This window comes from Netta rufina (genome assembly GCF_964035555.1).
Source record: "Netta rufina genome assembly, chromosome: Z".
NCBI lineage: Eukaryota > Metazoa > Chordata > Aves > Anseriformes > Anatidae > Netta > Netta rufina.
The window spans coordinates 67,995,932-68,068,020 of record NC_140126.1 but is presented as its reverse complement, the minus strand read 5'-3'; the positions used below and the strand labels follow the sequence as shown (position 1 = coordinate 68,068,020).

At 39.6% G+C, this 72,089-nt stretch overlaps 1 protein-coding gene across 7 annotated transcripts; it reads right to left on the bottom strand.

The window, feature by feature from the left end:
- Positions 1–12,525: 12,525 nt before the first annotated feature.
- Positions 12,526–64,988, bottom strand: ELAVL2 (ELAV like RNA binding protein 2; the record flags this gene model as incomplete). Of its 7 annotated transcripts, none has more annotated exons than XM_084304606.1 (7): positions 12,526–12,856; positions 13,320–13,358; positions 16,874–17,099; positions 19,780–19,933; positions 42,593–42,696; positions 62,209–62,449; positions 64,902–64,988. In XM_084304606.1, 7 exons carry the CDS (start codon positions 64,971–64,973, stop codon positions 12,526–12,528), a joined length of 1,167 nt encoding a protein of 388 aa, XP_084160732.1. The 7 variants fall into 7 exon arrangements, with proteins under 7 accessions (XP_084160732.1, XP_084160733.1, XP_084160728.1 ...); XM_084304607.1 differs by having other exon boundaries at positions 12,526–12,853; positions 64,902–64,985; XM_084304602.1 differs by having other exon boundaries at positions 62,209–62,446; positions 64,902–64,973.
- Positions 64,989–72,089: the final 7,101 nt, after the last annotated feature.

The following is a 72,089-nucleotide window of genomic DNA, read 5'->3' as shown; positions in this document are numbered from 1 at the left end:
TCATGATATGTCAAAGGTACTAAAGATAATGGTTGTAATGAGATCCTCCAGTCATTAATACACATGAAGGTCAGGGGATCATTTCTGTTCTGCACATTGGCAAGGGCTTCATGATTGCCTCTTTATAAAAAAGCAGCAGCAGCAAGCCATTTTCACATGCAGGGAGACTTGGCATGTGTTCATGACCATGGGATGTCACTGGGGAGAGTTCCAAGCTGCGACAGTATGTGAATTATCACAGCTGACCAATGCTACACTTTGAAGCATGGAAGTTCTTTTGGACTTGATCAGGAACAGGAGACAGATGGCTTTTCAAAAACAAAGTTTTCCATAAAAATGGGGAACTAGTTTGTTTTCAAGCATTGTTTCCCCTCTTGGGTAAACCTTAACATCACTTTTACAAACCTGTCTCTGTTGTATGCAACAGCTCTATTTTCCAGTGAATCTTGGAAAGACCAGATCTGGAACAGCACATACGTGGACAAAAATTCCATTTTCTTCACATTTTTTCTCCTTCCTGTTGATTTTGCATAGAGTATTTGCAAGCAGTGTTCCCAGAATATCAAACTCAGCATCTGATTGTCTCAGCTGATTACTTGCAGATCATGTAGTGTCTCTTGCTATGCACAAAACCACTGTTTTGACAGCATAGAACAGGAAGGCTCATTTTGTCTTTGATCTTGCAATTCCAATAAAGCTGCATATAGATTTACCTGCCACTGGTACAGTGGAAATCAGTGTGAAGTGTGATTTTCCTCTCCACAGTGACAAAGCACAATAAGGAAATCATTAACAGTGGAATTTACATAACAGAGCTCAAACTAAATGGTGGTTTGGTTTTGGGTAGTCTATTTTCCTCCGACAGACAGGGTCAAAATGTTTTTTCCCCTTAACTATGCTGGAAAAAAATGCATGCATTTATCTCTAACCCAAGTAATGGAAGAATTGATAACTGTTCCTACCAAAGGACAGTGGATTATTAGAATTTCCAAATATCTCATACTAAACAACTCCCGTAGATGAAGGGTCTTTGGGAGAGAAAGCATTTTCATTGAAGCATTTCATCGTTAAGGTTGGAAAAGACCTCCAAGATCATCTGATCCAACCATTCCCCTACCACCCATATCAACCCTGTCCCCAGGCACCAGGTCCAACCTTTCCTTGAACGTCCCTAGGGACGGTGACTCCACCACCTCCCTGGGCAACCCATCCCAATGCCTGACTGCTCTTTCTGAGAAGAAATGTCTCCTCATTTCCAGATTGATCCTTCCCCCAGTGCAACTTGAGGCCATTTCTTCTAGTCTTATCACTAGTTATCTGCGAGAAAAGGCTGACCCCCAGCTCCCCACAGCTTCCCTTCAGGTAGCTGTAGGAGCAATGAGGTCTCCCCTGAGCCTCCTCTTCTCCAGACTAAACACCCCCAGCTCCCTCAGCCGCTCCTCACAGGACTTGTGCTCCAGGCCCTTCACCAGCTTCGTAGCCCTTCTCTGGACATGCTTCAGGGACTTGATGTCCTTGTAGTGAGGGGCCGAAAACTGAACATGGATGACTTTCAGGAAAAAAAGAATTCCCTAGCAGCTTACAAAAATTTTAATGTGTTTATGATCTCAATTTGAAATGCAGAGAGTAGTATAAATAGCTATAGATAAAAAAAGGTTAACAAGATCATAGTGAAAAATAATGATTATTAGGATTTTTTGTTCTAGAAGAAATAAAGCTCTTGATGAGTCTCTTTTGAATTCATCATTATAGCATAATTTTCTACTTTTTACAGTGAATTTCTGAAGTTTTAGGCCAAAGGTTAGTAAAAAAAAAAAAAAAAACAAAACACTATCCCAGTAAGTTGTATTAATATTTATCAAACCTTTAAAAGATTTCTGAAGGAGTAGCATAAACATTTAAGGCTAAGCCTGCCTCATTGTCAAGGTATGCACTGGATCGCAAACCATAACAGCACTGTGGACAGACATGAGCTATACCAGGAAACACGGTGTTCGCCAACACCATGTTAATCTACACGTACAGATTGACACTGTACATGCAGTTCTTCTGCAGAAGAGACCAAACAAACTCCAGACAATCAGAACTGCCTTGCTCCTATGCTACATCTGAAGTTCCGCTCCTCCTTCAGCTCCCAGGACAGGAACGTAAAAGGGATGACCATGTTGCATAATCAGGTGTGCCAGACCTGGCACAGGATACACCCAAACCAACGCTATACATTAACTCTTGCACACAAAAAAAGACAAGACCCATTTTATTCTTCCTATGTAGCTATTCTTGTATATCTTTCACACTGCGAGACAGTTTATCATTTCCTGATGTGTGCTTCCCGGGAGCTGTTACAGCTGTGAACAATTTAGCATGTCTGGAACCAACTCTTGTTAAAAAATCACTACGTTATTTCCAAGAGTGCATGTGCCAGAAATACTGTAGTAGAAAAACGGCATGAAAATGCCATGCTTATATGGGAATATAAATGCTGTCTCGCGCATGCAAAAATTGAATGGTGGATATGCCTACCTTGTAAGACAGCTCTGCCTCTGAAAGCTAAACGTGCAAAAGATTCAGTGCTATGTTTGATACTTAAAACCACTCGGTTTCCTGGTCCTACACTCTTCCCAAACCTCTTTCAGCTCTGGAGTAGTATGAAGATTGTGCTTGAATTCATAGGAAAGCAGGATTATGCTAAAGTCACAAATAACAGTCTTTTCTTACCTGTAAAGACCAGATGAGCTTCCAATTGTTTAAGTGTCTTTCCACCCTTATCAGTCAAAGTGGTAGGATTTTCTTCGAGTTTTCTCTCTGCCAGCACCTTGAATAGATGCCTCTTGTCAACTACACCCATGCATTTTGCAGAAATTGAAAAAGAACACGCAGCCTAAAATAAAGAAAAAGACGAGTTAGTATTTACACATCAAGGTAACTATTATTCCCTCCTACACCCTTGCAACCCATGTCTGGGGAGACATTTTTATTTTGCTTATCTAATGAAGTCATTGTAATTCTAGAGCACTTGATTTCTTCCATAGATTAATCAGTGGTAGCTGGAATTTACGATCATCTTAACACATATAGTAGGGGGCTGTTGTAATTTTAGGACAAAAAGCCATTAAGACTCATAATGAATGCTGCATTTCACTTGACACATTACAAAAGTACACAGATTCTGTGAAAATGGTTTAGCTTGGAAGCTCATGTTAGTAGCCAAAAGGACAAAAAACATACCAGCCTTCAAAATAAAATGACATTTATGACACTCGTATCTTTCCGCTCCCCTCTTTTCTCCAGAGCCTAAAAACTATCACAGTGGCAATACTGATGCATTAAAATTAATAGATTTGAATATGAAGCAATGTTCCTTCCATCAAGCATTATGTACAGGGTATCAGGCTGAAGCTGGAAGTGACAATACATAGCCTGCTAAGGCTGAAATATAAAACAAAAACACCTTCCCCAAAACAATGGTGAAGGTTACTGGTTTATAGGTCTTAAAAGGGTCGAAAGAGCTCAGCTGGTGAGCAGCTGACTAGAATTAGTCCGTAAGATTTGCCAATACTTGAAGACATTTAAAGGAGCATAATGAGAAATAAAATCTTTAAAGTGAAGTACCATTTCAAGTGAAGATGATACATCTGCTAATTGATAGACAAAGGAGCCTGAAGCAGAACTGACTGTGAGAATTAAACTAGGTAGATCCCAGATGATATTTCTGGGGCAGCCAGGAGTTACTTATGGTGGAGATGACAGTACCAAGATATTGAAGAGAAATATAGCTATTGTGCCTGAGCCCTAGCATACATGCAGGGTCATTTATAGAATAGAGCAAGTCTTATGGAAGATTCACATTGAATGCCTTCAACAGACTCCATCTCCTCTCCTCCACAGTCGTGCTGAACTGTTTAAGAACCTGAAATGCATCTCTTCCAGTTAAATAGGCTCCTATTCTCCTAAAATCAAGCTCAGAGATGCTCAGCTTCATCTGATTTGTTACTGGCACTCTGGTGATTTCCACTGCATTCCTAGAAAAACAAGTTCACAACATCTTTCTGAATCTAAAAAATCTTAATTTGACACCTGTCCTTGTGGCTACGTAAAACTAGATTACAGCAGGAATACTGCTTGCCACCAATGCATGGAGACTTGGAAGAGGCTGCTTTTCACTGAATCACGCAAAATCCCAAATGTGCTTCCAGTTCCAAAACCTGCTGGCAACTATTGCCATGATTATTGAGGAATTCTGCCAAATAGCTTTGAATTTGCAAGTTGACACATCTATTCAAAGCCAACCCCTACTACTGATGGGATACCTGACACAGTAGACTTTCCAGATTACAGGGTTGTTTTCTAAACAGGATATTTAGGAAAAGCTAAAAATCAAAATTTGAGAAGTATTTTGTGACATCTGTCATAGTGCTGCCATACCATGGAAAGATCAGTAACAACAGAAGACTAAGAACTTGACAATGCTTTAAGATGATCTCAGCCTTAGTACCCTGAAGTTGAAAGAAAATATTCCATCCCAGAATATTTTACAGAATGGATCTTCATCAATGGAAGAGAGTACCTGCCAGTCCTGAAAGAGAAGAGGAGAAAGGCTTTAAGGTAGCATCATCAGGAACTTACGTGGTCATAGAAATACCAACTTTTTTCAAGAAAACTAAACTTGCCTTTAAGTGATAGGTAAGGATGAATTCCATCACTGTCAGATAGAAATTCCCATCTACAGCTGCTGCTGCTAAGAAAAAATGTCTGTCTGGAAAAGAGAACATAAAATTATAACAATACATCTGATAATTACTTTACATTCATGAGGAAGGAAATTTGGTCAACACTTTCTCATAACTCATTTCCTTTTCTGAGTAATAGCTAAGGCATTTTATTCTGAACATTTGCTTAAAGTGGGGGAACTCTACAGAGATTTACCATGACCAGGTGAAGTCCCCAAGAAATATACTACTCTTCACCAGTGGCAATTCAGTAAACCAAAGAGTAAATTCACTTTTATACTATATTTTAATTTTTTTTAGAAATTAGTTTAAAAAGTTTTTAAAAAGTTTTATTTTTTTAGTTTTAGAAACTTTAATTAGAAATTCCTTTTTTTTTTTTTCTGAAATATTTGGAAAACATGAAGAGCAAAGAAGCACACTACTGAAATTCAGTATTACTGCATTTGAAAATGTTTCAGGCATCTACTGCCCTTGCTTCTATATTTTTTTGTATCTTCTCGCTCTGCTTCTGCTCTTCTGGAGAAGCTACCTTGGTAGCAGCAACTGAAATACTCATTTTCCTAGAGAGCAAGAAAGAGCCAAAGAACTAAAAAGAATCCTTTAAACAAGAGAAGCATTGATTAGCTTCAAACAACATGTTTAAATGACTTGGTTATCTTTATTTTTCAGTGACCATAACCTGTCATGGGTTCAACCCTCCACTTCTGTCAATTGTTCTGCGGAACTGCCAAATAAATTGCTAATGCATCAGCTTCCAGGTATATAACAATTGTTAAGGAATATTGTTAAAGCTATCTAGAAGATGGAAGATTTTTCAGTCAGGAGAGTTCAATCAGTAGAGTAACCAATAGCATCTGAGTTCTTATTTGGAAGTAGGTTATTACTCAGCTATGGATCAATTTATGTAAATTCTGTCTGGGGAATCTAATGAAACTAAAGATTAACTTGGCCTTTGCTGGTCTTCACTGAAGTCTGTAAAACACAGCCTAAGTTCTAGTGCTTAAGTTTTTCCTCTGTTACTTCAAGAAATCTAGTTGGATTGCTTGCATTTACAATGGATGAGTTAATAAATGAGAGCTCAAAGAGGTAGGATGTTTTCAGTTTGTTTTCAGGATGTTTTCTTCTGTTTTCAGTCTCTATTCGATCATAGAATCACAGAATATCCCAAGTTGGAAGGGACCCATAAGGATCATCGAGTCCAACTCCTGGCACCACACAGGTCTACCCAAAAATTCAGACCATGTGACTAAGTGCACAGTCCAAACACTTCTTAAACTCCATCAGGCTTGGTGCAGTGACTACTTCCCTGGGGAGCCTGTTCTGATCTTTCATTGTTAGTTTGCTATGAAGCATGTTTGGGAAGACAAAGTACAACAGAAAAATTAATATTTTTTTAGATCTTGTATGAAATAAGAGAAACATTAGTTTTAAAAAAGTGAGTAAGGAGAGACCTTTAAGTGAGAAAAAGTGAGCATATGTAATCACAAGACCCAGGAGAAACAACAGGGCAAAGAACGAGTCATGTCAGAAAGATGACAGGATAAAATTATATTTCAGTTTATTTGTAATCAAAGTAATGATTACAAATAAGACAGCTAACACAGTATCTGGCAACACAATTATTGCAAGTGCATCAGTTGGGACATGGTCTCAGAGCTTAAAGATAGTGTAATCTGGCTTAATCTATTGAATATTAGCACAACAAATGTTAATCATTTTAGGGAATATTTTGCCTATACAAGGAAAAAAAAAGCCCACCATCAGTATCTAAAAATAACTGTAATGCTTGCAATAAACTACCATTTCATGTGTGAGTATTCTTCTGTCTGTTGTTATTCTCAAAACAGTAAATCAATATTCAGATCTAGCACATCAATTTCTGGCAATAAAAGTGGATACAGCAGCTGTTTGCAATGAATATGCAACATGCCAGTTCATGAAAGAAACGGACTGAATGTGAAAGTCTCTGGAGTCAGCTTCTCAGAAGACACCAACTACTCTACTCTACATTGAAGACCTTGGAGGATATAGCTGTACTGTTCTGGATTGTTCATAGTAGTGCCAACAATAATCAAGAAGAGAAAAATAAACAGTCTACCACTACCCTTTTGCATGTTATAAAATTTATCATGGCACAAAGCACTTAGAGTAGTGGGAAAAGAGATTGCACCATGATGTATCCCCTTCATTACAAAACAGGCTGCTAGGGAATGTTGCATTTCAAAAAATTAGTACCAGTCTTTTCACACAGTCGGACATCGAGAAGCAGACTAATTTTCAGGGCTATTTAGTTTTATTTGTAAATTGTGTCTTTCATAAGTATTGAGAAATAGCCCTGTTGAATCAGCAGGTGAGTGACCTGCAGAAGCTCTTAGAGCATTCAAGCAAGTACTTGAGACTCAGATCATCTATGGGCTCCAAGCAACATGAACACGTGTACTGTAAGGGCCTAATATCTAAATGAGGATAATTTAATGAGAAAGGTTGCTTCAAATTGAAATGCGGCTTATCTGATGGTTTTGTAAAATATGCATTGTTTGTGATCTGTTCTGGGAACACTTCCCTCAACTTTCCTTACAGGGGCACAATAAACACGTTGACAAACTCATGTAGGCACACATACTACTTGAAAATAAAAATTCAGATATGGTGTACTGGTGTATTAACTTTCTGCAGCACTTCTTGGTTTTTAAAGAATGGCCTTACAAGAACAAACTTTATATTTTCTATGTTCCCATTGATGTCTCAGAACATCTGTCAAAAACAGCACCTACGAGATGATACAGCAATATTCCAGGCTTAATAACGTAAAGTTAGGCAGCCTCTTAAACCTTTGAAATTACTCATGCTGCTTTGAAGGTACCTAGTTTACACTGCTTGCTCTTTTTTTTTTTTTTTCCTCCGGTATGTGTGGGCAACAAAAGACAAGTTTTTCAGATTCAGTCTGCTCTTCCCCCGAGAGCAGACTCTTTTTAGTGTTATCACAGTGTACCCGGTTCCACCTCCTCCCACCGAAAGGCCCCAAACCACCCCCAGCTTTGTTTCAAGCTGCTTTGCCCAGATGACCTTTGATGTTCTGATACCTGCTGGCCCAAAGCATTAGTCATCGCAGTGGTTTCTTAGACAGGTGCAATCTACAGCAAATTTTAATTAGTAAAGTTTCAGTGTAAAAATAGGATCATTCTTCTTGCTTTTGAGATCCACACACTGAAATTTCAAATCCCAAATGCCACAGCTGGGCAGAACGAGCCCAACATAAAAGAAACACAGTTGGATCAAAAATGCTGACAGGAATTCCCAATATCCCAATTCCCAACTATTTTAACCATGACAGAGCATCTCAGGATGTTTTCAGTTTTCAAGCTGGTGTACTAAAAAACCTGAAATATTCTCTACTCATTAAAAAAAAAAAAAAAAAAAAAAAGCTACAGACATTTTGTGAGGAAGTTACCAAATGGTGTTGCTTTTTCTCTTTTTTTTTTTTTTTTTTAAAGACTTCTATAGCTTAAGTCACTATTTCTACACGTTTAATTAACTACCGGCAGCATGTTTCAAGTGACAATGCAGTGAAATACAAACTTTAACAACAGTCAGACCTGCCCAGTGCTGCCTGCAGTACTCCTAGAGTACCCTAGACTTACTTGATGATAACTGGGTGTTATAGACTTACTTGATGATAACAGGGTGTAATACAACAAATATACACCATGAACTATGCAAATGGACAGCAAATGGTCCATTTAAAAAAAGTACCTTTCCTCTTTACAGTGTGAAAATGGGCTCTGAGTATGGGAAGGATCTTCTAGATGTACGAGTTTACCAGACACAGCTGATTTCATTGCAAGCATCTTTTACAGAAGAGGCCACACAAGCCTTGAGCATGTGCAAGGGTATGTTACTGCAGAAACAAGTCTCCCTACTAACATTCATGTCTTGTGGTTACAGCTGACCCCCTGCTAGGGTCATGTTTCCAGCTTGGCTCACCTGCCACTGTTAGTCCCCAAAGTTTTGCAGATGTTCCTGGAACTCTTAGCAGATAGATATAACACTTGAAAAGTAACTGTTCCTCTACCACTAAATCCCCATGAAGGGATTTGATTTTCTTCCTTTGCTTTAAGATTTATACAGTGAGAAAAGTGTCCCCACTTTTTAAAGTGTCCCCATTTTTAAAAATTCCCATCAGGTTCCTTCACTCATGAGCTCTGATGACTACACCCCAAGGTGCCCAGCTAACATGCAATCAAAATTGTATTTTCCAGCACTTAGCATTCTTCCAGGCAACTGCATTTATAATTTTCAGTGTTGCTCATTGACTGCCTGTTCATGTACAGCTAACCCTCAAAAGTATAAGCAGTTTTGATTTTAAACTGAAGGTAATTATATAAACACATTTTGTCTGTATTTCTGTATTATGATTCAACCACGGATAGCGACTCAGACTGGTTTAAGCTGAGAACTAGAACTACTCTTCCATGAAGGAGTGCAAGCTGAATACACAGATATCCCTGCTGGAATATGAACTCCAAATATAGCTCCTCATTTGCTGCCAACCCCTGTAATTTGTATCTTTTTCAGTACTCCAGCCAAAGAACGTAACTGTATGAAAAGCCATCAGCACACACTATTTCTATATGTAAATATAAAATTCCAATTGTTAACACAGGTTATGACTAACAGACATTAGACTTAGGCCTTAGTCTTCCAAGAAAGTTTGACACCACTGTCCCATATTGTTGGGAGATGCTCCATGCCACATATTATATGGTTACGAATCAAAAAATCTCACATTAAAAACGTAAAAAGCAGGGTGAAAAGAAACAGTTAAAAATGTATGCCATATTGCGTATGATCCTTCTATGGCAAAAATTCATTCTCATTCAATTGAGAAAGCCTACAAATTTTGGAGCATACGTACTTTAAAAGGGCAAAAGAATTTATGGCAAGTTTAAGCATTCTTCAAATGTTGAGAAGGGGGAAGAACAAGGTTAATTGGATATCCACTAGTAATGGTGTCAAATAATGAAACAAAAATACAGTAATCAAACAGCAAGAGGATATTGCAATAAAGAATAAATTATTCTCCCTCCTCTGTATTTTTTCTTAACACAACAGGGCATTAACTTAGCTACGCTGAAGAGCAGGTGGCTGAACAGACAAATTCATTTTTACTGAATGTGTTTAATGATCCTCATTTATTGTACCAGCTTAAATATTGAGTGGTTCATATAAAACCAAACTGAAGAGATTTGACACCAACTCTACAGAACTAGTGCTTGGCTCCAGTGCCTACTTGTTGGTAACTAGTGTCCTAAGCCAAAATGAGCTTTGCAGAAATTTTTCCCTCCTCCCCTCGAGATTGCTTAGTCATTAAAGTGGACAACACAGTAAAGAAAACCTGCTCAAGACACTGTTATCCCTTCAACTTTGTTTATTGATGTACTGAACATGAAAAAGTACAAAGGATCCAAACACAAAATAAAACATGTACAACCTCTTAAATACTCAACAGAATATATTTTTCTATTCCAACAGATGTGAATTAAGTCATACTATACAACTTCAAATAAATACCAACCTTACATTTTACTAAGTGCTCTGATAAACACTGTAAAGTGAAGCCCAATTTACATGCCTTCTCATCAATGCCGTTGTTTGCTACAGTAGTATAAGGAAAGAAGCATGTAGCTGTTTTCCCCCACATTGGAAAGTTTGTGTTTTCTATAGTATATACAATTTTTAATGCAGAGGAGCTTTAACAATCTAAATGCACCTAAGAATGAGGAAGTGCTCAGGAAGCCAATTGATTTTTGAATAGCATTGAGTGGGTCAGCATGAAAACTCGCTTATTCACTTTAGCACGCGCTTCACAGTATATGTAACTGTACTATACTGAAAATTTTATAACTACAATTTAAAGGAATAAGAACCAAAAGCAACTGCAAAGATAGTGTACAACTATGTTTATGCATAGAACATTGCTTTTTCTAAGGGGAAGCATATGAGCATCTCAGTTTATACAAAAAGCAGGACGTAACTATATAGTTGTCAGTGCATCCTGGTGAAGGCATGAAAACCCTCAGCTTTTTTTCCAAAAATTCAATTGTAAGCTAGATGCTAATCAGAAAATATTCTGTATTTTTCTTAAATTTCTTCGATACATGGTAAAGACTTTTCTATGTCCCCAAATAGTGATTTAAGCATTATACGAAGTTAAATTTCAGTAGCATACAGGTATTCATGGGTTTTGTATGAAAAATGTAAGGAAATTTGTCCAAAACCTATGATTATACTTGTTTTTACCACAAACATATTTATAAACCAAAATGTAGCATCACCATAAACAGCTGAAGCTAGACTATCTACAGACAAAAATAGCAACAGATCTGATGCACTGTAAATTCAAGTCCTCAGGACAACAAAAATGAATAAGCAGACCTCAAGTAACAATGTTAATGCCATTTACAAAGAAAAAACTCATACAAAAACATTCAAAGTTGACCATCACTTGGCATGTAAGTTAAAAAATAAACTAAAACCAAAATTAGCTGAAAGGTTCATAATTCAAGGTCTTATTTACATTACACAAAGCTCAGGTGTTAGCCTTGAACATAACTTTCAAAATACCTCCAAACATACCCAACTCAGGCCACTTCTGCTGTGCAAACCATGCACAATGTCTTTTTCTTAAGACAAAACAATTCTTCAAACAATAGCAAGTACATCACTAAACACCATGAGCTCTATCTGAAGGGAATTCTTTAGGAAGAACAGATTTTTTTTCCCCCGTCTCAGTATTTTTAAGTTTCCTGCTTGCTCTTATATAGCTTTTTTAAATTTTCTTTTGTTTCAAAATCACAAATTAATGTGAGCCATCTATCACTTAATAACCAGGATGATCAAAGACTCCACTGATGATTACAAAAATGAAATCAACAGTGCATCCCATCAACTCTACTTCTTAATAGAAAGGTCTCAAAAGTATTTCTACATCATAAATCTTTCTAAATTTTTCCCCAACAACTGCAAATTTCCTGGTAAGTTTTAAAAGCTCACTAGGTGTCTTATGAAGAGATTTCTCAAAGTATTCAAGTCAAAATATTTGTTCCAGGACCAGTAAAAAGTTTCTCCAAATTTTTTTTTATTTTTTTTTATAAAAATAGATGCTTTTTTTTTTTTTTTTTAAACCCACATCAAAGAGGCTCTTATCTCTTTGGCAAGGTACTGCTTTACGAAAAGTTCTCCAGTATTCTTACAATAAGCTTTTATAACGTGTTCCCCTTCCCCAACCCAAATGATAATTATAAAATAAATACTGCTTATAACTTTATAAATAAAGTGTAAACTTCAAATACTTTTCTTGAACAACAGAACAGCAATGCATTAAAATGTAAACTAAACACAAGGCAAATCAAGAAATTATAAAAAGAAACTTAAGTAGTATAACACAAAGCCTCAATATTTACTCATAGGTTAAAGGCAGTCATGTAAAGAAAAAACTTCTTCCCTTAGCTGAAACATTTTAAAAGGTCCACCTTCTTCAAAGAAGGCAATAGAATGCATTGTGACAGGTAAAAACCCTGTACCTCTTGTCAATATTCAAACACAAAAGGTATTTAAGAAGTTCTAATTCAAATATTAGCAATAAAAAATCTCACATATTCTTAGGATGCTAAGTAGTCATTTTATCCCCATTTCCACACTGGCATACAACAAAGGCATTTACTAATGCATAAAGCTTCTTGTAAATTGCCTTTGTTGTATAGATTTCGTATATTAATGCACTGAGAATAACTTGTTAGGCTTTGTGCGTTTTGTTTGTTTTAAAGGAGACCTGCAATACTCTGTCCCCAAGGCGGTATCCATTCAGGCTGGCTATTGCCATAGCTGCCTCATCATAGTTTGTCATAGTCACAAATCCAAACCCTTTGCACTTGTTTGTGTTAAAGTCACGAATGACCTTCACATTGGTTACTGCTCCAAAGGGTCCAAACATTTGCCAGAGGATACTCTCATCAGCATCAGGGGCCAAATTGTACACAAAAATGCACCATCCAGTTCCTGCGTGTCCAGGGATATTAATTCCAGCCAAACTGGTCATTCCATCAATGGTCATGGGAGGAAACCTACTGAATAATGGTGGAAAACAAAAGAAACAAGCATAAAGCAGCTGTTCAGAGAATCCCAGCAAAGAAGTTTCAAACAGAGAAAAGCGATAGAGGGCTTTTGACAGTGGGCATGGACATTTCAGCCAGATGAATAAGGTAATACTGCAAAGTGTTTTTTTTTTCAGCTGCAGAAATTCTATATGCAGTACAAGGCACAATTGTGGGAACAGAGTTAAATCTGACTGAAATGAAATAATAAACAGAAGAACGTAAGAAAAGCATGCTAGAAAGCCAGTGAGGATTAAGTCGTTTGAAATGGGAATTCCATGAAACTGCTACTGAGTTTGTCTTTCATGCACAATGCACTGAAATGAGCAACTTCAGCTGAAGTCTCAACATGTGAAAATGTCTTACTGACAATGTAATGGTAGCCAAAATATTTTCTCTTAATAATCTGGTTACTGTGAACTGAATGGTTCTTTACCTCTTTACACCATAAGCCATGTTGAGCAGATTGTCCAGCCTGCAAAACATTTAGCAAAGTGTTCAGTCTTCAGACTTTTCTAGTCTTTTATCTTAAGAACACTTGGTTTCCACCAGCCCCTTAAACTGTATTCTAGAGAACCTTATGCAAAGCTTGAGTACCTGAACTACAAGAGCTGGAAGACCTTGTTACACATGAAACAGCCAATGTAACACTAAACAGATGTTCCTGTGTAGTACCCACAACCACAAGTAGTTATGTTCAGAAAGGCTAAACTTGTGGTAGTGGTGCACTAAGTCAAACAATACTGTCAGCATCAAGTTGTAGTCAGTGACCACTTGAGTGAAATCTTTGAAATTATAAACTTGTTAGACGAAGGCTTTACTGAGACTTTACTTCACAGTATGCTGACATGAACACCCAGACCAACACAGAGTTTTCAAGCAGTAAAAAAAAATATTAAAACAGGTATTGCCATTTTTTCCCCTACATTTTCTTACTCTTTTTTGAAAGAATTTTTTTTTAGAATATTGATACATTTCATGTTATAAGTTTTCTCCATGTATTTCTTCCTTCCCTTTCTCCCAGGCTGCTGATCTGTAGTACGCAGTCCCACCTCTAAATGCTCTTGGAGTTACTTAGCCAATACCTAAGAACATACAATGCCTACCAATCCTATTAAGCAACTTCAGTAATAAGTTGAAAGTGCTTCTCCAAGAAAATTTCTTCCCTAAAGCAGCTCTGGTGTCTTCCTAGTAAAGCTCGGACATATGAAGAGGAAGTCTCATGCTTAAAGGTTATCTTCATGATTTCACAAAATATGTGCTTAGGGAATAAAGATTTAAAGGATTCAGTTTTTAGCTTACAGCTACCTTACAGATTCGTACTTGGTTGTCATTTTTCTTCAGTAATGAGCTATAGGATTTAATAACCATTACTAGTATACAAAATCCAAATTTAACTGCTCTAATAGTGTAACAGCGCTTGGGCACAAAAAAAAAAAAAAAAGATTTGGTCTTGCCTGTAGCTAAGTAAAGGTCATAAACTATATAGAATTTTGACTTTGCAGTGAACAGGATTTTAACAGGACAGCAAGCCACTGAACACCTTAAAGAGCAGAAAGGAGGAAATGAAAAAAAATGTCTGCCTACTATCAATAGACTTAGTGTGATTAGATTACAGAGCTCTACTCTGACGATGTGGGGTGTGAGAGGGAGGTGAAGAATTCCAGAAAAAACACCAAATACAAATTCTTTACTGTAGAACAGGCTGAGGACTTCATATAATAATGGGGTCAACATATGAGTTTTCATCATTTACCTGGATGACTTAAAAGATTCAAGAAGGACAGAGGTGTTCACTAGGCAATTAATTTTTAAGGATGCTTTAAGTTACATGACCTACAGATACAGAACAGTTATAGACAGCTGCTTTTGAAAGTTCAAGATTTTTGTTAGTAAAAAAAAATCATTAGAGTGATCCAATTGTTCTTCATTATTAGGTTTATGCCACCTCTGTGTTTTCAGGCCTCCACCAACTGTTAACTGACACAGAGCAACCATGGAAAATAATCAATCCTGTTAACGTCTGAAATTTCAACAGTTGGGATTTTTTTTTTTTTGGCATGTGAAAGACATTAAAGACCTAAAGCATCCCAGCAATCTGAGCTGGATTGTCAGCAGCTGAGCTGAAATACTGCAACAACAACACCTAAGCAAAGCCCTAAAATACAGGCAGATTTCCACTTACAGTTATGAAACTGTAGAACTTGGCAAAGCTGTCTTCTAATGAACAGAAGCCTGATGGTCTTTCAAAAAAAATTCAAGTGTCTGCTACATCAGTTTACCCTTTTGACCAGTCAGCCAACTCAGCCTTTCTTACCTTCCCCATCAACTCAAGTGAGAGATTTTACTCACCCACCTATTCACTGCAGACTTGATACTTTCTGTTACCATTATACTTTTAAGTGGAACAAGATCACATCTCTTTATGGCTTTCAGGTACCGCTTTACACTTAATATCTCACCGAGAACTTTCTAGTGAAATTTAAACTGACATTTATAAAAATGCACTTTCTAATAAAGAAAAATCACAATTGAAACTTTTTTTTTTTTATGTCTCATGTTGCAGGACATGGGTATTCTACAGAAATTACAAAACTGCAAAGAACTTCAGGTCCTATCCACAGGAAAAAACATTTGTTTAAATTTTACAAGTCATAATGGGTATACCCAGAGTATCATTTAAATACAGGTGCTAGAGAAACTGGTATCAGTAATACTGAACACAGCTTTGTGCCTGGGAACAAATGCACTCAGAAGAACTCATGGAGTTAGCAGGCCAGGCTTGCCAGAACGTCGGATGTTGTAACAACATTGCTGTTGTACAACAGCTCCCTCACGATCTTATTTCAACGCACCACAGTCCATCCTGGAAGTCTAACTTCTGCTCATGTGCTCTGCTTATGGAGCAAGGACAAGCCTACTTTTGTTCAATATATAGCAGGCTGTTTCAACTAACCCTTTTATTCCTTAAGGAGCAGTACACAAATTCAATGAATACTGAATAAAATTGGGTATCCCTTCCTTGAGGGCAGAAAGCCTTCTCTAGTGCTGACCTTCACTTGTGTTAGACACTTGCAGTACATAAGGCTGAAAAGTTGAAGGAAAGAATTCACAAATTCTGCCAGAAATGCTATCTATGAACTCTGAACATTTTACCTAAAAGAAGGGTGGCCAAAGAAGAGCTTCTGAAGCTTGATGCATTCTCTTAAACTGCAAGCTGATTTGGTTCTTGAAAAATAAAAGAGCAAGTGTTTGAGTAATACTTAGCAAATTCTAATCACATAAACCAGGTGTAGAGGTTAGGAAGAAACGATGAAAATAGCAGGAAAAAAAAGGGTCACTCACAAATATAAATAATACAGTATTTGTTTCACTCTGTTCTCACCAACTGTTCTTTTTGATACTGGAACTGTAGGAACTGGGAACTGCATGTCTGTAGTTTCAGCATGAGGAGAACATACATTCATAAATATACACATGCAGAAGATCTCTGAGTAACAGTCATTACAGAAGCTGGGAATAAGGTCAGTAGTATGCATGATTTAAACTAGGACAAAACCTGAAAGCCAGAACGGGGAAGAAACACACCAGAGGGTGAAGAAGAGGATTGCAGTAGCATGACATATTGCTAAGGGATAAATTGAATTGCCTCGGTCAACACTAGCTGAGTCAACTTCCATGTTAATCAATAAAAAAAATAAAAATAACCTTTAAAAGTGATTTATTTTTTTTAGTGACTATATAGAATAAAAAGTTTCATCTTGATTTAAGCAAGTTTATTAGGTGCTTTTTAAGTGTTTTTCAGTTCTCAATAGGTTGGAATGCATTTTCACTTTTAGCTGTGTTTTTGGAACATAGCTACAGAAATTTAACATTTTCATGGGTTTCCTTCATAGAGCACAGAAGGAAAAGAGTGCAGGAAACCAACAGACAGACCCATGGAAATATGTGGCTGCCAGCACCTCTGTTACATACAAGAATTTGACTTACCGAAAACGTTGAGCCTGCTGAGCTAGAGGTGCCGGATACCTTCTGTTTGGAGAATGGTACAGCTGAGAAAGGATGGCCTGGTTATTTTTTTGGCTTGGATTGTTAGCAAACTTTACAGTGATGGGCTCGGTGGCACCTGGAGGTTTCTGGCCATTCAAGCCTTTGATAGCTTCTTCTGCTTCAATTCGCTTGTCAAACCGGATAAATCCCACACCCCTTGACACCCCTGCATAGGTTGAAGGAAGCATATAATAAATCCAGATGTTATGGCACATTTGACTTTAATATTCGATTCTTTCACCAGCTGCTACAAATGCTAAATTGAGCTTACTAGAACTGATCTTTTGCTGACAGAAGACTTCGCTAAGTTTTTGGGGATTTTAATTTATTTTTTGAAGTTACGTAAGATACGCTGGTTAGAAAGAGCTTGGAAGGTTGAGTGAAAAACAATGACATGGCAACTTAAACATCAGGAGCCAAAGAGATGTCCTAAAACTGATTTTGGATGTATGGAGGAGGTGAACCCAGAACAACCTGCACGGTAATCTCTGTTTAGTTAATGCTACTCCACAGTAGCTATATTTACAGAGGTTTTGTAAATGGCTTAGTCTTCTCCCTAGCAGCAAGGAATGTTTATGCTCTGCTGCAGCACCCCGTAAAAGTTCACTTTGGAACATATATACTATAACACTAAGACCTATGTGGGTTTTAGGTTGCAGTAATGTAGGTTACAGCCCGGTTTTAATAGGCCATGTTTATTTCTGTAAGTGAAGATTCAGTTTCAGTATATCACCACGTACTTTTGTAGGGGATGTTTCTGAAGGAAACCGTTTTTTTGGGTCATAGATTCTTCCTACATACAGGCAAGTCAAAGACAACATGCAAGGAGATCATCAAGTATTTATGGAAGGTCTTAGGAATGTTACAACTCAAAGCCATACACCGTGGCTTGAATATGAACATACTGGGGTGTTAATACTTACACCAATTACCAGTAAAGGTTCTAGGGCTAACACTAATTAGTTGTATGCTTTATTATAACATTCCTGAATCCATTCAGAGGCCTCTAACATTTCCCTTCATAATCAGCAAAGTGAGAAGCTTATCCTCACTTTAGAAAGACATTAATGACAAGAAATATACTCTGTTCATAAACAATGACAATTTAAATCAAAGTGACAATGAGCAAGTGTAAGAAAGCTTTAGAGACAAGTGTCACAGCCTCAACTTTGCATTTTTCATCTGTCAGTTTTTGTCACAACCTTATTATTCATACCCTTTTGAGTCTTTCTTCCACCTTCTTAGCAACTTGGAGAAAAGCTTAAACCTGAACAACAATCTATGCTAAAGAACTACTGTGCTGATATTAGGATTTGAATGCTTAGAACTACAGTACACACTTTTATAAGTTTAAATTTACTTATTTGGACCATGTAAAATCCCACCCTTTCTGTGCATTAATATCAAAAGCATACTGTAAATATTTGTCAAACGAAGAGTGAAAATTTATCCAGCAAATCTGCTTCTTCTGCAAATCACTATTTGGCATTTAACTTTTCTGTCCCTGCCTCTCCACACACACCATGTCAATATTGAGATTTCTGTTAAAACACAATTGCAAAGAAGTGCATGTGCAGTCAACTGCAGTTCAGCCAAGTGTCAGACGATATATGTGTATGTGTAACACATACAAAATAAGGTCATTTGAAAACTTTATGACTTCCTGTGGCTGAAAGCTGTTTGTCAACCACAACGACATACTTTGAAAAGGTGCAACTATAAAAAGACATCTAAACTAACTTATTCAGAGAATAATTATGAGTTAAGGAATTGTCCCCTTCCTCCCCCAGCAAGTTTGTTGGTGTGTTTGTGTTTTTTTCTGAGATGTGAATTCTGAGAGCCCTCCTCCGTGTTCTGCTTAGTGCACTAAATAACTCAATACTTATGTGATATCCTAGGCACTTAATTTGATTGCTTATTTTTGAAACAAACCCACTGGAAGCAGGTGAGGCAGAGCTAAAGATCCTCAACATCAGCCATTTGAGCCAGGATGAATGCACAGCAAAAACACGTTTGGTCTGAAGAGCAACCCCAGAGTGTCATTGACACCAATTTACTAGTTTATACTAGTTTAAACATACTGTAAAAATACAACTAACTTACTAGATCTTACTTCTGGTTAGGCACTGGTACAGGCTGCCCTGAGAAGTGGTAGAGTTGTCATCCCCAAAGGTATTTAGGAGATGTGTATGCAGAGCTTAAGGGACATGATTTAATGGTGGACTTGGTAGTGTTAGGCTGTTGGTTGGATTTGATGATCTTAAAGGTCTTTTCCAACCTGAATGATTCTATGATTCTTTAAGACACTGCTAAGGACAGAATTCATCTGCTTCTGAAGAACTCGAAGTTCATTTTCTTCAGTGTACCTAAAGTTAATGAGGCAACCTTGAAAACAATCTTAACAGCAATTACTAGTCCAGGTCTTTTGTAATCCTAGCAGAGAACCAGCTGCGCATTTCTGGTTTTTTTTGGGTTTTTTTTGTGTGTTTTTTTTTTTTTTTTTTTATAGAAGTGCTTAATAGCATTTCTGAAAGAGCATGGGGACTATTTTCACACAGCAGCTTGGAAAGGAAGATTATAGCAGCTGTAAATTTATTACAAGCCATGAAACAGGCTTCAAACCTGCACCTTCAGGGTGGAAATGACTCAAGGTGGCTCAGTTCACTCCAATCTATTTTTGTCCATGCATATTTATGAACAATTCTAGCAGAAAACTGCATTTTCTGGCCCACGTACACCTTTCATATATTCTAGAGACAAGACTATTGTACTAAAAGGCAGTATATTTTTCAAACTGCCAGTCCAAGAACAAGAGCACGAGCACAAACACAAAGCTGCATACTTACCAGTGACTTGGTCAACTAGAATACGTGAAGTAATAATGCGTCCGTATTGGGAAAAGAGCTGCTCCAGTTCCTTCTGGGTCATTGTTTTGGGAAGTCCACTGACATACAAATTTGCATCTCTGATAGAAGCTGAACTTGGTCGCGCATAGGAAACCTTGAAAGAACATAAAGCAGCTAGAAAGTGAAACAGTTCTAAAACACTTGAAATAGAACACTACAGTATATCAGGACAGTGTGATTTGTTAAGGTCAGCCAAAAGTTACCTTGCAGTAAGAGTTAAGTGGCTTTTGGTGATGACTGCTGCAACACTACCATAGGAATGCAATACCGATCACGTAGAATTTGACTACTTGAACTCAGATATAAATCTGAACTTCAAGCACTATTTATAAATAAGGTAGAAAAGCTAGGTATATACAAGTCTTGGTGGAGAAGTGTTCTTTTTCATTTATTTTAAGATTACAGAAAGATTTAAGATTTAACAAAAAGTTTTCCTTTTAATTACCATTAAAACAAAAAATACACAGTATATAGATTGTTTTGATACCTAGGTCATAAAGGCAGTCCAAAGCACTTTCAGAGGTTTGAAGGTATTTAAGTGCTAACTGTGCCCACTGTAAATGTATTGAGCTTGCTGTCAAACGACAGTCACTCACAAGAACAAGAGAAACTCCACTACTTTATTTATAGCCCTAAGAATGTGTGGCAGAAGGCTTGGGCGCAGAGCTACAACTCAGACATACGGTTTAATTTGGCTGTGTGGAGCAAGCAGTTGGACTCAACGATCCCTGTGTGTGTCCTTTCCAACTCAGGTTATTCTACATGCTTGGACTATTCAGCAGATCACCAACTTCAGCAACAGAGAAGTCATGCCAAGTGCCAGTGAAGCTCCCAGGTCCTTTTGGGCTGGAATTTTTGCCTGCTGCCTCAAAGCGCCAGTCAAGTACTTTATAAGATTATCTATTAGATTATTTAATCCTTAAATACATGCCACAGAGTTGAGGAGTTCGGTACCCCTCACTGAAGTCTGCACAAGACTTATCTTTGTTACAGAGAAGACTGGAATTGGACATCCATGCTTGTAGAACAGGATGGGCCCAAGTACTTTATTTGGTGTTTTCACAGTACAAAAGTACAGTCAAAGGAGACTCTAGGAGAAGTCAGATTTGAGACTTGAGTAGTAGTCAGATTTAACCTCTTTCCCCTCTACAGCATAGGATCAGCTGCTTCTAGTCAGCCAGAACTTAACTCTGTAAACCTATCTTCTGCCTAATCCCTTGGCATTTGTTTTCAAATCCTCCGTCTCAGTTCAGTACTTACCAGTGAACTGTAAGACTCCCATGAAAGCAAAACAAACAGCAACTGAGATAGAGCATCTCAGTGACTAAACAAGCAATACTCTGAACGTTGCTTTTATCATCCAGCCTTCTACACAGACGCTTTGGGCAAGGTAAGCTGGCTGCATGGGGCTCACCTTGGACACTCGTAGCCGTCCAACTTAAGACACTCAAGACAAGACCCTGTGAGCAGCAGCACCTTGCTCTTTAACATGAGACACGTAAGAATTAAACACTTGTGTCAACACAGGCAGCTGGAAATAAACACAGTCCTGCAAGTTTAATTATAACAAAAAATTCTCCACTGGCTCCGAGTCCACTCAAGTGAAGTCCTCTTTCCTCTATATGCTGTCCCCTCTTTTGTTTTTAATTTTTTTAAATAACTATTTTTAGAAACATGTACCAGGAAACTGTCCACAGAAGAGCTGATAAAAATTACCACCATCAAGATGTCAGATAGCAAGCCACAGTCCCTTCTTCAGCAAAAACAGATTCAGTGTCCCTGATGCAAAGTGTTAAACAATAAAAACACTACTAAATACTGTCAAAAGATTCCTGACATCTGGTCATAGCAAGAAGCTGCTGTGCCACTTTGGACTAATCTTTGACTCAGCTTTCCACATCACACAAAGCTCCTCTATCATCCTCTAATACGCACTGACAAGGGTTATTTTCTAGTCAGCTTTTCCTTCAAAAAGTATCTTTCTTTTTTTTTCAGATACACTATAAAGAAAAAGTAATAGTTCCTTTTGTAGGCTAGCTATAAACTGATAGATTAAAGTTTCTGATTTTGACTCAGGTTTTGCCATCTAAAAACTTAAGTGGTAAATATTCTGCTAAAAGTCAGTATAGGAATATTCCTGGAACATAATATGAACTACCACGTAGAGTCAGATAAACAGAAGTGTTCAAGACAAAAGTGCTGGTAACCTGCCATAGACCTCTAATTATCACAATTGTAGAAAAAGCTGATTATGCATCACACAAGCTCTTTATCCACATAGCATGCAGCACTTCCCTGTAAATTACAGCAATGATGCAATCTCATAACTTGGATGAGAGGTCAGACAAATATTAAGAAGAGAGTAACCACATTCCTGTGTGAATCACATTACTGTGTGGCAGAAGTGTTTTTCATAAGACCAGTGAGAGGTTTAACACGACCTTCCTTAACAGGCCCTTCCAGAGAGGCAAACAATTGATTTGCTAAACCTTGCTAGAGCAGATTCAATAATCTAGTTCAGGTCTCATCAGCAACATTAGTTCTTTCATGAAAAGAAGTGGGGACATCCTACTGTTATTTCCTTGTGCTGTTTTCGCATAATCAACCACACACCTTCTTCTGATGAGTATTTGAAAAGTCAAGTACAACGGGTGGAACTACAAAAATTAAGATGAGAGGAAAGCAAGGTATTGCAATGCAGAGAAACAGAATAGGAATAAGACTTCACTAACCAGCTGTATGGCAGATTTTCTGACAGCTGGGTGAGATGCCCAACTGCCAGTTCTGTGCAAAAGTATATAAACACAAATTTGGTAAAAAAATTTTCTTTTTGAAGTGGTAAATCTGCTACCTTCATATGGCTGTGCAGCCAAAGCCCAGTACTTGCCCAGTAATTGTGTTTAACACTGAATTCTTTTTTACTCTGTATATTCAGCCTTCACGCTTCACACAGCTGTATTTAAGAAACAGTTTTTAGATCTTGAGTTTTTCCTACTTTTCTGCAAGCAGAAGTGTATGCTTATGATATTTCCTGGTACACAGTCAGTAAGGTAAACTGGAGGCAGGAAAACTAACAGAATGAAGCTTTCCTGCATTCAGATGAAGGAGGGAACACAGCATGCTGGCTACTCAAGAGGCAGAAAAATACAGCAACTAAGGAATGAAGGATTGCTGATGCTGGCTATGAGCTTCTGTAAGAAAAAGCCCCATGCCACACTTGGTGGGAATATCTTAAGGAGACCCAAGGCCAGAGAATGGAGACAGACAGGGTACAGGCCTAGAAACAATAAAATCCCCACTTAACATAAACAAGTAGTTCTGACCAGCTGAGTTCATATCAGTTTACAAAATCAACCCTTCTACCCCCCAAAATTTAGCACTATCAGACATGATAGGAGTACCTTGCAACAAAGTCTGTTTGGTAACTGAACACAATGAATTGTTAACAATATAGAATTTGATGCCAATGGAAGTAGGGAAGGACTAGTTCTAGTTTTAAATAAACTACATGAGAAAAAAAAATACATAGCTGCATGAATCACTGGAACAGCTTTATCTGCCAGTTTTTCATTCTCTCTGCAGCCGAGATATGCCAAAAAAACTGTTCTATCTAGTCTGACTTAAGCTGCCAGACAAGTTTTCCTTTTTGTATGCATTTGTTCAAGCACTCTGGGGAGAAGTTGGAACTCCTAGGAGCGAGCATCAACTAGAGAAAGAAGTAAAAGTGACTTATCGTTACGTTTAAGAAGAAAACTGTGCAATCACCAGTCAGTTTTCTAAGTATGCATGCTTTTAAGCTTGCAGAACGGAGGTTGCAGAACATAAGCCTTGTAAGCTGCTTTCAGACAGGACAGAAGTATGAATAGAAGACACTGAAAGGCCTACCGAACCCCCCTAGGACATACTTTAGTGTGCTGCTGTTTTCCCAGACTCAAACCAGACTACCTAGACTCAGTTCTACAGCTGTTGATAGATTAAACAGCTCCACTTTCTAAGCAACCTGAAGCAGTACGTGGACTTTCCATCCAGCTGCCTACCACTAACAGCCAAAGACATTTTGATACAACACATTAAATAGAATAAAACAAGGTAAGCAGAAATGAGAATTGCTGACCAGAGACATAGAGGACAGAGCGCTCAATGCCGGCCTCACCTCAGTCTTTAATAGCAAAACAGGTCTTCAGGCAAAGCACGCCCAGTGGAGAGTCTGGAACAATGAAGACTTATCCTCAGCAAAACATAACACTGAAGAAGATTTACACCAGACAGGTAAGTCCAGGGAGCCTGAAAGTTTGCACCCACAAATGCTGAAGGAGCTGGTGGATGTCACTGCAGCACAACTTGGTTATCCTTGAAAGGTCACGGGGAACATGGAAGGTTTCCAATTCCAAGGACTAGGAGAACGGATTCATCACCCACCTTCAAGAGCAAGGAACTCTTGCTCTCTGGCAAACTACAGGCCAGTAAGCCTCACCTCAGTTCCTTGAAGGCAATGGAGTAACTAATCATGGAAATCTATTCCAGATACCTGAACAAAAAGAGGTGACTGGAAATAGTCAGTGTGGATTTATAGAGGGGCAATCATGACAAGGCTACTCAGTTGGTTAGACAAATGACATTATTGCCATGGTGGAAAAGGGGAGATGACCAACATTCATCCCAACTTTAGCAAGACCTTTGACACTCTCCCCTATCATACTTATAGGCAAAACACACACTAATAACACTTAAGCATGTACTAGAAAACAAAATAAGTAGACAGTGAGGGAGGCTAAAAACTGGCTAAATTGCCAGGTTCTGTAGGTTGTGATCACTGTCATGAAATTCAGCTGTAGGATAGTCAATGGACTCCATCAATGTGGGAAGGATCTTCATTAGTAACCCAGGTGACCAGGCAGAGTGTACCTTCAGTAGTTCAGCAGATGACACAAAATGGGATGAGTGGCTGATATGCCAGAGGGTTGTGCTGCCACCCAGAGTGACCTCAACCAGACTTGAGAACATCCTGAAGTTCAAAAATGGGAAAAGTCAAGTCCTCCCCCTGGGCAGGAATACCCCGTGCTCTAGTACACACCAGGAGCCAACTGGCTGAAAAGCAGCTCTGCAGAGGGCTCTACAGTCCTGGTGGATAGCATTCTGACCACAAGCCAACAAAATGCACCCTTGTGACAAAGATGGCCAACAGCATCCAGGGCTGTGTTAGGAGAACCATTATTATCAGCACTTCAAGGGATGCGACCCTTCTCCTCAACGTAGGGCTGACATAACTCTGGTGCAGGAGTCCAGAGCAGCAGACTGTACCACAAGAGATATTTACATACTGGTGAGCCCAACAAAGGGCCACAAAGGTGATTAAAGGACCAGCACATCTCTGATGCAAGGGGAGGCTGAGAGAGCTGGGATTGCTCAGTCTGGAGAGAAGGCAGCTCAGTAGGATCTTATCCCTAAATTCCTAATGAGGGTAGTAAAGATGGAGCCAGACTCTCCCCTGTGGTATCAAATGACAGGAAAAGAAGCAATGGACACAAATACGGATACAGCAAACTACTTGGAAAGACCATATAGTTTTCATTCTGTAAGAAAATGTTTTTATGGTCAAGGTGTTCAAGCATCAGAAGATGCTGGTTGTCCAGTTGGGTTATGAACATCCCCAGGGATGGAGACTCACAGTCCTGGGTAACCTGCTTGAGGTGACTCTGCTCTGAGCACGAGGCTGATTAGTGATCTTCAGAGGTACCTCCATCCTCAGCCATTCTGTGATTCTGCAACAATACATAAACTTTAAAATAAGTCTTAAATGGACTTCAACCCAGAGGCTGGAAGCAGTTTGAATCAAGTGAAAATTACAAATCTGTAACAGTGTGTTTTTTTTTGTATAAACTCAGTGTTGTAGACATTTTTCTCCTATTCCTACCTAGAGGAATTCAAAATAGAGACACTGTCTTCAAAAAGAAAATTCAGACTGCTGGGCACATGCTGTCACATCAAGGATAAACTTACTGACACCCCCCTGCACGCCCCCAGAAAGGAAAAATTCACAGGAAAACATTTCCCAGCTTATTGCAAGTTTACCTTACACTACAGAGCCAGTGTATGTCAAAATATAAAACAGTATCTGCAAAGCACCTATCACTTTTCCTTTCATCTCGTAAATATGCACTCCTTCATGGTGACTTGTGATCCATTGATGTCTATTGCCCATGTCCTTGCTGGTAAATGCTACCTCAACAGTCAGACGTAGCAGTCAAGGCCTGTACTGAACACCTGAAGAAAGCAAGCAAATGAAAGCAGTAAACTCTAACCAGTAAATAGTATTACAGGTATTCCACGTCTAAGAACATACAACAATCACAGATTTCTCTCTGTGGAAAGTATCTCAGAGAGTACTCCTGTCTTCTGACTGATGCTTGCTGGCATCTGTGCATATCAGTTACAGGAGTAACACACAAACAGAAATTAATACATCAGGGTTAAGATCCAAACACCACCTCTAGATGTCTTGCTAGGCACCTGAAGTTCTGACCAGGTAGGAAATTGAAAGAAACAACTTCAAAAACCCAGTGTAAACGAAATTTAACTCTGGCAAACCATTACCAGTGATCTGAGATTCCTGCAAGCCAGCACCATTAGAGAAAAACAAGGATGCCACAAAACATAAGAAAATTAACTCCCATGAAAAAGAAACTTACATGGAGTATGAGATATGTTTCTACTCATCATTGATATCAAAGTCCAACTATTTCACTCGTAAGATTTCAAGCAGAGAGTCTCCAGATTCATCTCACTACCTGGCAGTTTGCTAGCTAGCCCAGTAATTACTTGCTGATCATTCTATTTTCATTCTTGTCATGCAATATATATACGCACTAAATTAACAGCTGTGCTTAAATATTACTTCCACAGCTACTTCAACAGGTGAATACTTAATTAATAAACACCAAGGTTATGCAGTGTCAGAACTATTGAACACAATGTGAGTCAAGAAGCAGCCGGAAAGCCTGGCTTTAAATATTTAATGACGACACACACTGCGTAACAGTGAACATAGCTGCTCTGTACACAACCACTTAAAAAGAGTTTTACTGGAATTTTCCATTACTGCTAGTAGGAAAGACTTATTTATAGAAATGTAAACATTACATTAAAAATTTGAGGTATTTTCACTGTTTTAATATTTCATCTTTCAGTATCAAGACGAATTGATTTTCAACTTAAAGCCATGAAAGCTAGCAGGTTAAATTAGTTGCCAAAGAGAAGAAAGACTCAGTCCCTAAAAATGAAATCCGTTTCTTACCATCTGCTGCTACTGTTAGACACCTTACTCTACTTCTAATATATAGCCTCTTAAATAGTATAGAGAACAAGCAAGGGTTTGTTTTTATTGCCTGCAAGAACTTTAGGAAAAACTGATATTATATTCTAAAACACTCTGCTTAAGGTATTCTTTTTATAGTTTTTATATCTGATATCTTTAAATATCAAAATACTTCTGTAGGTGTTTACATTCAACAACTTCCAGTGTAAACTATCAACACTGTCTTATAGATGGTATCCATTTCTTTTAAAAACCTTGTGTTGTGGTTTAACCCAGCCAGCAGCTAAACACCACACAGCTGTTTGCTCACTCTCCCCCCCCTCCCTCTCTGGGATGGGGAAGAGAAATGGGAAAGTGAAGCCTGTGAGTTGAGATGAAGACAGTTTATTAAGACAGGAAAATAATAATGGCAATAATAATGGCAATAACAGTAATACCAATAATGACGATAGTAGTACTACTACTAATAATGTGTACAAAACAAGTGATGCACAATGCAATTGCTCACCACCAGCTGACTGATGCCCAGCCTAACCCCGAGCAGTCTGGCCCCCTCACCCCAGCTAGCCACCCCTAAATATTGTTTAGCATGACGTCAGATGGTATGGAATACCACTTTAGCCAGTTTGGGTCACCTGTCCTGGGTCTGTCCCCTCCCAGCTCTTACTGCACCCCCAGCCTGCCCGTTGGCAGGACAGAGCAAGAAGCTGAGACGTCCTTGGCTTGGTGTAAGCACTGCTCTGCAACAATTAAAACATCGGGGTGTTATCAGCACTCTTCTCATCCTAAGCTAAAACACAGCATTCCACCAGCTACTAGAAAGAAAATTAACTCTGTCCTAACTGAAACCAGGACAGCTTGTTTCAGTAGAAAAAAATCCAGAAAGACTACACAAAGTTTGTGCAGACAAACATAGGTTAATCACTCCTGCAAACCAGACAGATGTATATTGGGAAAAGGAATACATTACAAATATAAGCCCTCTTGGCAAGCGCAATAAAGACAAGGAACTATTTCTGTTACAACAGCATTCTCAGACCATTGTGTTCTTAACCTTCACTTAAATTAGTATGAGATATCATGACTCAAAAACTCTTCTTCTTGATTCCCAATAAAATGCTGAAGCACAAAGCAGAGGCTGAGCCTCGTCTCAGCTGTCACTAGCCAGTAAAAGGTTGTCTGAAACAGGAGAGCACATTGCTATATATTCAAGTTTACTTTGTCTCTGCTCAAATGAAAAATAGTTCCATTCCAAACAGAAGTTGAAGGCCAGTTTTCCCAATATACACAAGACTGCCTACTTAAACACTGAATTTAAGTCACTAGTGCAAGCTTGCACCAACATTTGTGTGAGCAAAGCAAAGTGGAGACAGTAGACTTAGGCCACTTAGACAACTCTCAGGAAGTATGAGAACATACTTCTAAATTCAAATTCACCTGTGTAAATTAATAAAAAGGATCATACCTAATACTAGCTGTGCTTTTACAGCCTGCCCTGTAATGGATGTCTTTGAAAAAAAACAGGCACAGAAGTAACAGCCTTTCAGTACTACAATCAGAAGAAGTTGAGATTTTAGTCCACACCTCATGAAGACTGTCCAGCTATAGACATTCATATCCATTCCCTGCCAGCTCAGCAGAGAGTACAAATGGACCAAGCAATGGTCTGCTCCTCCAGAAAACAAGACAAACTGGAACCACAACCAGCCACAAAGAGGTAACTGCTGAGGGATCATGGTTGGAGGGAGCTACGCTTCACAGTCATCTGGCACATCATAAACACTGAACTGCAAAGTTAGTGATTCTCTCAGGATATCACAGCACAGTGATCGTATCAGCTGCTATACATGCTTGATAAACAATCCCCAACCCTGACATGTAATGAGCTACACTGATCAAGGCAGCTCTTTGCACGTCTGAATTAACAGCCCAGCTAGAACAGTGCTGCAGCTCCATTTTCTTCTCAAGCAGGCCTAATAAGCTGTTCACAGTGGTTACTGACAGGCAGAGTAGTTTGCACAAGTATGACAAAGCCAACAAAGTCCCACCTTTATTTTTATAAATTTCTTCTTTCAAATTGGAATTATTTCATCAAGACAACACTTTCTGAAGTCTGAACCAAAACCACACTGAACTTAAGACTCACAAATGCAAACTCAACGTGGTTCTAGGTGGGGGGATGGAGTCTCTTGCAGCAATCTGTAAGTAACTTCTCACTGGAAATCCTCCACCTTTATGTATTTATGATCTTCACTCCTGGGTATGTTAACACAGTGTATGAACACTAGATATGAGGTCCCCAGCATCTGAGGCTACATCAGTTTTCAAATTTCTTACCAAAAAGAGGAATGCCACTGATGTTATAGTGATCACTGGTGCTCACGGGAAACACGGGTTTTGTACTCTAATTCCTCTTTGACCATATCATGAGATTCTGTGTTTGATTCCTGTCAGTCAGCAAAACCACCGCAGCTCCTTGCACTGCTCTCCTGCAGCACAGCCCACGCTCAGCAGAGCCTGCTTTACCCTGCTGCCCAAGCAGACCTGTCAGAGCACCACTGCAAAACAAGGCTAGCAACAGAGATTATTTGGATCAGCATGAAATTTTGGATCAGCATGAGATCTAAGGAAAAATCGGGTTTCAATTCTGGCTCTAAATCCCAGCTGGACATTTTAATGCACTTCTCCTCCTTTGTGATTTCTTCAAAATGAAGCATAATTTAATTATTAAAGCAGATGCAACAGCAAGTTCAGCACAGAGAATCAAGTTTTACAAGGAACTCAAGACCATGAGCAGGTGTCACTCAGATGAGAAGACTGTGAAGCCTTAAGACAGCAAGCAATGAGACAAAGACAACCAGACTGAGAAATCAGAATCAATCAGAAACCAGAATCAATCCCTTGTGAAGCATCTTGGATGGGATTCTCTAGTCTAGGAAGCACTTCTTCCCAGTACTATTCCCAAGAGTATCTTGAATTGAAGTACAGAAACACCTCCTTGTGAAAACAAGATCCTTTTTCATATGGTGAAGAGACCGTGTACAGCATCTGAGCCATCATGTTGACATGGTTAAGACCAGCCCTCGGTCTTATGTCAAGTGAGTCACCAACTCTTTTCTGTCACCAGAAAACCAGACATTAAGCACGGAGTCTTTGAATAGAACACAGCCTGCCTTCTTTTCACCCCTACTAATCAATAATTGTATCAAATTCAATACACAGAGCAACAACATGCCTGTAAGAGCTACTGTTTCAAGAGGAGCTCTAAGGGGCTCCATCCCACCTAACACTAATTCAGACCTCCCAGCTCTTTTTCATTCAAGATGCCTTCATTCTTGTTCATTGCTCAGTCTCACAGCCTTGGGGTAACACTTATCCAAGAGAACCAAATTTCATTTGAAAGAGCAGCACAGGGTCCTTATGAGATTTCATGGGTCCTTCTCTGTGTAAATAAACAAATAAGCCTGCTCCAAAATGATTTATACTTTGTTCTCTTACATCACCAGAAAAAAACTGGCAACTACAGTTCACTGCGACTATTACGGCCATTTACAAGCAACACAAGGTTTCTTTGAGTAGTAGAAATGCTTCAGTTAGATCAGGAGGCCTATTCTGACTTTCAGTAGCTACCAAAAAAAATAATTTTCTGTTCCACAATTCTCAGGAGGAACATGGCTTGTAGAAAAAGTCTTCCAATTTATAAAAGAATTTTCTGCAAACAGTGATTTCAAAGGTATCTGAAATTTGCTTCATGCAAGAGTGATAAATACGTGACTCAGCAAGCAAGGGCACATCAAGCTGATGTTGCATTTAAGCGTTGCACTGTTCTGGTATCTTATATTCTTCTATGGTTATACCAGTTCTCTGAAAAAAAAAATAATCCTTGGAAACATCAACAACAAATGAGGAATATGCATTGAAAGTCCCAACAAAAACTCTAGAGATTTTTCATGATCTATTTTTTTTCCTCCAGATCCTGGCTAGGATCACACACTCCTAGTAGTATACCACAGGACCAGATGGGGACTTTCAAACATTACAGAAAAAAGCAGTCAGAAGTAGTCTTTGACCTTGTTTAGAGAAGGAGCTTGGTACGTGAATGTAGCACACTATTCAGAATACGGTCAGCTTAAGCAAAAGCTGCATTTGTGCTCTTGGAGAGGCAGTGTGAGAGAAAGGATGAAAAAACAAGCCAAAGCAAACCTCTGAACAATGGTTACCATGTTCTGCGAGGATGGCTCAAAGCATTTTACTTTAACTGCCCACAAAGGCTGACCTTGCAAAGGGTAAAATGGTTTTGCTTTTTAGATTCCTTCTGTAATCACTGATGAAGACAAAAGGTGTTTGCTTTAAATGTTAAGATCAGAAAGGACAGGTATGATACCTTGGGTATGACAGCCCTTAAACTCATTCTACTACAATTTTAGTTTTGTAATCCACATGCAATTCCAAATACATTTATTTTAGAGTGGATGGGGAACAGTGTTAAAATTCAGAGTTCAATACATGAACAAAGTCAGCTTCAACCTGACACCGCACCTTGTCTCCAATTGGCAGCCTCAGCTCCTGTGCTGTGCTGTTTTTACTTAACACCAGTCTTTATAGAGAGGACGAGGACCAGGAGTACTCCTTAGGATTTAACTGGTTAAGTACAACATACTTTTAAAGACCTAGTAAACTGCTTCTATGCCTACCACAAAGGAGCACCAGGAACAGGCTTTCAGAAGACTTGGTCTGAAGTGGCTACAGGAGATCCAAATTGCTTCTGTTCACCAAATGACACATGCAATAGCATATGTAAATTAGCAATTAAAAACTGAAATCCTGTTAAGGACAAAAACAGAATCGGAGGTTTTCTCAGAAGTGCTTAAGGTAATGCAGGTAAAATGCTGTACTACGAGAAGTTTATCATACTACTATACGAGAAGGTAATTAAATTCACTGATGTCTTTCAACAATAAGATGAGAATTATGCACTATAATCACAGAACCACAATTCTGCTGACAGCTTTGCCTTTAGAGGGACTGTAGTGCGGAAGATTTAAAACCTGTAGTCATAATTATATCAGTATCTTTAAAGAGAGGAATCACTTAAAACTTTGAATATAAGTACAAAGAAAAGACAACAATTAAGAGGAGACTTAGACTCCAAACTCTGCTCTTCACATTTGGAGAAAAGACATTTTCACACTTTTCCAACTTTCTGTTAGTCCTCAAAGACCTCCCTACATACTTTGCTTTGTTCTTCCTATGTTCTTTCTTGACTCAGGGGGTGGTGAGGAACTGGCACAGGCTGCCCAGAGAAGCTGTAGATGCCCCATCCCTGGAGGTGTTCAAGGCCAGGTTAGATGAGGCCCTGAACAACCCGATCTATTGGGTGGCATCCCAGCCCATGGCATGGGGGGGGTTGGAACTGGGTGATCCTTGAGGTCCCTTCCAACCCATGCCATTCTATGACTATGTTCTTGTGGAGGGCTGGATATTATCCTGGGTAGTCTTGTCATATGAAGTATGGAACAGCATGGCTTTTACAGAACGTAACTCACATTTCTACTGCTGTTACACAATGGTTGTGGGAGAGTTGGGAGGGAGTATTCTTCACAGACAGAATTGTCTAGGTTGGAAGAGACCTCTAGACCATCAAGTCCAACCTCTGACCTAACACTAGCAAGTCCTCCACTAAACCATATCGCTAAGTTCAACATCTAAATGTTTTTTAAAGACTTCCAGGGATGGTGACTCAACCACTTCCCTGGGCAGCCTGTTCCAATGCCTAACAACCCTCTCAGTAAAGAAGTTCTTCCTAATATCCAACCTAAAACACCCTGGCACAACTTTAGCCTGTTCCCCCTCGTCCTGTCACCAGGCACGTGGGTGATCAGAATCACTAACAAAATCTAAAAAAAGAGGTGGGACCCAAATTCTTCTGTTCCTGAAACTGAAGTGAATCTGTTCACAACTTTTGCTCTCGGAAGGAAAAATGTGAACTTCAAGTTCTCTGTATTTGTGTTCAGTGAACTGCTGAGGACAAACACTGGCCAGAACATCTGCATTATTCATTTCACAAACACCTTGCAGAAATGCAAACAACCACATGTCCATTGACATTGTTACTGCTTTTATGGAAGATCTGAATCTACAAAACCTTTCAGTAAAAGAAACTAACTGCATGGGTAAGATATCTAGAGTTGGTATTTAATGTCAAAAGTCACTAGCTTATTACTAGAGGTCAATCAATTTTTCACAAGGCTTCCAATTTCTGAAGTACATCTGTATTTTACAATAACGGCAGCACTCTTATGGAGAAATCAAGTATTTTGATTTTTTAAAAAGCACAGACAGATCTCCATATTTGGAAATTTTAACACATTGGACACATGCAGAAAAGTTGTATTCTACTTAAAGGACTTTCCATAGCACTGGGAAGGTAGAAGACAGATGTGGTATTGGTGTCCCAGTATTAACAAACAGTTTAATTTTAGTTGATTTTTCTTACTGCTTGGAGCTCAGCTCTTGAGCAATTTTCAGTCTTCCTTCAGCCCCATGGAGTACTTCCTGCCCCTTCTAACACATCCATTTTCATGCCAGACATCACACCACCAACACAGGCTCAGAAAGGAACCACTGCACGACCAGCTGCAAACCTGCTCAGCAGTCTTTGTGTGAGCTGCACTGGTCTGAGGGACCCTCTCACTGGCACAACAGCAGCAGACTCCTGCAAGAACTGATCGGGTGTGACAGAGCCCATCTGGGGACCAAACAGGAAACAAGCTATGCAATTGCAGGAGAGATGACAACATTTTGAAGTTCAATCTGACATGCTGAGCTATTTTGCTTGGAGTAGTTAGGTATTAATGAAGAACCGTGTGTCCTGAGCATGGTTTACAGGAAGAGACAGCAACACGCATTCACAAGTGAATGCTCCTCTCAACGTTACTCAGCAACATGAAAAATAAGCACCACACATAAGCAGGTTAAGTAACATCCAAAGTCTGAAGGGATTTGAATTTCAGTGAAGAACAAATTTTACCTGGGGGTGAAAAGGCATGTGTGGGGTGGGGAGGGGGGTTTAAGAAGGAAATGCTGTCAAAGCTTTAACTGTAACATAGCTAAACGGTTGTATAATTATCATTTATATAACTCCTGCAGAAACTTAAGGTAAAAAACCTTAACACCTTTACCTTTGTTCCAAGAAACATTGTTCTGCTGCTACAGATCTGCTAGAGCACTTCAATTTTACCTTGAGAATACAGTCCTGAGGTATTTAATTACCCTGTCAAGACCACTAAATGGTCTGGCACCATGCCCCTTCTCTGAATCTCTGCTGATTGATAGCATCAATAAAATTCACTAGCTTTAATTAAACCTTCAAACAGGATCCCCTTTTGCCACTCACTAGATCAATGTCCTTTAGTGCTGTAAGAACAAAATCAAGGAGGCAAAGAGGGTTTCTCTCACCTTCACAGCTCTTGCCCCCCTGTATTTTAATGGACTTTTTACTCAATTCATATATATTTCATCGTTCTCCAGGGAGATCAATGAAAAAATTAATATTGAAAATGACGCTACCAAAGTTTTCTTCTAAAAATATCAGTGTTAGAGAAGACAATCTTTTTCTGCTGCACCAATATAGAAATCGAACCAGTATGCTTCTTTATTCTGCATTTTATTATATCCTGTGAAGTGTTTTCAAGAATACTATCAGAGGTACAAGTTCACAAGGGTGGAGACCTTAAGCTGCTATGATTGAGGACAATTTCCTTAAAATTACTGTAAATCTAAGTAATGGTTCACGGCACCAAGTGAAATTGCACATCATAAAGCCAAGTTTTAAGGACATGCTGACTCAGAGGACATTATCAAAATTGTGGCATGACATGCTTCAAGTATCCCCTTGCTGAACTGCACTTTTTCAGGCATGTGTAAAGCAAATAGCTCAGTATTCACTCTTCTGTTAAATTCATAACTAGCTGTTTTTAATTACACAGCTTTCTACAGCAGGGCAGTTAACTAGGTGATAATGATGACAAAGTAGGACTTGTGCATGTAGCCAAATAATTTGTCAAACTTTCTTACAGCTTCCTGTTGGAATTATATTACATGTGAAGGCTGTTTTTTTTTTTTTTTTTTTTTAAACATATGCAAAGCTATGAAGGAGTGGGAGGAAAACCTACAGATTTAATATTTTAGATAAAATATTTCTTAAATCTGTATTCCCCTGACAGGTGATAATTACCCATGTAAACACTCTAATAGTCAAGAAAATAAAAAAAAAGAACTTGAAAGAGGAAGAAGCCCTACATTTTTAAGAAGCACTAGCTAGGTAGAAGACAGATAATCAATGCTATCTTATAAAGAAGGATAACAGCTAGGCCTGTAGCTAGGCCAAACCATTTTTCCCCTCTACACTGCAGATTTCCACACATGCCTATACACGTGTCACCAGCATTGAGAACTAAGACAGCTATCTGCCAGCTGCTGTACAGAGAGGCTCTGCTGCTTCAGGCCCTCTCATGCTGGAGAGCTGCAGGGCGGACACAGGGAAGTTCCTCGGCCCTACTTCACCTTGTGAGGGGGAAACAAACACGATGTTACTCTATTGCTGTGTCCCTTGGGAGCTCTGATCCACCAAAGACCACATCCATCACTCATACACCCCAGCATCCACAGACAACAGCGAGGCTGAGGTTTCCCTGTGTCCTCCTGGTAGCCCCAATTGACATTAAAACCTGCCTCTTATTCAGGATCTTACACAGCTCTGTACCAGTTCAAGGACAGGGTATTTGTTTGCCCTTTCCATTCCTTTTTAGACTTACTAGCACTGAAGGCATTTACAACACACCAAAAGGTATGGCCACACAGATAACCTCTCAATAAATTCATCTGAGTCTTTTTGATGGAGCTTTCCCAGGAACGAGGGCAGGAAAAGTCACTGATGATCTCCCCTCCTTCCAAGCAGAAACCAAATAACAAAATGTGCACTGAATTTTCTTATTCCTTTGCAAAAGGAATGATGACACTTGCATGCTGTTTGCTCCTCAGAGTTTTTCAGACTTGGGAAGAAGAGATCTTTTTGTGACAAAACAAATGAAAAAAACAAAAACCAAATCAATGAACAAGCGAATGGGTAAGCAGAAAGATCGCTCAAGGCACAGAAATCCATGTTCTCTGTTCTATTTAAGAGCCAATGAAAAAGTACTTTCCAGCAGCAGTTTCTTCTGAAAAAAAAAAAAAAAAAGCCATAGCAAGTCTTTCACCTCTCTGATACAGCTTGCTTTCACACTGAAGTTGCATAATTCAGTGAAGCCCAAAATTCACAAGCTACCTGCAATATAAATACACCAACTTAAAAGTATTTCATAAAGCTTTCCAAAGGACAGCCCTCCCTCTAAAAAGGTAGCACGTAATTGGTTTCAATGTTGCTACCCACACAGAAAAAACGTAAGCCAGCAATCTGCAAATTTGTGGTTTCAGTACATTTTACTTCAAAAGAACAGTAGGTGGCAGCCCTTTTAGGGATGGAGGAATGTAACCAGTGACTGTGGAAAAAAAGCAGCGGGTCAGATGTAAATGTCATGCACCCAATACAGAACACCACAGACTGGGATCAGGACAGTTCCCTCTGAGCAGGAACGCTCCCACTTCAGCCTCTACATGGAGGTATCAGCTACAGACAAATAGGAACACTGTGGTTCCTGAACCATTATGAAGGCTGGTCCTGGTCTTGAGAGCTCAGAAATAACACCTCAAGTCTTGAAACACATTAGGAATCCTTCTAGCCTCTTCTTCTCCTGCAGTGTGGAAGGAGGTAAAGACAGCCTCTTTAAACAGTACATAGGGAGAATCCAGTCATGAAAAGTTGGCCTGAAATATGGCTCACCCCCAAGAAGGGATAAGGGAATAAATAAAGCAGCCTTTCCCCGGGTGATGTACACTAACATTGAAAGATGCTGCTGAAATTGACCAGAACTAAACATGGGTAGCTAGAGTCATTATTTGCCATGTAACATGAGAAAAAGCCACATTCAGAGATACTTTCTTCTAAATAAAGAGATTACAACTATTTTGTTTGCTTTACCTTAGCACTTGAAGAAGGCAAGAAAGGAAAAGCAGTGTCATCCCAAACCTCCATCTATTTTCACTTTTTTCCCCCCAGACTTTTTTTTTTTTTTAAACAATACATTTCTATTTGCAGAAATTCGGTGATGTTTACATTAATCACTCAGGGGCATTGGGTGCAAGCTGGAACATTGGAGGTTCTGCTTAAATGTAAGACAACTTTTTCATGGTGAAACTGGAACAGGCTGCCCAGGGGTGTTGTCTCCTTCTCTGGAGACATTCAAAACCCGTCTGGATGCATTCCTGTGTGACCTGATCTAGGTGTTCCTGCTCCAGCCAGGGGACTGGACTAGATCTTTCAAGGTCCCTTTCAATCCCTAACCTGTTATTCTGTAAACTGAAAGATGACCAAGAAGTCATATGCTGGAAACATAAATTCAAGTCACCAGAACCCCCTGTAAGGAATCTATTTGATTTGGGAAGCCTGGATTGATTCTCTGTATACACCATCCTTTTCCTTTGAATATTTACATAGTCCACAGAACTTGTCATCCTGAGCAGATGCATTTCTTATTTTTGCAGTCTAAGATATATCTAAGACACAACATACCTGTAACATTACTGGAGAACTAATCCATGTCCCTTTCTCTCAGAAGACTGCTTTATAAGCTGCACAAGCTTTGGGCATACTAAATGGCTTTCTTCCATATTCCCTCACCAAGTAGAACATGGGAGAGGCTGCCTTCAGGCAAGCCTACTAAAAGCAAGTAGGTAACTTTCTGCAAAGCATCTATCCAAGTCTTTCCACGACTCAATGTTTATTAACTACAGCATATATAAGTTACAAATAGCATCATGCATTTAATAAACCTCATGAATCCAGAACAGTTCGGGCAATCTACCTGAATTCATGCTATCTTATATTTGTCTGCTATTTTTTAAGTTGCTCAGCATTGCTTTTTAACTCCAAAGCCTTTACAAGGTGAGCTTTATCTTACAGCTCAAATATGACCCTAGTTAGAGGGCAGTCACTGTCCAAGTGATCAGCTAGCAAACCCTGCTGTTTAATGAGAAAGAATAGGCTGACTGGCCCCAGTGCTGCCTCCAGGCACGAACACCTGTGAAACACATTCAAAGGCCCCCATTCCCTGACAATTTTATTTCATCTCCTTTCCTAAGATTTCAGAGTCCAAACAATTACAGAATCACAGAATCACAGAATTTTCTAGGTTGGAAGAGACCTCAAGGTCATCGAGTCCAACCTCCAACCTAACGCTAACAGCCCTCCACTAAACCATATCCCTAAGCTCTACATCTAAACGTCTTTTGAAGACTTCCAGGGATGGTGACTCCACCACTTCCCTGGGCAGCCTGTTCCAGTGCCTCACAACCCTTTCAGTGAAGAAGTTCTTCCTAACATCTAACCTAAAACTCCCCTGGCTCAACTTAAGCCCATTCCCCCTTGTCCTGTCACCAGGCACGTGGGAGAACAGGCCAACCCCCACCTCGCTACAGCCTCCTTTAAGGTACCTATAGAGAGCAATAAGGTCGCCCCTGAGCCTCCTCTTCTCCAGGCTGAACGAGCCCAGCTCCCTCAGCCGCTCCTCGTAGGACTTGTTCTCCAGGCCCCTCACCAGCTTCGTTGCCCTTCTCTGCACCCGCTCAAGCACCTCGATGTTCTTCTTGTAGCGAGGGGCCCAAAACTGAACACAGTACTCGAGGTGCGGCCTCACCAGAGCTGAGTACAGGGGGACGATCACCCCCCTAGCCCTGCTGGTCACACTGTTCCTGATACAAGCCAGGATGCCATTGGCCTTCTTGGCCACCTGAGCACACTGCTGGCTCATATTCAGCCCACTATCCACCATCACTCCCAGGTCCTTCTCTGCCTGGCAGCTCTCCAACCATTCCTCTCCCAGCCTGTAGCTCTGCTTGGGGTTATTGCGCCCCAGGTGCAGGACCCGGCACTTGGCCTTGTTGAACTTCATGCAGTTGACCTCAGTCCATCGGTGCAGCCTATCCAGATCCTCCTGCAGAGCTTTCCTACCCTCAAGCAGATCGACACACGCACCTAACTTGGTGTCATCTGCAAACTTACTGAGGGTGCACTCGATGCCCTCGTCCAGATCATCGATGAAGATATTAAAGAGGACCGGCCCCAGCACCGAGCCCTGGGGGACGCCACTAGTGACTGGCCTCCAACTGGACTTGGCTCCATTCACCACGATTCTTTGGGCCCGGCTATCCAGCCAGTTTCTAACCCAATGAAGTGTGCGCCAGTCCAAGCCAAGAGCAGCCAGTTTCTTGAGGAGAATGCTGTGGGAGACGGTGTCAAAAGCCTTGCTGAAGTCAAGGTAGACCACATCCACAGCCTTTCCCTCATCCACCCAGCGCGTCACTCTGTCATAGAAGGAGATCAGGTTCGTCAGGCATGACCTGCCTTTCATAAAGCCATGCTGACTGGGCCTGATCGCCTGCTTCCCCTGCAAGTGCTGCATGATGACTCTCAGGAGGATCTGCTCCATGAGCTTTCCTGGCACTGAGGTCAAACTGACAGGCCTGTAGTTTCCCGGGTCTGCCCTCCGGCCCTTCTTGTAGATGGGCGTCATGTTTGCTAGCCGCCAGTCGATTGGGACCTCCCCTGATAGCCAGGACTGTTGATAAATGATGGATAGTGGCTTGGCCAGCTCCTCTGCCAGTACCCTCAGTACCCTTGGGTGGATCCCATCCGGCCCCATCGACTTGTGCACATCTAAGTGCCGTAGCAGGTCACCAACCAGTTCTTCATGGATAATGAGGGCCACATCCTGCTCCCCATCCCCTTCCACCAGCTCAGGGTACTGAGTATCCAGAGAACATCCGGTATTGCCGCTAAAGACTGAGGCAAAGAAGGCATTAAGCACCTCCGCCTTTTCCTCATCTCTTGTAACTAAGTTTCCCCCTGCATCCAGTAAAGGATGGAGATTCTCCTTAGTCCTCCTTTTTGTGTTGATGTATTTATAGAAACGTTTTTTGTTATCTTTAACAGCAGTAGCCAGATTGAGCTCCAGATGAGCTTTGGCCTTCCTAATTTTGTCCCTGCACAGCCTCGCTACTTCTTTAAAGTCCTCCTTAGTGGCCTGCCCACTTTTCCAAAGCTTATAAACCCTCTTTTTCCTCCTAAGATCAAGCCACAATTCTCTGTTGAGCCAGGCCGGTCTTCTTCCCTGCCAGCTCGTCTTTGGGCACGTGGGGACAGACCGTTCCTGCGCCATTAAGATTTCCTTCCTGAAGAGCGCCCAGCCTTCCTGGACCCCTCTGCCCTTCAGAACCACCTCCCAAGGGACTCCACCAACTAGTGTCCTGAGCAGCTCAAAGTCAGCCCTCCGAAAGTCCAATACAGCGGTTTTACTGGTCCCCTTCCTGGCCTCGCCAAGAATAGTGAACTCCACCATTGCGTGGTCACTCTGCCCAAGACAGCTCCCGACGATCACGTCCTCCACCAGTCCTTCTCTGTTTGTGAAGAGAAGGTCTAGCGGGGCACCACCCCTGGTAGGTTCACTAACCAGCTGCGTCAGGAAGCTATCTTCCACGCTCTCCAGAAACCTCCTAGACTGCTTTCTCAGGGCTGTGTTGTGCTTCCAGGATATGTCAGGGAAGTTGAAGTCCCCCACGAGTACAAGAGCTGATGATTTTGCAACCTCTGTCAGCTGCCTGTAGAATTCCTCATCCGTCTCCTCATCCTGGTTCGGCGGTCTATAGCAGACCCCGACCAGGACACTAGCCTTGTTGTCCCTGCCGATCCTAACCCAAAGGGACTCGACCTTGTCATTCCCAACCTCGAGTTCTACAACCTCGAAAGACTCTCTAATATAGAGAGCCACACCACCACCCCTTCTATGCTGCCTGTCCCTTCTATAGAGCTTATAGCCAGGCATTGCAGCACTCCAGTCATGAGACTGGTCCCACCACGTCTCCGTGATGGCAACCAAGTCATAGCCTGCCTGCCGCACGATGGCTTCCAGCTCCTCCTGTTTGTTACCCATGCTGCGTGCATTGGTGTTGATGCACTTCAGCTGGGCCATTGCCTTGTCCTCCGGCCTTGCCATTGTTCCCCCTGGCACAGCCCCAACAATCCTAGCCTCAGCCCCACCCCCCTTCCTACCTAGTTTAAAGCCCTCTCAATGAGCCCTGCCAGTTCCTGGCCCAGGATCCTTTTTCCCCTAAAAGATAGGGACCCGTCTGCGGCCATCAGGCCAGGTGCTGAGTAAAGTGCCCCATGATCAAAAAACGCAAGATTTCTGCGTTGGCACCAGTCCCGGAGCCACGTGTTTAACAGGTGAGCTTTCCGTGTCCTCTCTGAACCCCTCCCTGCCACCGTAGGGATGGACGAAAACACCACCTGCACTCCCGCTCCATCCACTAACCGACCCAGTCCCCTAAAGTCCCTTTTGATAGCCTTGAGGCTTCTCTCTTCAATGTTATCACTGCCCGCCTGGACTATCAAAAGGGGGTAATAGTCAGAGGGGCGTACCAGGTTAGGAAGCTAAAATTGCTCAAATCGATATCCTCACTCTTCTGATAATGGAGTAATTGCTTAATGCTACATTTCCAAGGTATTAATGTGAAACTGTAGGACACATGAATAACATGTGCTAATTACAGTCATTTCGCCATCACCACAACCCCACCTTTGGAGACATTTAAAGCCATTTTATAAGAAAGAATAAAACGTGATTAAATGTGGTTGGAGTGAAGAAAAAAAACAGTTGGTAAGAAGTCTCAAGATTCCTTTCTCTAGAAATTGAGGGAATTGAATTTAGTTAACAAGAGGTGCAGTTGTTACAACATAAACTGAAAAAGCAGGAAACCTTAACATTGGAGAAAAACAAGGCATATAAATACGGAACAACCTTGAAATCCAGTAATTCACAGACCTTTATAAACAAACCAGTTATCTCAGCATTTCATTTTAAGGATGTGAGAGAATACTCCTTTAGGCTGCAACTGTCTTGTTTAATAAGCAAATTATACTGTCTTCTTTACAAAAAAAAAAATAAAGTAGGAAGCACACAGTGCAATCTTCAGACTATATGCAATACTGCATTTATTACTTAAGCATGCAAAGCATATGATCTGATGTCACCTAATTGAGATATCACCTAATTTAAGCTCAAATATAAAATATTAACAATTATCATACATACCAATTTTGTATATTCAATTATAATCTCTAGGTGGACTAGAGAACTAATCATCTGCTCCATGGTGAAGTCCTAGGCAATTTTATTAACATTAGCAGAATGCTTACATTGTACTTGGAAAGGGAAAATGCATCATGCATCTTAACAAGAAGTCAAAACACTTCTGTTTCTTTAAACCATAAAGAACACTACATACTTTTATTGTTTTAGTTTGAAGTCTCAATCCATTCAGAGTGTTGATAGCTTTTTCGGCATCCTTGGGATCAACGTAGTTCACAAAACCATAACCCAAGCTCTGTCCTGATAAAACAGAGGAAGAAGAATGAATGTTAGTACTGCTATGCTACACAACAGATAACTAAAGGTGTTAAGAACTTCTATGGGCACATTGAGCAAAAAATTGCTTATATTGAAGAACAATTATCTGCCTCAATGAAGTTTCAAAGGCTTACATCTTATTTTTCCAATAAGCCTGGGGGCTTTAGCTTCCTCTGCTCCCATTGGCTGCCCTAAGTTCAACGCAGAAAAGGCTACAGTCATTTTAATGAAGGACTTAAATAGCTATGTGAAATACGTTCAGGATTTTGTTATGAACCATTAGAGATAAGAGGAAGCGCAGGACCTTCCAAGTTAAAATATCAGAAATCCACCATTAAAATATCAGAAATCCCCTATTCACTCCTCAAATTTTTAGTTGAATATGGAAAATATAGCAAAAGTCTGTAATGGTATATGAAAATAAGTGCATTTCAAACATACTTAGAATCAGAATTTGAGACAAGAGATCTTTGGAGCAGAACATTTCTACAGATGTTACACACTAAGTGGAGCCTCACAGTAACAAGGGGTTTAAAAGGTAATTTTGTTCTATATTCAAGCCAACTGCCACAAGTAACTGGATATCAGTCAAATACAATTAGAATAAAAATGCAACATTATCAGGTTCTTTACATATCTGAATTTTTACATATCTGAATTACATAATTCAAATCACATATGACTATAAAGCATTGTAAATAGCTCTTAATCATAACCACAGCCCATTTCTAACACTATTGTGTATGAGCACTTAAACCCTTGAGACTTTAGCTGGAGACATCTCAAACTTCAAAGCCTAGAACATACCTGCCTTCAGCAGCATACTACATTGAGAAGTTTTTTAATGCACAAGAACAGAAACAGGTACCAAAATTTAACGCAGTGAGAGGATACTACTGAATAGATGGATCCTTCATTAGCACAGACCTTTTAAAAGGTTTAAAATCCTATAATTCTTGACTATTATTTTTTAACAAAACGAAAAATTAGGTCCAAAAAACAGAGTCAAAAGACAAAGCAATGGGAAGCATCCAACATAGCCCAATCACAAGAAGTTAGTTTAAGAGATTATTTGGAGGCACAGTTTGTAGAGAGGATAAACACTATTACATAATGCACAAGTGGCAAATTAATTAATTGCCAGGAAAGATCAAGAAGCATCCATGCTGTATCTAATTCTCATGTACTTAAATAGCACATATTAAATATGCAAAGCAAAAAAGATGCAACGTTTGCAACTATTTAGGACAGACAAAGCCCCACCACTGCTGGCATTTTGTACGAGTTAGCCTACCACAGCACTGAAAGTTCAGAAGACAACCCCCTCTCCCAGGCTACACTCATTCTTCACTGTGCATTACTCTGGGGAGGCAATAAACAAAAAATAAACTGTCTAGAAGCAGCTTTAAACAAGTTAACATATACAACGTTATTAACAGCAAAACATCAATAAAAAAACATCAAAAACAAGGCAAAGCCTGGAGTAGCCTGCTCTAGACATCCCTACTCTGAGCAGGGGGTTGTACTTCATGATCTGCAGATTCCAGCCTTCAATCTCAGTTTTGTAACAATATAGAAACATGCAGAAGCATTTCTGTGTTCATTTATGGCTTACCTAGATATAGCTAAGTTCTCTATCCTAGAAGTGATTTTTCCCTTATTAGTTTGATTACAGCAGAGCAATTTCTATACCTGTCACCTCCATCACTCCCACTGTCTGCAGAAACTCTTCCCTGCAGTGTCTCAAAAAAGAGCAACTTAAACAAATGTCTTTTTTGTGCACAGCTTTTATTTTTGTCTTATTTCCTAAGGCAGAATTCTGATGTTTGGTGTTATTAGTTTTGCTCTAGGAAAAAAAACTTATTTAAACCACAACCTTAGAAAAACAAAATCTAAGACAAAGCTATTTCATGTAAGATGTTCCCAACAAGCTACTATTTCCAGAGTATAGAAAAAGATGTGCAGATACTTTTACTCTTCTTTTTGTGATTTTATTTTTCACACAAAAACAACCAGCCCACTGCAGGCAAACAGTATCCAACCATTACAAAGAATACTATTCATTCCCAGTTCTTCCAGACAACGACTTAGTTAAGCTTTGTTAACATTAGTAGATTCATCAAGTTATACAAAAATCTAGCAATTTCCTCAAGAGAAGCTTGAACTAATTTCTGTAGGCTTATTCTGTTACTTTACAATTAAAAAATGCTTTCACTGTAATGGCGATCAAACACTGGAGCATGGTCAAACACCAGATCTCCAGAGCTCCCTTCTACCCTTTATGATTCTGTGCCATCCTTTGTGATTCTTTATCCCAAAATAAAACTGAAATAAGTTATCATAAAAATTCAAAGGTATTTAAGTCCGACATTCCAAAGCCCTTCTTATAACTCTGAAGATGGTTAAGAGGTAAGATTTTCTAAATAGCGACAAGTGAAATTTTGTCTGACGATCAGTGGTTTAGTTGCATGATATCAACCATTAAAAGTAAAAAAAAAATAAAAATAAATCACTTTGTTCACAGATGCCCATGAGAAGATGAAACTTGGCTCTCAACAAGCAATACAAATAGTTGGAAATTGAATCTGATTTACTCCGATCGGATAGACGCTTGAAGGGCTTTGAAGGGCTGCTCTTAGCTCTTTAGTCCAGGGAAGATGATTAAGAGGTTTGCCAGTTCACATACAGATGGCTGAGTTCTAGAAAATCCAGACAAACATTCCTGACAAAGCACTAGAAGCATCTAACTCAAACAACCCATCAGGTATCCCAATTATTGCAAAGTGTCCCTGACAGCTAGTGGTATCCCCCACCTTTCCAACCCCCAAACACACACACACTTTTGGGGGAAACAAAGTGAGTTAAGAGGACTTAAAAACCAAGTTCTCCTCAAGTTTTTCAACGCCACACAAGACTTCAGTACTAACCTGTGCTAACACCAATGTGCACCTAAAACACCCAGGGGAAGTCCCACCTGACTAGGTTCAGATGGGGGAAGAGCGAAAAGCAGCCTATTTGTTGCACACACATTTCACTCATTGCTTGAAATTGAAGGTAGCTGGACAGGTTCTGGACAGGTTCTCATTCAGTGCAGAGGAGTCTTCTCCTCAGTATGTACACCCCTTGCTTTCTAAACTAACTGCACAGAAACTAGATGCACTTAAACCAAATCATCCACTATACAGAAGACAAACATCATTATTTAACAATCATAATCACTAATTTGTGTTGCCTGAAGCTAAAGATTAAGCCAAACACTGACAGAAAATTGCTCTGGACTTTTTCACCTGTGACTCTTTCGTAACAGCTAATTCCACACACACCAAGGTAGAAATCATCTGCAAATCACACTTGTTTTCAAGTCCAGTAACACACTTAAGCACACTTGCCTCCATGCTTCTTGTGGTTACTTCACAGCACTTTTTAAAGCTGTTTCTGTATACTTTCTACAGGATTTTATGCTTGGGACACAAGGACACTATGAATATTAAACAGTGTGGTGTAGGTTAAAGAAGCACCGAGTACTGGGTAAGAGAAGAAATCAATTGAAGTAAGACAAGACAAAGTAACAAGATTACATGGAGGGAAAAAATCTGGATTAGAGCAAATAGAACATTCCTAAAAACAGGGCCTCTTAACCAGGTATCATCACCAGTAAGGCAAAAAGCAAAAACACAGAGCTGGACAGGGAAGCTCAATAGAGCATTACTTCCCCTCCACCTCAAGGAAAACAGGACAGATGTGGAACTGACTCTCCTGAACCTTATAACTTTTCACTTAAGAGGTGGCCTCTCCCACAAGCTACTAAAACCCGTAACCATATGATCACACCTTCATCGCCTCATAGTAAGACTATCAATAGGAACAGAAACTAATCTTTTACTGTTATACCATGAGGAAAAACAGTTTGACTTTTCTTTCAAGAAACTTTGGTAAGAGACCACACACAGCAGCAAAACTGCCTCTCACAATCCTGTAAAACAAAAAGAACTTAAAGCAAAGGTTATTTAAAGCAAAGGTTAGTCTGAAAATTCATATTAATGACATTTCATGTGTTACTGGCACTTGTAACAATTGAGCTTGAGTGCCATAAAATGCTTTTTTTTTTTTTTTTTTTTTTTAAAGAGACAGGTCTTTTTGAACCTAGAGGTGTTATATTCATCACTAACCGGGAAGCGTCCACCATCATGAGTACTATGAGTATACATGAGGAATATTCACTTTACGGGAAGTTATTCCATTTATGTTTCAAGTTTTCTACGAGTTTTAAACTTCATAAATTTCATGCGACCACCACATATGACGATGTTGTAAAATGAAGAGGTAATATTTTATAGAATGCCAAGTCACTTTTTGGCACTGCAGTCAAAGCCAGAATGAATTCTAACACAACAGGGGATAGAAAGTAACATTTCAAATGTTTTAGTTCTAGGTCTCTGAAAAGAGGCTTAGTGGAGATCCATGTGCACTTTAGACAAATGTAGACTGAGTATTATATCATTAAGGAAGAAGCATCTGAAGAACATAGTGCTTCGTTACTTAGGAAAGATGGTAGACTTTAAAGACACTGTTAAGGCAAAGACCAACTAAGTTTCGAGTAGACAGAAGGAAAGAAATGGGTTGGAAGGTATAGCCATGGGTAGTGCCTTTGAATTTACCACTGTGCCTTGCAAAGTGTCACATCGTGTTTTTTTTTGCTTTAAAAACACACAAGCTCTAATTCACAGAAGTTGTAAGAGGAAAAATCATAAGTGAGCTAGTTCCATTCTGCTCAGGCTGTTTCACAACTGACTATTAAAAAGGAAGCCTATTAAAATATTGTGCACAGCTGCAAAAGCACAAAGAAAATCCTCTGCTGCACAACACTGAAAGTCTCAATAGGATGCTACCCACAGAGAAATTTGTCCTACAGAGTATATGTAAGAGAAGCAATGTCTGTTGTCCATTCTTAATGATTTGCTTTTTTATGTAGAAGCAATATTCCTTAAAGCAGAATAAAGCCCTTTTAATATAACTGGTAAAACATTTTCCTACTTCTGCGGACAAAAAACATTCACATTTCTGAATGGAAATAATCACACTCTATACCCTGTTAATTAAGATCTGCTAAAGGATTTTTTTGGTTATTTTCGGCAACTGCCTCAAGATTTCTAAGTAGACTGATTACAGCAGAGTCCTATTCACAAGAACTGAATTTTAGAAGCAAAGATCATGTGGACACTTCGGCTGGGCTACTGCAGTGGCGGTGGAGTGAAGGAATTACAAGATTGAGAAACTTAATTGGTTGCTTAACTGGTTGTGTTCAATAAATCCACATCAAATCTTATTCTTCCTTTGGTAACTCAAGGATTTGTGGAGTCAAAGAAAAATATAGCATGAAATTACACCATACATTGCCATGAAGCACAGCTATTTATATTGTTTAGAAGAGGTTACTACTTAGTCACAGAATGCTCAAAATCCGTTACAAGCTATTTTGCTTGGCCATCATTATTTACTTCTGTAGTTCTTTCACATAAGCTTGGGAAGGAATAGGAGATCTAGACAGAAGATTTATTTATTTCATGCTTTATTACCTTGTTACTATCCAAATAGTTCATGAAGAAGTCATAAGCAAGAAGGTAAAGAGGACTGGTGATATGAAAGAAAAAGGTACTGGTGCTGGCCAAAAATCACTTACTAACTAAAGAAGTCCTCTACTGGAGAAGTTTCATGTAGCTAAGTATTTCGTGCATGAACACAAAACTGATGGTGTCTCCTTGCTATCATTTATCTATTAACAGGCAATTTTTATGGGCTGAACAGCAAATGATAATCACCTGTCCAAGCCAGCAATTTAAATCTCCACTGCAGTAAGGGCAGCACCTACAACCAGAAGAAAACAATAAAAGACAAGGACAACAGTCTTTATTCTTCCTAGATATTCTACACATAAAGTAAAACATCCTAGTAGTTTGTAGTAGGTTTGTCTCTTTTTACTGTTTTATCTAAGCAGCCTGTTTTGGGGGATATACAGAACTTATTTCTGAACAGTGAGTTTTGAGAACACTGGAACATAAGGAAAAACTGGAAGACTGAAAGAGATACACTAAACTAAGTTATTTACCCATACCAACCCTGGTTTCTTCTTTCAAAGAAACATGCATTAAAAGAAACATGCGTTCATGCATTAAGGTTCTCTTACATTAAGAGTATTATGCAAACACCTGAGCCAGGCCATTCAGTCCAACCATGGGAATTCCCAACTAGGAATTAATATCCTGTTTTACAGCCACTCCTCTCAACTTTCTAGGGTTAGTGGCTTGCCTGACAAATATTCTTTTAAGAAAAAACATTCTTTCCAACCGTCGTTTCCTTCCTTTTTCCTTCTAGGAACAGCTGCAGCACCCACAGGTAATGGCTTTTCTTTAAAAATGCCATTAGAACTGTCACGTAACAGCTAAATTCCTTCTTGCTGCATTTCCACAAAAGGACAGGAAGGGCAAGAGTCTTCAGATCAGACAGCTTTCTTGAAGAACAAGTTAAGGAGACCCTCTCCCTTTGACTACTGTACCTGTAAAACAGAAGTAACTAAAAAAAGGTATGACTAAAGTGTGCACCAAAAGAAAACTTCTGTAAGGAGACAGTTGTCTGTGAAGCGCCTTCTTTCTGCAGTGGACAAAGGATTACAAGTGTTTTGTAACAGACTTTGGAGTGGAAGATGGCTGTAATGCTTCTGTTACATTTTCAACCCAAGAGCTACCACTCGGTTTCAGGAGGAATGTACTTGTAAAGCCTGTAGGCAGCTCAGAACCAAGAAGAAATACTAATTCAGACAAGCGCCCAAAGCAGCATCTTCAACAGCTCTTTACTCAGTGCTGCTGGGCTGGATGCGCAGTAAGAGGGAGTTCAGCCATCTGAACTGTGCAGTCCTGTTAACGAGGCTCTGCCTGAAAGTGCTCAAGTGTCATTTACAATCTGCTACACCTTAAGAGAAAGGCTTGAAATGTAGGCAAGTATGAGCTTTAACTTAACAGATGTTAAGCGAGCCCTTTTGAAAGCTACTTCTAAAACACAGCTAAGGCTGTATCACACGGAGGTGAAGTCCCTGAGAGGCCACAAATGCGCAGTCAACTCAAGTGCTGCGTTTTCAGTTGTCCTAGAGCATTTTATCTCTTGAAAAACGATGCATGTTGTTCTGTCTGACAGCATGGTTAGAGAGCAGTTGATTAGCATGGAAGTTTTATTTCGTGACTGATTAAAGCATCTTGGTAAATTACAAGTCTTCCCTGTATTTTTTTTTTTTTTTGGGGGGTGGGGGGGGGAGGCAGAACCATTTTGACCCCAGGAATTTCTGCCAATATCAAGCCTACCTGTCCAGTTGTCTGCTGAGTCTATGTCTTCATGATTCTTCTATTTCAAGAGCTAATGTTGAAGATGATTTTCCAACACACATCCCAGACAAAATCCAAAACTACTCCTGTGGAACTTTGTATTTTTTGCTTGAGCACATGTGGTGTTTTTTTCAGCCCTGCTCCGCTAGTATATACACTGGCAATTTTTCCAGGTGACTAAGAGGTGCAGAAAAAAAACAGCAGCATCAAAACTAGAAAAGTTTCTATTCCTACATTTTTTCCTGTGGTCAATCACTTGCTTTATTTCAGCCTGCACTCCCCACTTGCATGAACCAAAGAACTTGTAACAGAAACACAGAGAGAAGTCTGAAAGGTTGGCACACCCACCACACGAGGGAGTCCTTGGCTGCTTTGTTTCATAGGACTGCAAGACCTAACACAAGGGCTGAACAAGCTACCTTCCCTAACTGCTGGGTGATATTACCACAGAATCCAGCTCATCATGCCCCCTCTACGTAGTTTTTAAGCATTCCTGTAGGGTCTGCAGACCAAACAAGATAAGACAATTGAGAATTTCAGGTAATCTCCTTTTCCACAAAGAAAATTATCAGTTTAAAGTTTGTAATAACATATAAATACTAGAAGCATCTGAGCTCTCAAAACCTTCTCACTACGGGCTTGCCATAATCTTACATGGTTTCGTAGAAATAATTCAGTAACACAAACCAGTGTATTTAATGGTGAAAGCATATGTACAATTATAAGTTCCATCTGTCCTCCATTTCACTTGTTCCTTAACAGATAAAGTAACATTAAAGAAATCACACCACTAGTTCTAAGAGTCAACATCAATAACTCCAAGAACCCAAAATTATCACTCAGTTTCAGAAATTTTGAAGATGAAAATTGCTTTGTGTTTTGAATAAAAATAGAGCAGAGTACTCGCATTTCGTTAATAACGCAATCAATACATACCACTGAGCTAAAAGAACTTGTTTCACGTTATAATATAAAAATTTATGAAACACAATAACCATATTCTAGAAAAGTTAGAATCTTAAAGTGATAGCAAATTCATGCATCTACCTTCCACAGGGAACAATAAAAAAAATAAGGCAGCACTTAAACTAGGATCAATGATTTCAGTATGATGACTTTTCAGGCACCTTGGGCTATTTCAAATCCTGCAAAAAAAAATCTATTTTGAAATAATGTATTAAAGGAACACAACCATTAAGAAACAGTATCACGAGATGCTAAAACCTATCATCCAAAAACATTTATATAGTCTTTTCATCAATACTTGACAGGGAAGAAGGTACTGCTGAAGCTAAGCTTGTTCTAGAAGCTGAAACTATACAAAAAAAACAAAGTACCCAGTCAGAATTCTTATAACTGAACATCAGCTATGCATGTTACCTTCAATATTTTACTCTTCAAGATGTCAGCCAAACCCTGACTGCAAATGGATGGTCTTTTCCAGTGAATTTATTTTTCTGCCAACAGTCATTCAAGTGTTCATTTTACGTCAAACACTACTTTCAGTAAACTAAGAATAACTTAGTTTAAAGCCAGAGGTTTCTTTGTCTGCACATGAAATTAATTAGCAAAGATCTCCTAAAGCACTAAAGAACAAGCCGATATCCTTTCTTTGTAAACAATACCAAGTCAAGTTGACAGAAACTTGACAATAAAAGTGATGAAAGGCCGAAGGAAGCCTGAAGTTACACACACTGGTGTAAGAATGCTGTTAAGAAACATGTATGACAACATTACAAGTCTGTATACAAAAGCTCTCATTTCAATTCACCCCTTGGACCTGTAATTTTTTATTTTATTTTATTTTTTTTTTAAGTTTTCCAGGAGTTGAACAGAACAGAGGTGCTGTGTTACCTGATTGACATATCAAAGCACAAGTGGCATTGCATGGAAGATGGTGCTGTGTGAAGACTAACGTAGAAACCGCAATTAGTCACAGCCTACAGTGTCCTGAGGGCAAACCGGGGGCGGCACTGGAAAGATCAGTGAGCAATACTTATAGCCTGAAGTCCAACTTCATGAGCACGAAAAGTCTGATGAGGAGTTCCAGGTAAAGGAGTATGAAGTAGTCCGACTTAATTGCTGGAATTCACAGTGGAAGACATCAGAATGCTTCACAACACAGTAGCATAATCCTACCTAGTGGCAAGCCCACAGAGCACTTCTGTTCCACAACAAGGGCATTACTGCCAGCTGGTACCAGCTCTTTTTTAAACATATTACATCTTCAGAAATTAGCACTATCAACTAAGTCTGGTTTAAGCCACTGCAATTAGCAGAGTGTTATTTTGACACTGAATAAAACTAGGAATACACACACTTGCTATTCACTCAACTGTATAACTGCAACTAAAACTGTACCTACACAGCCATCTCTCTAATGAGAAGGACTAAAGAAGTACAGAATACCATCAGTATTGCTTCCTCACCATTTACCTTTAACATGATTACTGCTCAAGTATCACAATCCTTTTTAAGTTTGCGTTGTGCCTTGAACTGCATTTTAAAAGCAGCTTCAGCAACGTGAGCAAAACGCATGAGCCACTAAACAATTCCCAATTTAATGGCAATTTGTGCTTGTAGATCCAGAAGATGGACTCTATTTACTGAACACTCATAAGTCATACCACTGAGCTAGCACGCTAGGCAACTATAAAGAAAATGGCAACTATGAAGAAAACACCTGTAAATCATGATCACTCACAGATTACTATATTTTATACTATGCTGCCTCTTTCTCCCAAACCCAGTCAGGCTGAATGAAAATAATCAAATATTGATCAACATAATGTATGGCAGAATAAACTGTCAAGTAAGACATTTATGTCTGTAATTAAACAGCTAAAACAATGGCTTTAAGCTATTCTGAAAGTAGAAGTTTCATCACAGCCAGGTTCAACTCCCCCATTCTATTAACTTGGTGTCATTCTATTGCCTTAGATCTCGCATGTTTTTTCCACATGGGAAGAACACCATCAGCTAGCTGCTACTCCAACACAAGCAATTAACTCTTCCTAGAGACTTTGTTGCTATCAGATTCAAACACGAGGGTGCACCTCTGGTTCTTCCCACAGCAGGCAGAGAAAATCAAAGGTAGGAGATACTGTGGATGACATGATTTAGGTGAACCTCACCAAGGGATACACTATATCCAAACAGGAAATCTCACCCTGAAACAGTTTGAATCAGGGACTGTGCGTGGGGATGTACATTATTTTAGCTTGTATGGAAGAGGAGTGTTATGTTATGGACAGTACAGGAGGCTGAACAAACAACTGTTTTGCCTGTTACAGCCACTCTTGTGTTGAAATAACCAGTGACAATTAGGAACTGCTTGAAATAACAGTGACTTACCTATGAAGCATGTTTTCTTAAAATTAGCCTGTCATGTTACAAGTAGAAGCTCCTTACTATGTTAAGGTGAAACTGTACCATGTACTTTGGTAAACCAACTACTTTTTCAAAAGTGGCTTCACTTTGTTACCACTTTTTTTGCAGTAGCACCATATACCAGCTGCTTCAATACGTAATGGAGCTACCATGAATGTGGAGAAACAGCTAGTGAAAGATTTCTCACTTACTGCACTGCTTGTGGTGGCAGCAGGCAATTACTTTAAAAATATACAGCTCCATAAGCCACACAACATCCTTGGAGTGAATGGGTTTCAGGGTGTGCAGATCAGTAATGTTGCCTAATGCTGCCCAATTGAGCTGGACTTCACAGAAACGTACCTCTGTTATTACAAATACTTGTCACTAATCTCACAGCAGCTACCCTGAGAAGCAGTGCCGGCCTACAGAAATTCCCCATTATTTAAGGCCTCTTAGTAAACACTGGTTTGCCCTAGAACTAACATTTATTCAAACAGTTGGCCTAGAATCACTAGGTTGTAACAGAAATACATACCTACAAGCACCTAAAGAAAGGGTGAACAATCATGGTGATGAAATGGGCACCCTGGGTACTCCTGTGGTGGAAGCAAAGAGCATTACTTCTGCCAGAAGCACACAAGAACATCCCACGTCACTAAAGGAGTGCTGACAATTTGCAAGACCCAATATTCTCATGGGCATCTTGTAAATCCCTGTAATCTGACAGAAACAAGTTTTCTTTTATTTATTTATATTATTTTTTTAAAAAAGAAAAGTACATACTGCATTAATCTCAATAAAAAAAAAGACATCATTTGCAGAACAGCAGAATGATTTAATGAAGGTGATGCTCTGATTCACTACAGCCAGAAAGGTCCCTAATCATATTTAGCCTTAAAAGAACAGTTCCAGTTTTAAAACATCAAGTCCTTGCTTATGCTCTATGTTGAGATCAATCCATGGCTAGAATTTAACATGCATGGATGAATAAACCATCTAAACTTTTTAAAAAGTAGTTTGTTTCGACAGCGTCAGTAGTAAGAACTAACTAGGCAACTTAACTGGATCCCTATAACAAGCTATGCAGGTTAAGTCAAACTTTTTATTACCCTATTTCAAAACACAAGGTGTAAAAAAGCTTCTGAACAGTCAAAAACAGTGTCATGCCTGCAAAGGAGCAAAGAGTGAAGTCAAGGTTCAAAGAATCAAATGCTATTTTGAGTAATGTAACGTCAAGCAAGTTACTTCATTTCCACATGCTCGCATGAGTCACTTCCAGGAGACATGCGACATGCAGTAAATCATGTAGTTTAATATGAAAATGCTCAGTAATTGCCATTAAGTCCTTTCCATAACAATAAACAAGTATACAGAATCGGAAAAGGCACTATAACATACGGTATTAACAGGCTTAATACAAGTCTCCATTAATACTGCTCTGAAGCCACAGATGGTCTGTTTGAAAATGCAATTCCTTCAGGATTATTCCTGCAGTCCAGACAATAGGACAGCACTCCAACCACCAGCTACATAGGCCAAGGCTTTCTGTACCTGTAGCAAAATGGTGCAATAGCACAGTTTTTAAAACAACCACTCCTCTTGTGCTATAACACTGGGTCCTCAGGCCACAACACAGACCACATTCTAATAGCTGTGGGGTTCAAAATACAGACTACCTTAAAAATTAAAAAGATGGTAACAAGAAAAGCCTTCTTTTCCCATCCACCTCCCCAGCTCTGTTAAAAATCTATCTTAAAAGGTTCTACGCAAGTTGCTCCAGAAAGAAATCATCCTAAATCAGTCCAATCCCAATTGCTTTCTCGGTAGTTAAGAAGGATGCTCAAAGCATCCTGCTGGCAAGACAGTTTGACAGGAAGGACCTTTTGTCCATATCCCTTCTGAATCAGGAATTGTCAGGCTGCCAGAATCCTCTCCTTATGTCAGAACACCATGAAGCATCAAGAGCCACCACCTTTGACTCAGCACACCACAGAAGAGCAGCCACCTTCAGCTGGCTCCTCCTCTACCTGCCAAACTACTCTCCCACCTCAAGCGGGCTCAAAACGCTGCAGAAATATTTGACTGGTTGGAGTGGGATAAAGGCTGCGAATACCATGTGTATGTGGAACAAATGATGAGAAAAGAGGTGTGGGGTTTCACAACAATAGCAATCCTCCTCTCAGAAGCTGCAAAGAAGTAATTGCCTACTCGTGTTTTCCTCCCTAGAACAGGCACTTGTGCCATAAAGCAAGCTCCTGGAAGTCCAGCTATTTACTGCCTTACCATCCTCAATTTTTTCCCCCACAGCGATTTCCATTTTTGTGACAATAACTAAGATTTTCTATCCTTTGTATAAGTCGAGCATGCAGCCACTTTCCAGACTAAGCCACCCCACTGTTAAGCCATACAGTTTTTCTTCTTGCTTCCCTTTAAGACACAGAGAAGAAAAGAACTTGGTTTGTCTCTCACCTCATCACCACAGAGAGCTTCAAGAAGGCAACATGTCGAGAGTCCCAGATTGAAGGATAAGTATACTTTCTTCATTCCCCCATAGGGTTAGTTTAGATGCCCTAAAATTAGTCTAGCATTAAGGCAAGAAAGATTTTAGGTTGGAACGTAAGCTAACACTGTTCAAAGCGATTGTGATGAGACTCGAAGAAACTGTCAGCCTAGTTTCAGCTGAACCAAGAGATCACTCTGAAACTTGGAGTTCACATATGGGGAAACTCTAGAGTTTCTCAGCAGCACAGAGAAGAGATTTGTCTTCCAAGAGCTCTGTTCTCTGCCAGACACCAATGTGGGCTAGAGTTTTTGCACTGATTTCATAAAAGAGAACTACAGGCTAGCAATGTTCATATGTTCAGCAATTAAAGTCAGCAGCCAATTAGACAAGGCACTTTCTAATGCCTCAAAGGATCTCTGCCTTGATTACCAAAAGACTGCAGAAACAGTCACAACAAACATTTCCATTTTCAGTTGTGACCAACCCAGAACCCTTTGCATTTATTACCATGGCTCTTCAACAAAAAGAGAGAGAAGGCACGAGACTTAACTATTACAAACTATTTCCAAACAAACATGAAATCCAAACATACTGACTACAGCTGCATCAACAGTTTTCCAGAAACATTCAACTTTCTGTCCTAGGCACCTGCTGCATCCTGTGCTGCCTTTTGTATCTGTGCTATCTGCAACAAAACTGTAATGAAACACTTCAAGTACCCGGCAAAGGAACATCTGCAGAGGGCAAAATAAAATATGCAGAATTACACAAAACAAGATAGATATGACTGTTCTGTCAACTTCAGCCTTACGGAAACAGAAGTAAGCGTGACTCCCTTCTTTGTATCTGTCCGTTACTCTGTACTATTTCTAGATAGTGTAAAAGTATTGAGGATCACATAAAACCCAAATAATTTTACTCTGAGAGTTAACACTGAACAAAGAAAGCTCGCCACAACACTGCAGATATTTACTGGCAATGAGACAATTGAGAACACAGATTTTTGGAAGAGGGTTGGCAGGAGTACCAGGTTTTCAACCAACCTGTAAAATTCACAGTAGGCAGCTGGATCAAATCTGAAAAACAGGCCCATGTAATAGTGATCACTTAGAATGACCTGAAATAAACTTTGTCATCAGGTTGACACAAGGGCAGAAAGGTCTACATATGCTTTATTACTAGTTCAAATGTGTTCTGTCAAAAGAGACATGAAAAACTGACTTGTCAAAGTCATTTTTAGAGAAAAACATCTGAATTTCATAAGTGCACGATTATTACAATAGAAGAACACTTCTTGAATTCAAACCTCCTGTAAACTGTGAAATTCTCTCAAGTTTATGGGATTTGTTATCAGCTGCTCTCACAACATGAGACTCAATTCCAAAGTTATAACGCAGGTAACTATTCTTCAGTAAATTAGAAGAGAAAGCCTGAAATCACAAAGAGTCTTTTATGACATGAAAAGAATATTCCAGACAACCAAATTTATACTCTTGTAAAGACAAGTGGGCATTAAAATGAATTGCAGTCTTTTTCATGGGGATACATACCACACATTGTCATTTTTAACCTATACTGAAGTTCAGAGAAGTGAATATAGTGTAGCAAACTGCATTTTTCTAACTTAAGTGCTGATTTTTAAGTGACAGTTACTACTCTCCCTTGCATTTCCCCTCAAAAGCTGCTGAATCAACCTGTCCTGAGGGAACAGACTGTGCTTCTAATACTTGAAGAAGGGCAGTTTGATAGACTTCATCGCATTTTACCTTTTTCCCCTATTTTTTAGCTTTTTTTTTTTTTTTAATAAATACACATGCTTAACATTATATTAAAAAGTTATCTTCCAATTTTAAATATGTAGAAGCACTTAGCCATCCAAGAACAGATGCTAAGAATTCAGTTATGTAGCTTTTGTTGAGACCAGGGTCTCCCATCCACTGCACAACTACAAACATTTCACGTGTTGGTTCAGCAGCGTGTATTTACATAAATCTACATTAGCCAAAAGCATCTAGGTGCCAGAGACCCCACAACATTTGGGCACAGTAACTCATTCTGGATAAATTCCTTGGTTAGCAAGCGACAGTCATACCTTACTTCTCAGATGATTTTCTTGTTGATGGAATTCTCTATATGAAGGGACTAGTTTTCAGCTCCTTTTAAAATCTTCATTAATAGGAGGGTTTAATATTCCTGCCTTCAGTACAATGACAGAACAGCAGTCAGGTATTTCAATTCTTGCTCAGAACATTGCTTTTTCCTACTACAGAAGTACATTTCACAACTGATATGAAAGATGCCTAAACAGCAAGTTGTGCCTGTGAACAGGTTATGACCAGTAGGTACTTCTTCCACTTCAGCTTTCTCCTCACAGCCAAACCCTTAGATGAAAAGGAGTACTGACACTGCCTGCCAATATGTACAGATTGATTAGAATTCCTTGCTTCCTTCATCAAAAAATGTTTCATTGCTGTGAAACATTTCATCTCCATGTTTAGTATCATTCATCTGTGTAGACAGAGCAAGATCTCTTAGCAGTCCTGTAATGGAGCTGTCTTACAGGCTTGGCAAACAGCTCTTAGTTCCAAGCATTTCATATGTGAATTTTCACTTCCAGAGTGGCCAGAAGATTCATCTGATTCTGATGTTAGACAGTCAGTGACAGACCAAAGCTTTGCCCCATATGAATTCTCACTTGCAGTTTGGTCTGTGTGAAAATTTATTTCAAATTCTATGCTCTCACAAACTCCTCTTCAATTAAAGAGTATTTGGCACAAGAATTAACAAGGTAATTCTGAAACTTATCTCAAGTTTCCTCTTCATCTCTGATCTAAACTGTAGAAAAAGGAAAATCTGTTCTCCAAACACTCCATATAAAACCTGAAGATAAATGAGAACAGGCATGAAACCAGGGTGTTCTCAACCCTGCATCCACTAATATAAGGTAATCTTGCTCCAGGCTGCTTAAATCAGACATATGGCTCCCAGTGCAGTTATAACATCAGATAACTCATTTCTCATTTATACTAAAACCTTACGGAACAAGACTAAGGCAATGTTTTTGCTAGTAGCCAAACAAATGCTTCAAAGCTGAGGAGCTGCTATGATAAATGCAAACACCATCTCTTTCTCCACAGAGTTCCAAACCTGGAGCTGTCACCAACTAAAGAGTGTAATTTAAATTCAGGATCCTTCTCAGGCACCACTCTGTGCTAAACAGGAGGCATCAGACCTTCAGACAAGGTCTGCAATTAAGTTTTCCTCCATCCTATTCCCAGGCAAAGAGTCTATCTGACACTAAGCAGCAGCAACATGAACTTCCAGCATATAAAACATCAGAACCATCACGTAAGGATATGGGTAATTTGCACATCCATCAGTAAGATCTTGAGGCTCACTTCTGTGTGCTTGCAGCAGACTTTTAACTGGGACAAGAATATAATCCTAAACATCTTTAGGAGGGGATGCTAAATAAGAGAACTCAGGTCTACAAGACAGGTAAACAGCCTGAATAGCCATCCTACAAAAAGATGAAGTAACAGTTTCATCTTTCAACTCCTGGAACAGAATGCCAGAAAACAGTTAAGTAAAGGGGCTTTATTTTAAAGCACTGAAGTCATGACCTACAGAAAAGATAGGCTTGTTTTCTGCATCAACCAGCCTTCAGATGAAGGCTGCAATGCATGGCATCAGCCCAGCCTAACTTCTTTGGCATCCCCAAGCACTTCTGGTGTTCCTCACAGTTACAGGAACAGATCACTGTAAGGTTTGGTAGCAAAGTCAACCCAAAAGGTCTAAAAGCAGTGGTTTCAGTAGCCAAAGCTACCGAACACTATGCTGGAGCATGGAATCTCAGATTTAACCCTTTTACTACCTAATGTCTCAGAGCAAGACATCTGGAGTGCTGGTCACTATGATCCACAGGGAGGTAAAACAACCTTAACGCAAAGGCACAAAAAGCAGGCTACTCAGTAAGAAAGAAGCAGTGTTGGGCTTTGAGCAACCTCTTAGCTTGACCTATTTTGTGCCACTGCATGGTCCCTATGGAAAGAGTAAATCGTCAACAAATGTTATCTGAAATGAATAGTCAGAAAAGTACAGCCTAGTGAATTCACCAAGACAGATGGATCCACTCTGGCAGTCTTTTAAAAGTCATCCTTTTCAGGAAGGATTACCTAGTTTGGGGGAGATTTGCTTTCAAATTAACAAATATAAACTGTATGTAGTATAGTCTCAGAATCAGAAATACAGCATTATGTCTCTAGGCCTGAGCCTATTTATTTCTCCTTCTCTTTAGGTATCTTATGAAGTAGAAACTAAAGCAAGCCATAGAGCTAACTGATACTATACGGAGCTGAACTGCAAGAGGCTCAAGAAAGTAAGGCTTGAGAATCCACGTTGTGGCACAGAATTGTATTTAGCTAAACTGTCTATGGGTAAGAACAGGAGCCAAAACCTACAACCATGAGTAACCAATGCCAAGAACATCCCCTTAGGTGTAATCAGTCACCCTCACACCACACACAAGTAAAACTCACTGCCACAAGCACTGCCTATAGAGTGCAGAGAATGATTACAAAAAAACATTCTCAAAAAGCAAACGGAACTATTCAGAAGTAACACAAGTGTCATATCAATATTTTCCACTTATTGCATGCTAGCAGCAGACCTTTGGTATGAGCACTGGCAATAAAAGTATTTTGAGATATTCAAAGGTGATGCCTGTGGCTAAAGTCAGTCTCACTGCTGCCTCTTTATCAGGCTAGACAAATTTAAGAGAAAACTCTAATGCAGCCCAATCTGCTCACCCTTGGCAGATGCAGTTGAAAAAAAAAAAAAAAAAAAAAAAACACTGGAAAAACTCCCCTCAGTTTTTTTTGTTGCTGGATTCCTGCTTAAACATCACCCTTCCCACCTGCACCAACATAGGAAAAGCTGTTAGAACTTTTCTGCCATGCTAGTACAGAAAATACGTTATCAGGACAACAGAAAAAAGCATGTACTGCATGCCAGAGAAGTTTGATGTTGGTGCCAGAACTGCCTGAAGGTTTTTAGTCCTCAGCCTCCACTATTCATGTATGCCTCTGGGGAACATCTCTCCAACACATCCAAGGCATCAACATCAATATGTGTAGAAAAGGCTGAAGCCTCCCATACAACCTGTATCAGGCTAAAGCTTGTCTCTTCTCATGTCCAACTATTGCAGCCCTAGGAACACAGTCATAAGAAAGTTTATTTATTAAAATGACCATGTTCTGCACTACTTTTCAGTGGTAAAGTATTGGCTTCCATCCCTTAAGCCATGAAGAATATGTAGCCTCCAAGAGTAGTTTGAAACACAAGCTAACCAGTACATTCAACAGCTGCAGCCGAGAGCTAACGATATGCTCTCTAAAGCTAGGTATTTGGCAACTTAAAAAAAAAAAAAAAAAAAAGGCAGGCAATAGAGTTCCAAGTCAATATTTCTGAATAAAAATAATGAAATGTCAACATAAACTGTACCATGTTTTTTAGTCTGACAGAGCTCAGAGTTGACAAATGGAAATGAGACAAACTGAACCTTGCCAATCATCCTTTCATTTGGCTTTTAGAGTGCAGGCATCCATCTGGTAGCTCTTTCAAAGTTAAACAACTGGTCTAAATACATGCGCTCTATGCACCAGCTGTTGCTAAAATAGAGTGCTAACAGAAAACATCACTCTGCAGGCTCATACTTCCACTCTGACAGCACAAATCAATTCAAGTGTGCATCCTAAAGAAATGCAGAAGTGCTGCAATGCAAAATCTGCTTTACCCACAAAGCTAAATAAAATTAGTCCACCCTTCTTCACAAGGTACCAGATTAAACTCCCTGAATCCTATAAAAAAAAAAAAAAAAAACGAAGTTTTGTATTAGCCAGGCTAACAAAGTCACAGCTCCACTGGAGTTCAATAAAATCTTAAGTGAGCCTTGTATAGTTATCTGCTTTTCTGTATCTAAATCTTTTCAAAGACTCAAAAGCTCAGAAGAATTAAGCATCCTGATCACATTTACAGTACCCATACACAGAACTGGATGAAATGTAAGTATACAACTTTTTGGTGTGGAATCTAGACAATGACTGACAAAAGTTCCTTCTGACTAGCAACATCTGCAGTGGTTTCTTCTGAGTTTATTCCAGAGTTTAAGAGAACTAAAAAACCACCGTGTGACAGCTCAGGTGCCAGGAAAGTGAAAAGATGCAGAAAATCCCCAAATGCACATACCTGTTATTTTGTCCCTGACAAGCTTGCAGGACTCAATCTCACCAATACTGCCAAACAGACTCTTCAGCTCCTCTTGCGTCATGTTCTGTGGAAGGTAGTTGACTATTAAATTGGTCTTGCTGTCTTCTGTGTGTCCAGAATCAACTGGTGATGAGCAATTGTTTATGGTGGTTGAACCATGGGCTGTGTTATTGCAAGTTGGTCCATTAGACAGCTGTGTTTCCATGGCAGCGATTACCTGCTAAAAATATAGAAAGCAAGAAACATCAAAATTCGTAATTCACCCTCTGTTATGGAGAGTCCAGATTAGAATCTAAAAGAATTGTCACTATGCACAAGTGGTATTTGCCAGGGCCAGATAGTGCTTCTACATGCAAAAACAATACTGAGTGATTTTTAACTGTTAATCAAGGAAACATTTTAAGAACTTACAGGCAAATCAAGTCATCACTAAAATCTTCTATGGCTTATTTCAGTGAAATCAAGAGCCATAACTCAGTTTCTATCCTCCCCCACATCCCCTTCACTCAGGGCATCACAGCCTTTCTAGTATAGAAATTACCAAGCACAATTGGACTGTTGCAATGGTAATCAGTACTATTAACTTAAGTGACAACTGAAATGTGAAGTGCAGTTTTTCAAGCATTTGCCTTTTTTGGTTATTTTCAAGACAGGTGGGTGTTAATTGTATCTTGACCCTGTCTCTGATAGTACTGGAAAGCAAGAATAGTAATTTAAAAAGAGATGTTTAGAGATGTAAATGGATGTGCTGGAATGGGAAACAAACTCTTCCTTGATAACCTCTAGGTCAACCTTCTGCTACCACAGGCTGGCAATCAGTTTCTAAATGTTTTTTATTTGATTAAACTGCCAATTTCTGTTAATCACCTCCTCCTTCCTCTGCACCCTGAAAACTGCTAAATTTGATTCTTTAACTCACTCTGTTAGACAAAAGAAGTGAGCGATCACTACTCCAGAAACGTGTTTCACCCAAAAGTAACTGACTGTATGATTTGCAAACGTAGCGGCAATCATCTGTGGAGAAGAGTCAGTACTTGCCCACACATTACCCAGATGTTCAAAGGCTCTCTGCCATCACTGGCAGCCAATGAATGCTAACAGCTGTTGAACAGTCTTTTTTTAATGGCAGTCTAACATGCAAGGCTTGAGTAGCCTATGCTGTAGGAGACCAGCTGTATAGAACAAACCTCACCAGAAAATTCTATGTATGTTAGCCACTAACAGATCATTTACTCCAGAAGCAAGACTCATCAAGAAGTTTAAATAAAAATCCAGTAATCACTGAAATCCAACCTCATACTAAGATTTCTAGAATGAGATCTGATTTCTAGAAGGAGATCTCAAGCAAGAAAACCTGCTACAAAACCACAGGAATCATCAGGCTGGAAAAGACCCTTGGGGGTTATCTGTCCTTACTCCCCTGTTCAAAGCAGCATATCCAATCACTACATACATGAACAAGTGATTCGGCCAACTGTACTCAGTGAGTTCAAATCTGAATTTCCTAAACACATGAAAGGGAGGTTACAGCATCTGAAACGAGTTCAGACATTCCTGTGAAGACACTTCCATGTTTTGTATACAGAAGTATTTTCCAAGAGGTTACTTCAGCACAAAGCAAGAAAAGGAAGGTGTATATACTAAGTGTCTTATACAAAAATGTGATCTGTTTTTTTGTCAGAGGAGCCACCACTGGGTCACCAACATTTTCACTCCCTTGTGACAAACTTCAAGGGGGCAACCTGCTCCTGGCACTGTGAGGAAACAAGTCTGCTGAAAAGATGGGAAAATAGATGATACCAATTAAGATAAATTACTCTTTAGAATACCAGCGAATCTGGCAGAGCTGGTAGCCACAAAAGCTGTGCTCTGACTGAAGCTCTGTACAATTGATTTTTTTTCCCCCCTTTATCAAATTTTAAGTCTGCATTGACCAAAATTAGAAGGATTTAGCAAGGACAGACAATCCTCACTTAATTGCACATTTATTTTCATGTTCAGGTGGCAAGAATCCTATCTTAAGCCAACACTCAAGTGAACAGCTGCAGTAGCCTGTGTGTGCTGAAATTACAGCATTTCCCAGCTATAGAACCATCTGCTCTGGATAAAGCGATACTAATATGTTTTACAAATAATGCATACTCCATTGATAGGTTGAATACAACTGTTCATAAAACACATGCCACGTCTTCAGCAGTTACTAAATATTTTCTACCCTGAAAGATAGTTTGAGATAAATTTACAGTTTAAAAACAATTTCTTAGAATAAGACTTATAAATATACTTTAAAAAATAGTAATCAAATACACAGTATACAGGTTTTTTTTAAAGTTACTGCAATTTAGTATTCAGACCATACCAAAACAATTTTAGTGCAATACTACTCTTCAGTTATCCACTGGGTATTTTGAATTATCACTAAAATCTAATTGACATTGGAAGAAAGGCAAGCTCTGCAGTATAATTTCTACAGGAGATCACCATATAATAGAAAAGCTGTCATGGTACACTAGTGTGCTCTAGGCCCTGACAGAGTAGGGAAACAACCTGCAGCCTGTAACGAAACAGAAGAGAGTTAGTGCTCCAAATGGGAGATTAGAGTTTGGTATGGCCTCAGCACTATTAACATGTAAAAAAAGTAGCCTACATAATTTAATAAAAATCCCACAGACCCCAGTCCAAGGCTCTGCTGCCCACGAACCACTTCTAAGCAGAGAAGCCACATCACACAGTCTGACTGCCATGTTAGTTTGGAGTTGCCGTCTGCAATATGGACACAAAAAGTACTGTATGTTAGATTAGCAAGATAACGCAACAAATCAGTTTGTACAAATTTACAGTAATTGCATTTATATTCCCAGCACATCCACGCAGTGGGGCTTAATTGAATTTGAGGCAATTCCAATCTAATCTTTCCAAATTTAGTTCCAAAATTATTTTTCTTACGTGAATTAGGATGTTTATTTTTAAGAGATAATTTAAAAGATAGCAAAATCTATTACCTCTGCATCTACCCTGAGAACTACCACAAGAACCACACCATACCTAAAAGGACTACACCGCAGCATTTTTATTTTTTTAAATCCTCAAGATGGAAAGAAGAGGAAAGAGGAAATGCAGTAAATCAATTTTCCATTAGCATGTAAGATGACCATGCACCACTGAAAAATAGCTCACCTTAAATGCTTTTCCCAGCCCACAAACGGAAGAAACTACTTTGCAACGATCAAGTCCATTACTAAAATCCTAGATTAAAAATTTAGTAAGTTAAAATTTTGCAGAGAAGGCCTTCAGAAAGTTTCCCTGCAACAGCCCTATTTAAGAGTACCAGTGGACGTGCAAGTGGCAGCGGAGTCAAGGATATCTCAAGGAGAAGTGGGGAAACATATCAGTGAGGTAGTTCTTCATAATGGCATTTTCATGTCCAAGCACATTGTTGTAGTTCGCCTTTTTTTTTTTTTTTTTTTTTAAAAATGAAGGATTGTTGCAAACCCAGCTAGATTTGAACTGAACACTGCTAAGAGGATAACAAAAAAGCTAATGGGCCATTTGCAGCTGATTACAACTAGTCCAGATGTTAAATATAACCACAACACTGGCAAGAACAGGAAGACTGTTGCCACAGTTTGAGACTGGTATAAATCCAAGAGACTTCTTGCCTCTGGTTAGCAGATGAGAAATCTAAACAGTAAATTTAACTTGATTAAAAAACTCAGATTTTGGAAGATTCCTGCAGCCAGGGTTTATAAACACATTTCTCAAAACAACTGCTGCCATTTCGAACAGTGTAAGTTTGTCTTCATCGCAGCTTGCTACCAAAGCCTGTCTTTAGGTTAAATGGCTTGACATCAGGACTTCATTCCTGATTTAGGTTGATATCAAGACCTTCAATCTCATCTTCTCATGCAAAACACTGAGGCTTTGGTATGGGCTGCAAGACATTCTCTATGGTCTGAAACCAAAAACAATTCCAACAACTTCTGAAGCACTTCACTGTACACAGGCAACCATGCTTGACACAGCTCTTACTATTGGAAAAAAAATCTCAAGTGACTTCTGCTAAGTCCAGACAAGTTTTATTACGGAAGCTGCATTAAAATATCAGTCTGATATTTTAATATCAGAGACTGCTTTCCTACAGACTGTAGAGATGTGTGTAAGATGCTTGTGTCTCCGTGCCTCCCAGCAAGCCTGCATGACCTGGCAGAGTATTTTCACCCTGCAAGCCATGGGCTGCAGACAGAAAGCTCCTCCAGGAGAGCTTACCTGGGTGAACTTACACTGCACTCACCGGAGACTGCAGTGAGCTCACAGCACATCCCAGCACTTCCCCAAAAAACCCCTCTCGTTTGAAGCACTTCGTTTCCATAACACTCCTGCCTTCACTGAAGTGCTCCACAGGACACAGCAATGTACCCCTCTAACTACCACCATCACATCTCAAAAAACAAGTCCCATTCCACCAATCCTTTCACCGCTTTTGTTACTTTTTAAATTACATTTTTTTTATATACCTAATATTGAAAAAGAGTTCTTACCCTTTACTTTATAGTTCCACTTGACATGAAAATTATGTGATATAGCTAATTATGCCAAAAAAACAAGACTTTAAAAAAAGCTATTTCCAACCTAGCACTGCACTTTACGATTAAAGTTGTAGCATTCTGACAAAATCTGAACTGTGAATAATTCCCAAGAAAGCTAAAACATTGACCTACTGGAAAATCATTGGTATTGTGGAAAGACCAAAACAGTTTGACAGTGTTAGGCTTGTAGAGAGAATGCTCTTCAGATTACTGCAATAGCTCAGCAATCACTGCATTCAAACCTGACAAAGCCTGTAACCTCAGGAAACAAGACTTTGTTGAAGAAATCCAAGATCACCTTGCAGTGAAGTTGGAACGGGAATTTTGCTATGTCTGTGGTCCCCAGAAGAGGAACCAACATTGCTGAGTTTGGAAAACAGTAACTGGTTCCCTTTGTTAACATACAGCATATTGAAGCCATCTATCTTTGAATAAATCTGCTTTTAATTTATGAAGCCAGTTACAATTTTAAATCTAAGCAGCCTTAAAAGCTGTCTGTGGTATTAACAGAATCCCGGTTTCTAATTAGCTCCAGTTCAAGTGAGTCATGAAAACAGTTTGCATGGCAAAGGTGGTTTTTTGTTTTGTTTTGTTTTTTTTTAATTCCAAACATCAGGAATTAAAAAGCCATATGCTTCAAAGTGATTAGTCCTGCTTCCCATAGAACAGTTACAATTATGTCAACGGGAGTGCTTTAGAAAATAAAGCAAAGCTAGCAAAACAAAGACCAGCAATATAATATTTAGTGGGCTGCTACTCATTTTCCCTGAAAAATAGGTATTTTGGTATGCAGCATCGTTTCAGTATTTCCAGGATTCAGCCTCAGCTACCATTTCCTGCTGGGCATGAGCATTTGAACAGCTGATGAGGTGACAAAACCAAAGCATTCAGACTCCTGTTATCACTCCAGATACACTGGAGAGAGAAGCATTTAGGGCTTTTGGCTGAGACCCTCTCCTACCTGCTTGTATTCAGATCTTTTCACCTCCTCTCACTGAGGGGGAAAAACATTTCACATGCATTTTATATACAGAAGTTAATTCCGCTTATAGACACATCAAAATCACTGCACAGATGCCTCCACTGATTAAGCTGTATACTTCTAAATGATATTACTACATAAAGGTGATTACAGATAAGCAGATGTCATAATACTTAAAAGGATTTTGCTTTCATAATGCCAAGTGGCAGAATGAGCAAAGCCCATAGATGAGAACAATGTCCTTTATGCCTTCCAAATACAAAGGTCTGAAAGTCTACACCAGAATTTTAGTCTCAGCTTGTAATAAAGTTGTCTTTTTAAAAAATCTTTGGTCTCCTTTACAAAGGTTTTACTCCTCCTACTTCAACGCACAACAGTAATGACAGTTATTTAGCAAGCCTAAGTGGTTTGTCTGCAAGGAATATTGCTCAAAACCTTAAACAAAAAGGAAAAAAAATCATTATTTGAGGGCTTAGTGAAAGTCAATAAGCCCTGACATATCAGACAAGCTGAATTTTACTTTAAAAACAGAACTCAGAAACGTACTTCCAAAAATATTTAATTGCACTGTTATTTGTACAATGAAGAACTGAAATTATGAGTGCTTCCTCTTAACTGTTTTTTTTTTTTTTTTTTTTAATCTTTACTGGAGTATTAATTTGACAAGTTTTTTTTTTTTTTTTTTTTTTTTTTGAGTATTCAAATATCCTTTATGAGGCTGCATGAAGACTCATCATTCATTCACGGACACTCACAAAAGCTGTATAGAGACAATGCAGGCTGCTGAATTCAGCATATGCCAAGAGCTATCGCATAGGCTGCTAGAACACCCCAAACTTTATGGATAAAGGCACATGCAGGCCAGAGGGCAGCTCTTCAGGCAACAACCTTGCTTTTCAGAACAAGACACCACCAACGCTTTCAAGTTTCCCAGCAGGAAGGGTAGTTATCAAGGAGAGCTTGATAATTTCTCTGATGTCCAGAAGTAACAGCACAGATTGTGCTTGGCGAGTCTGCACAGGCAGGCTAAACAATCCTAACTTTGTCTGCGGTTTAACTTATTTTAAAACACCACAGACCAGCATTTCTCCATTAGCAACCCTTCCCACTCACACGTCTGTTTACTTCTGTGTTATTTCTTCCATTATACTATTAAAAAATTTGTAGCACAAACAAGATCAGTGAACTACTCCAACAGAATACTCACTCAGCACAAGAGAAAACAGCCAGTAGAGAACCTTCTGATTTATGCATGTTACCAAGAACTTTTGATACAATATTAATCAAAGCCCCCAGAAGCTCAAAGAAAACTTGGAATTAGCTTCTGATAATAAGGCACTCTCAAAGTTTTCAAAGTAATTTAAGTTATTAATGTAAACACGGGCAACTGTAAGACCAGAAAGGAGAGTAGTCACTACATAACAATAAAAAAAATAACCATGTACCCTCTCTACGATGACTGGATTTGAAGAGAAACCTTTCCACGTTGGCTCTGGTACACACAGCTGAAAAAGTAGCGCTACTCAACACTTCTACACCTTGGCCTGAGCAAGTGCAAGGTGAGAAGGTGATCAAAGATCCAGGATGGATATAAAAAAGGCATATGATACATAAGCAAGAGGATTTTAATTCATCTTTCTGACTGGTGCTGACGAAACTCATCTGCAGAAGCTTTTGGCAGCAACAAAGAAGCAGCTGGATAGGTTTGCCCGTTGCAGGTAGGCAATGAGAAAGCAAGTGAACAATTCTGGATGGTTGAACAAGACACTGCCATCAACACAGGCACAAAGTCTGCTACCAGGAAACAGGGTGGCAGCTCTGGTAACAGCACTAAAACGACATAAAAAGAAAGGTCAAGTCATCCATTGAAGGTCAAAGATTATGGGGATCGCTAAAAACGTATACCTGAACTCGAGGAGTGTCTCCACATGTGAAGCAATACTTTTGGAAAGTCAGTAATCTGTAACCCCAAGAACCTACCAGCTGCTCTAAACAGTGTCACCACGTTAATGCAGCTACTGCATGAAGAAAGAAGCCAGAACAACAAATTTGTAAGCAGCTCTAAAAAAGCAGCACAAGTACAAGAAGGTGAACACACTGCTTGAGGAGAGGCTGATCTGGAGACCACGCAAGAGCTCTGTCTGACTGCAGTTATTGATTAACTGCTGTTGAAGAGGTGTGCAGCACAGAAATACCTAAGAAGTCACACTAGAAATATCAGCACTAACACTTTTCTCTAACACCTGCACTCTGTTTAGTGATCAGTTCAAGCGAGACTGAGGAAGTAAAACTATACCTTCCGAATTATTCAGGTCAATCTAGAGACACAGCCATTTCTAACAACAGAACTATTCATTCCCAAAGCAAGAAAGCCTCAACATTAGCTGACATGCAGGATGAAAGAGACCAACATATAACTGTACTTTTCACTGCTCTTTCCTTTAAAGAAAGTTCAGGCCAACCGAGGACAAACAGTTACATTTATTAGATTCAGAACCTTAGCTAAATGTCAAGTTGGTTTTGTCTGAGCAAAACTAATATTGTGGATGTGAGCCAAAATTATCAACAGATTACACAGGACGGACATTCAGTCCTGGAACAGACCAGAAATCTCCAACAAGCTGGGCAGAGTATCAGGCTTGATCAATGCTTTAAATAATACTTACTTAAGCAGAGGATACACTCAGACCTTTCGACTGTACACCACCACCCACAATACCGTGCTAACTACAGAGGTGATTTTGCTCTTGCTCATTTAGCCATTGGCTCATGCTTTCTCAGTCTAATGTGCTGCTCCCAGCCTGTAGCAAAGCACTGAGGCAAAGCAACCCTGTCACATGCACATGCATTCTAAGTAAGATCAAGTTAAACTAAGTAAGTTTAAGTAAGTTAAAACTTGAGCAGTCTCTTACTGCAGACATGTCCCTTCAGCCTTACACAAACAGCTGCAGTCCTCTTGAGCCTGCTGTGAGTACAAAAAGAGAAACCCAAGACTCAGTGGGGCCAAATAAGACAACCTGGGCTCTTCAAGGACATAGATAACATCACCCTGATATCCTGAAGGGTTTTCAAAGTCATCATCCGGTTTTAGACAAACAGTTACTGCTCCACCTGAACTGGCTGGGATGCCCAAATACAGTTTCTGAGCATTTACTTTACCCTTTGGTTTGGGCTATGAAACTCACTTACTTCAGTTTAAAGTTCATGCCTCACTGGCAATTCCAATAGCTGAGGTTTCACCCAAAAAAGCTACTTAGTTTTACCAATAGCCAGGAAAAAGCAACGGTGGCTCAGGAAACAGTCGAATTGAAAAAAAAGTTAAAAACCTGGGGAAGAGCTTCTTTTCTGACAAGGAAGTCATGCATCTATACAGAGTGGCAGATGGCCCTCAAGTAACCTCCCGTTCCTCTCCCTGAAGGAGATCGTGGCAGAAGGTTTTGTCCCTCACCCTTCCCATCTCATAGCAGTGCAAGAGGGCCAGGAAGCATTAGGGAAACTCCAGCACCCTTTCACTTTTTCACAACAGCAGGCTGGGCCAGCAGCAGAAAGCATGAGCAGTAGGATGCTTTTGCTGGCTTTGATTAGCAGGGACTTGACTAAGCCATGATACTGCCCCCACCTCTTGGCTCTGAAACTGGTACCGAGCACGTGTGTGCAGTGTGGAGAGGCATTCACACCAAAATGCAGCATGCACCTTTACACACACACAGAAGCAAGTTGCTTTTGTCCACAAAAACCTCAGGATGGCTAGGATAATGGCTTAAATTGAAACTAAAAGGTGAAGCTGCAGGAGGTGTAGCTTTGCTGACTTCTGACTCCTATACTGAAAATTTCAAGAGGCTGAACAAAAAACATTTCCTCCTTCAGAACCATAACATGGGAGAAGCAAGTTAAGGAATAAAGACTGTCCTGTCTAAACCTGAAAGCTAAAAATGCCAGGTTTCCTCCTTTAAAATTCACCCTAAAGGTGAAAGGAAAAGAAAACCAGCCTTGCTTTGTGCTTTGCTGCTACACCCCTACACAAGGGCTAACCACTTCAATGCATTTCTTTTAGCTGCTGCAATTTTTTTTTTTTTATATTAAATCCCTGGTATTCCTCAGTGGTAGAAGACCTAAAAATAGAGATATGGCACAATTTGACTAGAGCTGCACAATTCCCCCAGATCGTGTGTGTGTGTGTTTGGGGGGGGAAATTCTACTCTCCACACCCCCTCCAAATGGGCATGGGGGCAGAATCAAAGCAAAAGGGACACTGCTCAAACCAAAACTTTTAAGAAAAACTTTAAGAACAA